Source organism: Humulus lupulus, chromosome 2 (genome assembly GCF_963169125.1).
Source record: "Humulus lupulus chromosome 2, drHumLupu1.1, whole genome shotgun sequence".
Lineage (NCBI taxonomy): Eukaryota > Viridiplantae > Streptophyta > Magnoliopsida > Rosales > Cannabaceae > Humulus > Humulus lupulus.
In genome coordinates this window covers 251,440,849-251,512,937 of record NC_084794.1, presented here as the reverse complement: position 1 = coordinate 251,512,937, position 72,089 = coordinate 251,440,849, and the positions used below count along the sequence as shown (strand labels likewise).

Here is a 72,089-nt window from a genome sequence, read left to right as displayed (position 1 = left end):
GTACTCCTTTCGTCCAGAGGATAGCTAACGCTGAAACTCCCAGCAAGTTCAAAATGCCTACGCTCCCGAACTTTGATGGATATGGGGACCCAGTCTCGCATGTAAATAAATTTGAAATTCAGATGGACATTCAGAAAGTGTCTGAAGACGCTCGGTGCAGGATCTTCCCTGCAACACTTTCGGAGGCAGCGCATGAGTGGTTTTTTAAGTTCCCGCCTACAAGCATAGTTTCTTGGGAAATGTTTGTAAGGGAGTTCTACGGGCAGTTCTATGCGGTTCGTGTGCACCAAACTGAAGCAAACTAGCTGGTCGAGATTCGCCAGCAGGACGGAGAGTCAGTGAAGGATTACGTCCAGCGCTTTATGCGAGCGGAGGCTAGAGCGAAAACAGTAGGAGACGAAGGCAAGATGATGGCCATTACCGCAGGGGTAAAGCGTTGCTCTCCCCTTTGGAAGAGTCTCCGAAAGGAAGGAGTTAAAACGACCCAGGAGTTCTTGGACCGAGCTGATCATTACATAAAGCTCGAGGAAGCCATTGCTGATGATGGGAAACCCTCGAACAAGGGTAAAAAGGCCGCCGAGCCTGCCAAAGCCGCCAATGGTTCCAAACCTAATGGCAACGACAAAGGCCACAAAAACGGCAACGGTAATGGAAAAAATGGTGGGAAACGGCCGTATAACGAGCCTTCCACCTCCGACAACAAACGAGCCAAGGGTAATCGTTATGAACCTAGGTTCACTAACTACACTGCCCTCGTCGAGTCTCGAGGAGAGGTTTATCAGGCCACAAGCTCTAGTGTGCGTTACAAGAAACCAAGACCCATTCGAAAAGACATTTCGAAAAGAGACACCACCAAGTTCTGTCGTTACCATAACGACTACGGACATGACACTAACGAATGCAACCAGTTAAAAGACAAAATCGAGTTCCTTATTAGACAAGGACACTTGAGAAGGTACGTACGGGCCTCGGGAACTTCCCAACGAGAAGCTCCAGGTAGCAACGAGCAGGCGTCTACACGCCAACGCTCACCACCATTACAGCCTACCCTCGTGGCCGGAACACTCTTAACCATCTGTGGAGGCCCGCACCTCGCGGTAAATAGCGGAAAGGCCAGAGAACGATAATCTCGGACTCTACGTCACGACCAGGACATCGAGATGATGGCAGTGGAGGACCGTGCACCAAAAAAGGCTCGGTCAGAGGAGGGTGAGATAACCTTCTCTGATGGCGATGCCCGGCACGTTCGATTCCCACATTCCGATCCGCTGGTCGTGGACATCCAAATGGCCAACATGATGGTAAAAAGGGTACTGGTCGATACAGGAAGTTCAGTAAACATCATGTATAAATCAACACTAGAACGCATGAAGTTATCCGTAAAAGACTTGAAGCCCTGCACTCAAACCATATACGGCTTCTCTGGAGAAGGACTCGCCCCAGCCGGAATGGTCAAGCTTCCAATAACGACGGGTACAGCGCCCGCAACAAGGACATTACTCACCACTTTTGTAGTGGTCGATTGCCCTTCGACATACAATGCCGTTATTGGAAGGCCCATACTGGTTGATCTACGGGCCGTCATCTCTATGTGGCACTTAGCCATGAAATTCCCAACGGACGCGGGGATAGGACGCATCGTAGGGAACCAAAGGGAAGCCAGGGAGTGCTACCACGCCTCGATCACAAAGGCGAAGAGTGGGACGTCGAGAAGCCCTACCCCAGATCGTTTGCAGATGGCAATAGACACGCAAGCCCAATCTGGTGGAGAAGCCACCAAATAGGGTGTTGCCCAAAGTGAGGATGGAGATTTGGATCCTCGCTTTGGGGATTTTGAAGAAAATGTTGGACCCGTCGAGGACCTGGAGGAGGTCCAACTCGACAGAAAAGACCCGACCAGAGTCGTGAAGGTTGGGAAGAACGTAGTGCCTACTATAAAGCAAGCACTGGTGGAATTCTTGCAAAAGAACCAGGAGGTTTTTGCCTGGTCCCACAAAGACGTGGTAGGGATAGATCCTGCAGTAATCAGCCATGTCCTGAACATAGACAAAACTTTTCCGCCCGTGCAACAAAAGAGAAGGCTGCTCGATAAAGATATATCAAAAGCTCTGAAAGAAGAAGTCGAAAGACTTAAGGAGAATGGATTCATCAGGGTAGCATTTTATCCCTCGTGGGTCTCGAATCCGGTACTGGTCCCCAAGCCTAACGGCAAGTGGCGTACCTGTGTGGATTTTACGGACCTCAATAAAGCCTGCCCAAAGGACTGCTTCCCACTCCCAAGGATCGACCAGCTGGTCGATGCAACTGCAGGACATGAGATCCTCTCGTTCATGGATGCATATTCAGGCTACAACCAGATCAGCATGCATCCCCCTGACGAGGATCACACCAGCTTTCGGACCGATACGGGCTTATATTGTTACAAAGTAATGCCCTTCAGACTGAAAAATGCAGGTGCGACTTACCAACGGCTAGTCAACCACATGTTTAAGGATATGATTGGTGCAAACATGGAGGTATATGTGGATGACATGCTGGTAAAGTCTAAAAAAGCAGAAGGACATGTGAGGGATCTGCAAGAATGCTTCAATGTGCTAAGCAAGTACCGGATGAAGTTCAATCCCCTCAAATGTTCCTTTGGAGTCGGATCAGGGAAGTTTTTAGGGTTTATAGTAAATTCAAGAGGAATCGAGGCCAACCCTGATAAGATAAAAGCCCTGATCGACATAAAGTCACCGGAGAAAATCAAAGATGTACAAAGTTTGACCGGAAGGATCGCTGCCCTGAGTAGATTCATCTCCAAATCAACTGACAAATGTGTCCCTTTCTTCAATCTACTCAGAGGCAATAAGAAGTTTGAATGGACGGGAGACTGTGAGCAGGCATTCCAGGCCTTAAAAACTCATCTGGCGCAACCTCCCATCTTGTCAAAGCCAGTCGAAGGAGAAACTTTGTTTATCTACCTGGCGATTACTGAAGTTGCTGCTAGTGCGGTACTAGTACGGGAAGAAGAAGGCATACATAAAGCAGTCTACTATATCAACAAATGGCTGGTTGGAGTGGAATTAAGGTACCCGCCAATTGAAAGGTTAGCATATTTCTTAATTCAAGCCTCTAGGAAGTTGCGTCCTTACTTCCAAGCCCATCCTATTACAGTTTTAACCGACCAGCCCCTTCGGCAAGTCCTCCAAAAACCTGAGGCGGCTGGAAGATTGTTAAAATGGGCAGTCGAACTAGGGCAGTTCGATGTAACTTATTCACCCCGAGCAGCAATAAAGGGACAAATCTTGGTCGATCTCGTCGCGGAGTTCACCGAACTCCCAGGCGGTGAGCAGTACGAACAGCCTGAAGTGCCCATGCCCCAAGACAAGACTCCTTCGTGGAAACTATTCACAGATGGTTCATCTAACGAATCCCACGCTGGAGCGGGAGTGATTTTGGTAACGCCGGAAGGGCATCGATTTCACTGCGCAATCAGGTTCGACTTCGCGGCGTCAAACAATGAAGCAGAATATGAAGCACTCCTAGCTGGATTGAGAATGGCAAGAGACATGAGCATAAAGACGCTTGATATTTACAGTGATTCTCAACTAGTCATGAATCAATTCCTGGGGGAATATCAAGCGCGAGGCCTAAAGATGATGGCCTACCTGAATAAAACAAAAGATTTGCTAGCCCAGTTCACAAAATACACCCTACAGCAAATTCCGCGAGACCAGAATTCGAATGCAGACGCCTTGGCTAAACTTGCAAGCGCAAAGGATGCTGATACCTTGAACATAGTTCCAGTAGAAAGACTGAGTAAGCCAAGCATAGAAGCGGCCGAAGCCAATATGGAGATTCATGTAGAAGATTCATGGATGGCGCCATACTTGGAATATCTGACGAATGGCACACTGCCAACAGATAGAAACAAAGCCAGAACTCTGCAAAGGCGGGCCGCTAGGTATATACTGGTCGACGGCATTATGTACCGAAGAGGATATTCAATGCCACTGCTCAGGTGCATTACACCAGAAAAAGCTAAGGAGCTCATGAGGGAGGTGCATGAAGGCTTCTGCGGAGACCATGCTGGAGGGCAGAGTTTGGCAAAAAAGGTTCTAAGACAAGGTTACTTCTGGCCAACAATGAACGAGGATTCAATGGAGTATGTGCGAAGATGCGACAAATGTCAAAGGTTCTCCAAGATCCCACGAGCAGCTCCAAATGAGCTAAAGCAGATGCAGACCCCATGGCCCTTTGCAATATGGGGGATAGATTTGATTGGATCCCTGCCAACAGGAAAAGGAGGAGTAAAGTACGCAGTTGTGGCAGTCGATTACTTCACGAAATGAGCTGAAGCTGAACCACTCGCAACCATCACGACCAAAAAAGTTCTTGACTTCGTCATCAAGAACATTGTGTGCCGGTATGGATTACCCAGGAAGATAGTTTCAGACAACGGGACCTAATTTGGCAGTGATTTATTCACAGATTTCTACAAAAGGCATGGGGTCTTTAAAAGTTTTTCTTCAGTTGCACATCCACAGGCGAATGGGCAAGTCGAAGCCGTGAACAAAACTCTTAAGGACACCCTGAAGAAAAGACTTGAAGAGGCTAAAGGAGCATGGCCGGAGCAACTACCTGAAGTCCTCTGGTCGTATAGAACATCTCATCGAACAGCAACAGGGCATACCCCATTTTCCCTAGCTTACGGATATGAGGCCATGTTACATGTCGAGTTAGATCCCCCCTCACATCGGCGCTTGACTTACGACCAGGACGTGAACAGTCAGCTGATGATGAAGTCCCTAGACTCGATCGACGAGATACGAGAAAAATCTCAACTCCGAGTTGCTGCATACCAGCAAAAAGTCGCCCGGTACTTTAACTCCAAAGTTAAGGAAAGAAAATTCAACGTCGGAGATTTGGTACTACGACGAGTTTTCTTAAATACCCGCGACCCCACTGCTGGAGTGCTCAGACCTAACTAGGAAGGACCTTACCAGATTGAAGAAACCCTTCACCCAGGCACCTACAAACTTGCACGCTTAAACGGAGATCTCGTTCCGCTATTGGAATGGAGAACACCTGCGCAAGTATTATCAATGAACAGCCCTTCTTAAAGGACTGGCTTGTTTAAATTTCTCTTCTTAATTTTTACAAGTTTTGCAAAGAGGGTTCGCCACGTTGTATGGCCAACTGCTCGTATATGTAAGATTCTATTTTAGAATCACTCGTAAAGACATGTTTAGTCCATTTTTAATACGAGATTATAAGGGACTGTGCTCAGCCAGTCATTCTTGCCAACCTTTGGGAATTTATATTTACAAGTATTTGTTCATTGCGTGTGTTGTTTTGCTGTATTACAAATATCAGTTTACTACGAACAGGAATGTTCGAACAGGTTATGGTCAAGGCAAGTGACCAAGGACCTCACGCTCCTCGATCACTTGGGGGGCATATAAGGCACATCGATAGCAAAGCATACTCCCAAGGTTTGTAAACACATGAACAAAATAAGTGAAAGAATTCTGCAGTACTTAGAGTATTTTTCAAAATTCATGTTTTGTTAAATCATGCCAAAGTACTATGCTAAGTCCGGTCATACGGACAAATGTTATAGTAAATAATTATAGCACCAAGAGTTAAGCTTTTACACCGCAAGCATCTCAGCTTGGATGTAATTGTTCAAGAAAAAAGATTCACTGCCCATGCAGCAATATTTAAAAAGAAACTATTGTCTTTACATCACGACCCTTGGGTCATATATCCAAAAAGAAAAAAAAATGAGAATAATTCAAGAGGCATTCGGGGCCGGAGGGTCCTGGGCAGCATCCTGGTTAGTCGCTTCCTCAACAATTTCTTCTTCTGCACCAGCGACGTTTGGAGTGGCAGGGGTTGCAGCTCTTGCCTCCTCTTCGGCCAGTTGGGCAGCACATCGAGCCAACTCCGCATTTCTGACTTCCTCTTAAAGGTAGCTAAAGTCAGCACCCTGATTGTGTTTCCAGAAATTGTAGAAACATCGGAGTGTAGTCCTCTTATACTTTTCCAGATTCTTGGAGTTGTCAAGCTCCAGCTTCTTCACCTTGCCCCCGAGAGTGCGAATGGCCTCGTCCTTGGTCTTGAGTACCTCCCCCAGATGCTTGATTTTGCGGAGATGAGCTTTGTTGAAATCTCGGTACTCCTGTCTCAACTTGACCGCTGCTTCCTTCACAGCTTCAGCCTCTGACAGCTTAGTCACCGCCGCGTCCCTCTCTCGGACCATTGCCTCCAACTCCTTAGCATGCTTAGCCTCAGCAGCCAAAAGCTCCTCGGCCGCCTTCACCTGATACCTCTCGATGGCTTTTGCCTCGACCTGCTCGATGTAAGCTTGGGCTCGGATACGAGCAGTAATGGCAGAAAGTAAGGCCTGTTCACAAAGAAAAAGGAGTTATAACTTATCACGAGGGCTAAAAAACTAAAAACTCGAAGAATAACGAAACACTTACGCTGGAGATTTCGTTCAAAGCCCTGTTCAAGATCTGATCGACTGGCAACTCTTCAGCCTGGACCATTGCGGCCCTAACACGGTCACCTTTGCCAATACGATCGAGGCGGTCCCTGGCAGATCAAATGGCGCGGCTCATAAGTCTGGCCCCATGAGCCTCTTCGCGAGAAAGCTGCTCTCTGACCGGTGCGGCTGGAGGGTTGGGCGAGGCGGGAGTGTTTTGCTGCACGGAAGGAGCTGGAGGAGGAGTAGGAGTTTGCCCAGTTGGCGCAGACTTTGCCTAGAAGGCGTTCCCTGAAGAGGATCTTCTGATCGACCCTTCTTGGCTGGAGGGCCTCGACTGGATTCGCCAGATCTCTTCTTGGGCTTCCGTTGGAGTTGAGGAACTTCCTCTTCCTCCTCAGCCTGGTACATGTCAAAAATGTTGGGAGTTGACATATCTGCATGAATACAAACATAGCATTTTTATAAAAAGGAGGCAGGAGAAAGTAAGATAGACAATTGAAAGGAGGTAACAAAGTAAATACCCGAGCTACAACTATTGGTCGCTACACTATTGACTCTATTAGTCATATACTCATTATCTGGCATGAAGAAGTCTGATCCTAAGTTTGGAGCATATGTAAAGTTGCCATCCCCGTCAAACAAGTGACAGGGAATCGGCAAACCATTTAAAAGCGAAATAACTTTACCGTTATCATCGGAAGATTCTCCCAAGTCAACAATAGGCTCTTTGGCATTTTCTTTCCCCTTGCCTTGGGGAACAGAAGGCCTTTCTGCGGAAGGGCTACCCATGGGTTCCCTGATCGTAACTCCTATTGGCCTCCTCCTAGGAGGAGGCACAGGAGGTTCCTGCTCGGGAACCCCCTCAGCAGTGGCTTCGTCCACCACGGACCCTCTATTTTCATGGCGAGGAGCCAGGAGGCCAGACGACCTCAAATTCTCTTCAAGTGTCAGGGTCTTGACACATTTTGTTGCATCAGACATCCTGGCCAGAGTGTTAGACCTCAACACCATGTCTGGTGTTGGGGCCGGACGTAACCAAGGGCCTGAAAAACAGATCAAGTTTGAGGAAAAATGAAAGGAAACATTCTATGTTAAAGTATCGACTAGACGAAGATAAGTTTATACAGCCTCTCGCGAAGGCCAAGTTGTTACTGGTTATGTCCGGAGTAAAGAAGTACTCCTTGTTGTAATGCCCCACGTTCGATATGTGGGTAGTACCACTCAGGAACGTCCGGCCGGTCTCCTGGTGGCAGAAATGGAAAAAGCCCGTCCCGTTGTGCTGTGAGTTGGACTTGAGGTCAAAAAGATAGTTGACCTCATGGGGTGAAGGTTCTGGCCATTTTTTGAGTTTGTACAGGACATAGAGTGCGGCCAACATCCTACATCCGTTTGGAGTTATTTGGAAGGGAGCGACGCCGAAATAATTGGCCACCCCCACAAAGAAGGGATGAAGAGGGAGATAAGCTCCCGCTTCAATGTGATACCGGGACCAGGCGCTGTTCGCCCCTCCTGGACGGTTAGCCCTCTGGTCCTCGGTGGGACGTGTAATGGTTACCCCCGTAAGGGGGAATTTCCTGAAACAGTTGGCAACCATTCGAAGGGTCACTGAACTGGCTGGGGGAGTATACCACTCGACATCAGGCGGATTCCGATGACGAGGACGAGCCCTAGTTTGGATATTAGGGTCAGGAACAAGATTTTCTCGACCGCTGGTCGAGGGAGCCCCAACCTGCGAACCAGGCTGGGCAGGAGGAGTAGGGTTGTTTTCAGACTCGGGCCTTTTCTTGCCAGAGGACTTGGAGCGGGCCATTGGAAAGGAAGGATGGGGTCTGGAAGAGGATCGCGAAAAAGGAATCTCGTGGACGCGTACAGTTGGTTGTTCTTCCCCCTCGAGCAGCTGGGCAAGAAGGTCGTCGTCGATAGGTCTTTCACCTCCCCACAAATCTGGCATTAAAGTCTGCAAACAGAAGAATGGGGAGGTGAGGAAATAGAACTCTAAAAAGCTTTTAGAATAACGTTGGTCGAGTATAAAAGTTAGGCTTTTACACAACAGCATTCTATTAAAAAGCTAGTTTTTCAGCACGAGCAGTTTGAAAAGCGGATCAAAGGGTGAAAGTAAAAAGTTTTTCTGTGAAAGCTTTTTCAACTCCCCTTAGGGTGGGAAAAATTTATTTTTCAACTGGCTTAAAAATCAAAATGATACTTCGGGTTTACGTCCAAAAAAGCATGATCTTGAATTTTTAAACTAAATCGTAACTCTTCTGCACCTACAAAACATTCTGTCTACAGGAATTTAAAACCAGAAACAGAAAGACTCAAACAGTATACCACCAGAAGCATGCATCACGAGAAATTAGAAGTAGGGAGTTTCGAAAACTTACCAAGAAGAGTGATCGTGAAGGTGGAAGAAAGGTCTTCGAAGATTAAAGAGCCCACGGTCTGATTCTTGGAAGTGCAGGAGAACGGTCTTCGGAAAAACTTAAAGCTCTGGTTTTTAGGGTTTTCTGCAAAGATAATGGCGTGCGTAAAAAGAAAGAAGAGGCTTCGACGGTCTTATATAAGTATTCTCTGATATTAAAAAAGTATAATCATTAGTTTTCCTTTTTCTAAGTATGGGGAAACGTGATGGCCATCGAAATCGTTTCTGGGGAACTGAAAGGACATGATTGGACAGAAGTGGGTTGCTTTTCTCAAGAACACACGAAGGGTTCTGACACGTCAGAAGGGGTTACCGAAGGGTCGTTCTCTCAAAGTTTATTTACTGTTCGTAGTAAATAAACTTTGGGGGGCAAATGTTATCCAATAAATTAGCACCGGTGACGTGGCGAATAATCTCTTGACACGTGGCTGATACCTAGAAGCGTCTGCTAGAGTATCGACCAGGAGACACAATAGAAGCGGGGTAAGCCTGTCTTACCCGCGACCAGTCTGTTCGGTAGTTCCGCGTACAAGGCAACATTTATGGGAAGATCTTTATGAATCCCAAAGTTATCTCATACAATCTTCTGGATATCCGATTATTCAGGGAAGAATATCTGTAACAATCTCTTGTGACCCTCCTTGAGCCTATAAATAAGAGGAGATGGCTCAAGGAATGGATGACTTTTTTTTAGCTTTTGAATCATAGGAAACGAGAGTAATTCTCCAAGTAAATCTGTATTGTTCCTTACAGAAGAGTGAAACTCATTGAACCCTGGTTCTTTGATCACCCCTCTGATTTTATATCAATATTATCCTAAGTGGACGTAGGTCATTACCAGATCCTGGGGCCGAACCACTATAAATTACTGTGTTTCCTTTACTTTTGTCATTGCGTTCTTCTCTATACATTCGTCCATAACAATCACGTTTTGACTCCGTGTCAGTTGGCCAAATCTTGGGTCAACAAAGTTTATTGTGAATAGAAAATTCACTCTGATGTATGCCTTTTTTTTCGCATGAGTACTTAGTTTTCTAACTTAGAAATTCTAGACATTTCATAAGTCCATACTAAGTATACTTTCTCACACTCTTATTGCTCTAACATTTTATGAGCATAATGTTTATTATCACACGAATAACTACTTCTAACTTAAAATTTTAAAAAATTCCAAGTTACTTAAGCTTTGTCAAACAAGTTAGCTTAATGGCCTTTTTGGACTTCAAAAATTTACAAGTCAGCCTAAAAACAGATATCTTAACTCGTGCTCTTATTTCCTGTGTTAAATTATATACCGATATACCATATGTGCCCCCCAAGTGATTGAGGGTAGAGAGATCCTTAATCACTTGCTACTTGACCGAATCTGTTCGAGCAGTTTATCACTCGTGAAACACATAGAATATATGGAAAATATTCGAGCAGTTGAACACTGCTTGAATGTATTGACCAGTTGAACACTGTCCGATTTTACCAACCAATTGAACACTGTTCGGATAATTAACAGACATGCACATTTGTAGCAAGAATCGACCACGCTGTGCGTGATCTCTTTTATTACTCGTGAATTAAAAAGGACAAAACGTGTCTAATAACGAGTCTTAAACAAAAAAAAATTGTTCAAAAATAGATGGCTGATCAGCAAATAACCAGCTCATAATCCAAATTTAAATAACAAGTTAAACCACTTGAAATTAAACTACCACTCTGAAAGCGGTATTTAGACATAATATATTCATAGACGCTCGCCGCTCCAGTGGCTCCTGATCCTAGCACTCCCGCTCAGCATGCTTCTCCCTTGCTTCGTTGCTTTCCTCAGCCAAGTGTGGACCTCCACATATAGTGTCTAAGGTAAAGTCCACAGGTCCGGGCTGCAAGGGTGGAGATCTTTGTCGTTTGAAACTAGGATTGTTGCTGCCTCCTTCTCCTTGGGGTGTCTCTGCCCAATACTTCCTCAACTTTCCTGACCGGAGAAGAAATTCTATCTCATCTTTGAGGTGATTGCATTCGTTTGTGTCATGGACATAATCTCCATGGAACCAACAAAATTTGTTCATGTCCCTCTTTGATGTCTCTTTCCTCATCGGTGGGGGTTTCTTATAGGGAACTTCCTGATTACTAGCGAGATAGATTTCTGCCCGGCTTGCTGAAAAAGTTGTGTAGTTTGTGAATTGGGGCTCATACTTGGTTGGCTTATCATTCGGATTCGAGTTAGCTTTCTTTTCATCATGGTAGTCAGACCCGTTATTCCCACGTTTCTTTCCGCCATTTTGACCATTTTCTCCGTTCTTGGGGAGATCAGTAGATCCGCTCGGATTGTTTAGACCTCTCTCAATCGCATCGTCCAATTTCATATATTTATCCGCCCAGTCAAGAAACTGTTGTAACGTTGAAATTGGGTTGCGATGAATGCTGTCCCACAAAGGACTCCGATAGATTATGCCGGAAGAAATTTCCACCATCTTCCCCTCATCTCCAACTGTAGTAGCTCGGTTAGCTTATCTCATGAACCTTTGTATGTATTTCTTGAGAGACTCGTCCTTCCCTTGCTTAATATCCACCAAGTGATTGGCATAAACTGGAGGGGTCCGAGCAGCACTAAACTGCCTGCAAAACTCCTTCCTGAAACTTTCCCAAGAAGTGATGGAGTTTGGCTTAAACTTCCAATACCACTCTTGGGCAGTGTCGGACAATGTGGTGGGGAAGACTCTGCACCGATAGTCATCACTCACTCCGAGCAGCTCCATCTGATCTTCGAATTTCCCCACGTGCCTTATCGAATCTGCCTTTTCTGTATAAACTGGCAGTACCTGTGCTTTGTACTTCGTTGGTGGCTGGGCTACTCTAATTCGAGCACAGAACAGGCTGCCACTCCTGTGGTCTACTGGATCGATCACAGAGGGTCGTTTTGACAAACCCTGAACTGTTGTTGCCAGAGCATCAAGCTGGGCTTGGATACCTAGGGCCACTGCTTGGGACTCATTTTTGGGACCGCCTGGTCGAGCACTCCTATCCGACAGACCATCATCAAGTATTTCTACTTGACTGGTAGGTCGGATTGGATCTCGCCCTTCGACCGGGACGGTCCTTCTCCTATAAGCAATGTCATCTTTTAAATCCTTCTGGGAGGTATGCCTCCCTAACCGATCGAACACCGTACTCTGAGTCTTTTCAGAAGGCTTTCCATGTGTGACATGCTCCTTGCCACTGCGCTGGTTGGGATGCAGTGGTGGCCTTCCTGTCTGCGATGGGCGATATTTTCCTCCTTGATGATTGTTATCATTCTTCTCCTTCGACTAGTCAGTGTGATGACTATAAGCTTCATCACGACCATGCCCATCTTTGAAGTGTGAAGTTTCTTTACCTCGAGGAGCTCTATTTTACTCCTGCTTAGGTGGAGTTTTCTTGTTACCTAATTTATGACTTCTTGATCTAGAAGTCTCTGATTGGTGGCTCCTTGAGGGGGTTTTGGAGTTCCCCTTTTGGGTTGAGGTAGTGCCCGACCGGACCCCATCTTCTTCCTGACCAGGTGGGTTACTACCACTCCTGTTTGGCCCTCGAGAATCGAGTCTATCATCGTTCTTACGACCAGCTTCTGTGGTCCTTGCTCCTGGGGTGGCTGCTCCTCATGCTGCAACTTGGGCATTGGCTTGGGCTAGCTGTGTAGCTGCCTCCAGAGCGAGTGCAGCCTCGCGATGTCGCCTATCGGCCTCCTCCTGATGTCGCTCGATCTCCTCGCTCATGGCCTCCATCTCTTGTCTCTGTTGCTCAAATGCCACCTTCTGCCTAGCCATTTCTTCAGCGAACGCCTCCTGTTTGGCGTTGAATTGTGCCATCTCCTCCTGGAAGGCCCCCATAACTTCCTGGAGTTCTTCAACTTCTGGAGTCACGTCCTCGAGCATGACTATAGGCTCAGTCTCATGGTCTTGTGGGCCAGGACCTTCTGATCTAGCAGGCTCTTTAGAGGAGCCTGTCTTCTTGGAGGCCGCATTGGTGTTCTTAGGCGCCATCACGCTACATGGATCGCCTGTCTTTCTCTTCAGGCTCTCAATGAAAGCACCAAAATGTTGACCGCATTTTTGGCCAACAATGTGTAGACGTCAAAAACGACAAAAACCTTCAAGATAAATAAACGACACAGACTATTTTTATAGTGGTTCAGCCCCAATGTGTTGGTAATAGCCTAATCCACTTAGAGTTGTGATTATAGATCTACAGTCAAGATCAAATGAACCTGAGTCAACTGAGTTTCTTCAGTGCAGATTACAAGAATACAAGAATTCTCTCAAATAAAAGTACTCTCTCTCTCTAGAAAATTAGAATTCGAATCAAAAGTCCAAAAGTCATTTTTATGATGCCATAAGCCTTGTATTTATAGGCTCATGATCGTACAGATGATGTCCCTCATAATTAGGATATTTTGTTATTCTCATTATATTTAATTTACAATAATATTCAAAATATAACAATATACTATATTCATGGGATAAACTGAGAGATTCCCGCGCAAGCCAAGGCTGATTCTTGTTGAAGCTGTTTCTGGGATCTCATGCGTAGCCTTGCTCTGTCTAGTTGATCCATATCACATTCAGGCTGGTCGGCCACACCTTCACTGGGTGGACACGCACCTGACTGGGCAGACATGCACTTGGCTGGTCAAACATGGTCATGACCGGTCGACCAAGGTCATGCCTAGTTTGCCAAGGTCATGCCTGGGTAGATAAACATGTGACTGGTCGGACAAGGTCATGCCTGGTCGGTCATGACACTTGACTAGCCAGTCAAAATTCTTCACTGGTCTAACAGGTCACTCCTAAGCCAGATCAGCCAACCATTCCTTTCCACTTGTCATTTCTATTGCCACGTCATCGTTTTCAAATTTTGGGGATAACACTTGGGGATGAGCTACTGAAGAGAAGCTCTTGATAATACCATGTCACTCGCAGAAATCCATGAATAAATCACTGTCAAACTGGGTGCCATTATCCGAGACAATCTTCCTTGGCAATCCATAGCGATAAATGATGTTTTTGATCACAAAATCCAGCACCTTCTTGGTCGTTATGGTTGCAAGTGGTTCAGCCTCAGCCCATTTGGTGAGGTAGTCGACGGCAACCACAACATATTTAACACCGCCTTTTCCCGTGGGCAAAGATCCGATTAGGTCGATACCCCAAACTGCAAATGGCCATGGGCTTTGCATCTGTTTAAGCTCATTAGGGGCTATTCGTGGGATTTTGGAGAATCTCTAGCATTTATCACACTTTCGCACGAATTCCATCGAGTCTTCATTCATCGTTGGCCAGAAATATCCTTGCCTTAGGATCTTTTTTGAAAAAATCTGCCCCCCAGCGTGGTCTCCACAAAAACCTTCGTGTACCTCCTTCATCAATTTTTTGGCCTTCTCCTTTGTAATACACCTGAGGAGTGGCATTGAGTATCCTCTTCGGTACAAAATTTCATCGACCAGGATATACCTAGCAACCTGTCGCTGAAGGGTCCTGGCATTGTTTCTGTCCATTGGTAACACACCTTGTGTTAGATACTCAACATATGGTGCCACCCACGTATCTGCCATCTGGATTACCAGAGTGGTCTCCTCTGCTTGGATGCTTGGTACAGATAGTCATTCGAATAGCACTATGTTCAGAGTGTCAGCATCCTTCGCACTTGCCAATTTGGCCAAAGCGTCCGCATTGGAATTATGATCGCGAGGTACCTGCTGGAGACTGTATGTGTTGAACTGAGTCAATAAATCCTTTGCTTTGTTCAGATAGGCAACCATCTTTAAACCTCACGCCTGGTATTCTCCCAGGACCTGATTCACCACCAGCTGAGAATCACTATAGATGTCGAGCACTTTTATATTCATGTCCCTGACTAACCGCAATCCAGCGAGTAGTGCTTCATACTCGGCCTCATTGTTAGAAGTAGTGAAGTCAAATCTGATTGCACAGTGAAATCGATGCCCCTTTGGTGTTATCAATATCACTCCTGCCCCAGCGTGGCACTCGTTAGAAGAGCCGTCTGTAAATAATTTCCACGTGGGTGCTTGGATTTGAATTTCAGGCTCGTTGAGCTCTTCAGCCTATTCGCCATTCCTAAGCTCAGTGAATTTTGCAATGAATTCAGCCAAGGCTTGACCTTTTATCACTGCTCGCGGTAAGTAAGATATGTTGAACTGCTCGAGTTCGACTGCCCATTTTAGCAATCTACCTGCAGCCTCTTGTTTTTGCAAGACTTGTCGAATAGGGTGGTCGGTCAAGACCGTAATTGGATGAGCTTGCAAGTAAGGCTGTAGCTTCCTAGAGGCCAAAACTAGGCAATAGGCTAGTTTCTCGATGGGTGGGTACCGTTGTTCTGCTCCAATCAGCCTTTTTCTTACGTAGTAGACAACCTTCTGCACGCCTTCTTCTTCTCTTACTAAGACGACACTAGCAGCGTATTCCGTGATTGCCAAGTAGATGAACAAAGTTTCTTTTTCGACCGGCTTTGATAGGATGGGAGGTTGCGCCATATGTGTTTTAGTGCTTGAAAGGCCCGTTTGCACTCCTCTGTCCATTCAGACTTCTTATTGCCTCTAAGTAGATTGAAGAATGGGACACACTTATCTGTTGACTTTGAAATAAATCTACTAAGAGCGACAATTCTTCCGGTTAAGCTTTGAACATCCTTGACCTTTGCTAGTGACTTCATATCGATCAGGGCTTTAATTTTCTCGGGATTGGCTTCAATTCCTCTCGAGTTAACTATAAATCTCAAGAACTTCCCTGATCCTACTCCGAATGAGCATTTAAAGGGATTTAGCTTCATCTGATATTTGTTCAAGACGTTGAAGCACTCATGTAAATCCCTTGCATGCCCTTCTGCTTTCTTTGACTTGACCAGCATGTCGTCGACATAGACCTCCATGTTTGTGCCGATCAACTCCTTAAACATGTGGTTGACGAGTCGCAGGTAAGTCACATCAGCGTTTTTCAGGCCGAAAGGCATCACTTTGTAACAATAGAACCTTATATCAGTCCGAAAGCTAGTGTGATCTTCATCAGGGGGATGCATACTAATTTGATTATACACGGAGTACGCATCCATGAACGAGAGGATCTCATGCCCTGCAGTAGCATCGACCAGCTGGTCGATCCTTGGGAGTGGGAAACAATCTTTGGGGCAGGCTTTATTTAGGTCTGTAAAATCCACGCATGTACGCCATTTGCCATTCGGCTTGGGCACTAGTACTGGATTAGATACCCACAATGGATAAAACGCCACCCTGATAAACCCATTATCCTTCAGCTTCTCGACTTCCTCTTTTAAGGCCTTCAATCTATCTTTGTCGAGAAGCCTTCTTTTTTGTTGTACTGGCGGAAAACTCTTGTCGATGTTTAGGACATGGCTGATGACTGTAGGATCTATCCCGACCATGTCTTTATGCGACCAGGCAAAGACCTCCTGGTTTCTCCTTAAAAACTCCACCAGCTTGTTTTGCTATTGTCTCTAAGTTTTTATCGACTTTCACAACTCTGGTCGGATTTTCTTCATCGAGTTGGACCTCTTCAAGGTCCTCGATGGGTCCCACTTCTTCTTCAAAATCCCCAAAGCGAGGATCTAAGTCTCTACCCTTACTTTGGGCAACGCCCTATTTGGTGACATTATCACCCGAGTGGGCCTGAACATCAGTCGCCATTTGCAACTCCTTTCCAGTGGTGCCTCTCGATACACCCTTCTTCGCCTTGGTGATCGAGGCATTGTAGCATTCCCTTGCTTCCCTTTGGTTTCCCAATACGCAAGTGAATAGTGCTCAAAAATATCATTTTATTAATCTTAAAGTGTAAAATTAATTAAGTTTTAATTAATATTTTCATGGATTTATTGTCATATATTTTACATTTGAAAATATTAATTTTAATTTAATTTGTGTTTAATTTTCAGGAAATAAAATATATCTTTGACACAAAGAAAAATAAATGAGAAAGAAAGAATTAAAATTGAAGAAATCATGAAGAAAATGGCATTTTTGAAGATGGAATGGCCCAAAATTAAGCCCAAACAGCCAAAGCCCAAGCCAAAAATCTGCTCCTCCATGCTGCCACATGGCAGCTTGCCATTCGCCCAGCCAAGCCAGCCGAGCCTCCAGCCGCGCCGCCGAAGCCAAGCCGTGAGCCGCCTGCCACGCTGCTGCAGCGCCTGACGCACCTCCTGCCGAGCCAATCAAAGAAGGACACGCATCCCACTCGCCTGTGCCTGCTCCCCACGCACCTGACCGCCACCTGCCACTCGCCTGCGGCTGCTCCCCACGTCCCAGACGCATTCTGCCACTCTCCACATCTAAACCAACCGGAGCCTGCCACGTGGCCCAGATGTCTCCCACAACTCAACACATTTTCACCACTTCCATCAGTTTTTATGCCACTTTCCCACTATATTGTACACGATTTTTTACATTTTGGGTCCTATTTTCACTATAAATAGAGGACCAAATGTAGGGAAAAAATAATCAGATTGTGGAAGGAAGAGTAGAGAGTATTAGAGAGAAAAACACTTATTTTTCCTATTTTTCTTTTACATTTTTGTGAGTGAAAAACAATGCCTATTTTAGGCTAAATTCTCTTGTGGAAAGGCTAGAGTAGAGTTCATGTTTAACATTATATTTTTAATATATTGATTCTTTATTTTGTTCTTCATTTCTATATATTTGTTACAATTAAATTTATTTTCTTCTAATTTTTATTCTAAATTTATTAGTGTCTTTTACATAAGTCTAGTCATGCTCTTCTTATGTAATTTAGGCTTTTAATTTAATTTAGGATATTTGTTATATTATATGCTTTTTACTGCATTCTGCCATTGGTATTTTGTCGCTCTAAGGTATATAATATGATAGGTTTTTAAAATTAGAAGTTAGTATAATTTAATTAAAGAACATATTTTAAGGTGAGCTTTATTATATATATTTTCCAACTATAATTAATGGTGTAGAATTATAGTTGAGTAGAATGAATCAATTTTATTAAAATATATATATGTTTGCATGAATGAAACTTATGCCTTCCATACTTTCTTTCTGATTCTAATTCCTCGATTTTATTCATTTAATGTTTATATTCTTTTTCAAATTTATATTTTTCCAAAGTTTATTATTTTTAATTTACTAATCTTTCTTTTAATTTTGTATTTTTCCTCTCTGTTGATACGACATAGCCTGATTACTACTGCAACCGCTTAGGAGTTTATTGGGCGATATCAGCAACCTATCCCTGCGTCTGTTGGAAATTTCATGGCGAGGTGCCATATCGAGGTGACGGCTCGTAGGTCAACCAAAATCGATCTCCCAATTACAGCATTGTATGCCGAAGGACAATCAACTACTATAAAAGTAGTGAGTAATGTCTTATTAGCAGGTTCGGTGCCTGTTGTAATTAGGAGTCTAATTGACCCTGTTGGGGCGAGCCCTTCTCAAGAAAAACCATAAATGGTTTGGTTGCATGGCTCCAGGTCCTTTATGGACAACTTCATTCTTTCCAGCGAAGACTTGTATAGGATATTGACCGAACTTCCTGTATCAACCAATACCCTCTTCACCATCATGTTTGCAATCTGCACGTCCACAACCAGCGGATCGGAGTGTGGGAATCGCACGTGCTGGGCATCGTCGTCAGAGAAGGTTATCGGTTCCTCCTCTGTTCGAGCCTCTTTTGGTGCTCGATCCTCGACACTCATCATCTCGATGTCCTGGTCGTGGCGCAGGGTTCAAGCGTATCGTTCCCTTGCCTTCCCACTATCTCCTGCAAGATGCGGGCCTCCACAGATGGTGAGTAGAGTGCCTACCATAGGACCTGGCTGTAAAGGTGGCGAGCGTTGGCGTGCAAGCGCCTGCTCATTTCCACCTTAAGCCTTTCGTTGAGAACCTCCTGTGGCTCGCACATATCTTCTTAAATGTCCCTGCCTTATCAGGAACTCAATCTCGTCCTTCAGCTGGTTACACTCGTTTGTATCGTGCCCGTAGTCGTTGTGAAAACGACTGAACTTTGTTGTATCTCTCTTGGAGATATCTTTCCTTATGGGTGCGGGTCGTTTGTAGGACATGCTTGAGCTGGTCTCCTAGTAGACCTCAGCTCGGCTTTCAACAAGGGCAATGTAGTTGGTGAATCTCGGTTCATACCGATTACCTTTGGGGCGGTTATTGTCAGAGGTCGAGGGTTCGTTATTCGCCCGCTTCCCACCATTTCTACCATTGCCATTAATGTTGCCTTTACCATTTCCATTGGCTTTTTCTGACCCATTGGCGGCTTTAGAGGGTTCTTCCTTGGGCCCCTTGTCTTTTGTTGGCGATTTCCCTTCGTTGGCAATCGCGTCTTTGAGCTTAATGTACCGATCAGCTCGATCTAAGAACTCTTGGGTGCTTCTTACCCCATTCTTTCTGAGGCTGCTCCAGAGGGGTGAATGGCGTATAACCCCAGCAGTTAGGGCCATCATCTTACCTTCATCATCCACAGTTTTGGCTCCAGCTGCAGCTCGCATGAAGCGCTGAACATACTCTTTCAAGGGATCTCCCTCTTTCTGGCATATCTCGACCAGTTGGTTTGCCTCAGTGGGGTGCATGCGACCCGCATAGAACTGTCCGTAAAACTCCTTTACGAACATTTCCCATGATACTATACTAGTAGGAGGGAACTTAAAGAACCACTCCTGGGCAGTGTCAAATAGTGTTTCCGGGAAGATGCGGCAGCGGGCATGTTCTGACACCTTTTGTATATCCATTTGTATCTCAAACTTATTAACGTGAGATACTGGGTCTCCATTCCCGTCAAAATTCGGCAGTGTTGGCATCTTGAATTTACTGAGGGTTTCAACCACAAAAATCCTCTGTACGAAAGGGGTGCCTCTCCTCCGATCGTACTCAATGTGGGATGTTCGCCCCCCGACCAGCTGCTACACCGCCTGGTTTAGGGCATCGATCTGAGCCTGAACAGCTTCTGGGAGTGCTGGGGCCACAGGTGCTGGGGGGACGTACTCATCCTGTCTTTCTCAGCGGTCGTTAAGTACGTCCCTCAGATCATCATCTCTTCGTCGCTGCTCACTGGCTCCCAGCCGACTAAAGATGTTCTGCTGCCTAGGCTGCCCCCCAGCGTTATGGCCCGCTGGTCGGTCCTCTCTAGGTGGGGGGCTTCTGCCTCCACCTCTTTCTTCATTCCTTCGGCCAGCATTTCTTCTGCCGTAATCGACCTCATTGTAGTCGTGGCCATCTCTGAATTGTGGCTGACTATGGTGTGACCGGCTATTCATCTTGTTGCCTCCTCGGGCTGGCATTTCCTGAGCGTCAGGGGGGGGCCTGCGCTGGTCGGTGGGTCCCCATGCATTGTTATGTCGTGGGGGGGGGGGGGGGGCCTGACCGTAGAGCCTGTCTCGGAGTTCCTCCTGTTGGCAGAAGGACGTTGTCCCCTGCTCGGTGGATGTGGCTCTTCATCCCCTGGGCGTCTAGGGCTGCGGGGCGGTTGCCCGGCCCTATTCTGCCTCGGGCGCTGGGGATTGCCCCGACCAGCTTGAGATGGAGGTTGCTGCTCAGGATCCCTAGGCAGGACATCATCCTGAGCCACAAGAGGCTGCTCTGACCTTTGAGGGCTTATAGGCTGAAGCGGAGGGCTAGGATTGGGACCCCTTTGAGGTGGCCCATTTGGCAGCTGGTCTGGCTGGGAGGCTAGCACAGCCTGATTCCTAGCCAGCTGGATGGCAGCTTCAAGGGCGGCCATGGCATCCCTCTGTCGACAATCCATCTAAGCCTGCCGCTCGCTCAGCTCCTGACGCTGGCCATTATCTCTGCAGCATTCTCTTGATTGGCCCTCAGATTGGCCAGCTCATCCTGCAACACCCCCAGTGTTGCCTTCAAGGTTTCAGAATCTAACTCCTCCTCATCAAACTCCAAATGTGGTTCGTCCTCAGCCACATTTGGGGGAGGAGGCTGGGATGATGCAGTACCAGCGGCCTGTCCGATCTTCTTGGATGTTTTTGCCATTAGATTCTTTCATAAGCTCTCAATGAAAGCACCAGAATATTGACCCTCAAATTATCCAATGACACGAAGTCAAGTATATGATAGGATATATAAATGACACTTGAAAAGATAATCTAATGGAAAGGAAAAAACACCAAGAATTATAGTGGTTCGGCCCGAGTGATTAGTAATGACCTACGTCCACTTTGTGATATTATTATTAATTCCTAAAGTCGTGATCAAAGAACTGGGGTTCTTGAGTTTCACAAACCTTAGACGTAATACAATCAGATGGTAACAACTCACTTTAGCCCTTTTTCTCTCAATCTTAAGCAAAAAAGGCTAATGAATCCAAAAGTCCCTTCCTTGAGCTATTTCATACATATTTATAGGCTCAAGGAGGGTTACATATGATAATGTGTCCTATCTTATCTTTAATAACCACGTATCAAGGAAAATTATGAAGAAATATTCCAATGCAGTTAATATTAGTTTACGACTTAAGAAGGAAATAAATCAGGCTTCACGATCAGCCTGGTCGTATCAAAACATTAATGTTGTTGATGAGGTACGCCTCTGGTCAATAGCCGAACCGCATCTTTGCCTTTTAATTCTGCCACGTGTAAATAATCTTTGCCAAGTCATCAATGACCATTTTTGGGTAAACAGTATCTATTTAAACATGTTAAAAATTAAAATATATTTTTGAGAATGCTTTAATAAAGTGATCATCAACAAAAATGTTATATTATATAATACAAACTGTACGCCCTGATTTTCCCACGGGCTGATTAGCAGGCCAAGCTTCGGACTAATCATGGTTAGTCCATAAACATCCCCCAGACCGGAGCTCCTGTCTCGAGGTCGTACCCCCCTTAGCTCGAGGAATCCTCAAGGACTCGCCAAGACTGGAGCAAGGAATCGAAAGGCCGAAGGTCGGGTCAAATGACCAGCTTGTGGTACGAGCTAGATATGGAGGCTATGACCCCTTGTAAAGTCAATACACGCAAGATAAACGTGCATATATCTAACATCACGTGTCCGATATCTCCCTGACTTCTCGGACACGCAGTAGGAACGTGCGTGTTCAGACACCCACGGCTGGGTTGGGCCGTGCGGCCCATTATCTCCTTACCTATCAATTTGACCACACTTATGTGTCAGGTTTAGGAATTAATCATGAATGTCACAGAGTTGATATGACAAATAAGAAGGTCACGGGATGACCTCCTTACCAACTTCCAGGTGCCTTCTCCTATAAATATGGAGACCCTGGGAGTTGATAAGGGTTGGAAAAAATAGTCCCTGGGAAGATATATACTTTGTAACCCAATATCCAGAATATATCAATAATATTGACTAGTGGAGTAGAAGGATTTTAACCTTTGATCCACTTAAAACGTGTCTTGAGTCACCCCTTTCGTCCCCTAAGATCATACATCTATTTCGGTTCACATTTAGCACTAATCCTTTTCTCTCATTCTCTTAATTACCTGTTGGCGAAGAACCGCGTCAACAGTTTGGTGCTTTCATTGAGAGCAAGTTCGATTAGTGCTGCTGCAAACATCCAACTATGGTGACTACTCGATCCAGGCATGGCAACGAGACATAACAACATGATGGGCAGGAGGCTCATCATACCGCCATCCCTGATGAAAAAATTTCTGAAGTCCAGCAGCGGCCAGGAAAGCAGCCGGCGGGCCAAGACGATACTGGTAGTTCGGCGCCCCGGCCACCTAATCCGAACTCGTGTTATTATACTGCGGTGGAGATGGAGAACGCTCAGCTGAGGAGCCAGTTAGCAACAGCTAGTCAGCAAATCCAGGATATCCTACCCCCTCTCACAACCAACGTTAACGTTGGAGAGAGGCAAGGTGAGGCTCCTAAGTCTCGCCGGGGTAATCGATCCAGGCATAGCCGTTCGGATAGACTTCCAGCAGCCAACTCCACCTCTTCATCGCACCATCGAGAGGCAAACTTCGGGGAAATGCCTGGGACCGGACAACAGCAATACAGTCGTTCGGTTAGGACGTCAACTCCTAGCTCTCAACCATCCTCGAGGACGCCCAGGAGAGCTCGAGGAAATTCCCGAAGGAGATCCGGGGAGAGCCCATGACATCAGCCCGTCCCCGAAGACCGTCCTACGCCTCATCCAGATCGCCCGGCGCGAGACCAGCAAGTTGGCAGGGCCGAAAGGCCCCCACCAAATTTGATCCATCTAGACGGAACTAGGATTGCCTCCCCCGTCAGGCATCCTCCTTCTCTGATCAGATATCTGTCTCCTCCTCAGCTCTTCCGAGACATCCCAGCCTATGGGGGTAGTAGGAGAGACCTGCCATCAACTGGACCTTCCCGTCGTAGCAGGGCGCCAGGGGAAAGCTCAGGTCGTCACCGCCAAAGGTGGACTCCTAGCCTATCCAGCAGGAGCCATTGGACCGACAGTCGCCGGAGTGATCTCTCTGGAGGAGACCTGCGTCAGCGATTAAGTTCGGCACAAAGTCACCAGACCACCCAGGGAGGCGACCTTCGGGATCACCTCAACTCTCACAAAGAGGATCGAGCTAGAGATGGTAGTCAGGCTCGCTTGGGGGGGGGGGGGTTCCGAAGTACGTAACGGAGGGAATGTCCCAAATAATCTTTCTCAAGATAAGAGGGGCAATAACCCACCTAATATGTACAATGGATCCGGGGCTGTCGAGCAGCCCCGGAATAACAAAGGATCTCAGGACCAAACCCTCGAGCGCCTGACTCAGATGGAAGAACTAATGAGGAAGCTCCTATCAGAAAAGGAAAAAGACGAATATGATTCGGGAGACGAGATGGAACTCTTCGCCCCCAACATAGCAGCGACGGCATACCCATCTAGTTTCCGTATGCCTCACTTGTCAAAGTTCAACGGGGACGGAGACCCGTCGGACCATTTAGGGATGTTCAACACCCTAATGATGGCCCATAACATTGGCTCGGAGCTGCGATGCTTAATCTTCCCTTCCACACTGACTAGACCTGCCAGGCAGTGGTTCAAGTAGAGTAAAAGACAGTCAATCAGATCCTGGAAGACTTTCTCAGCTGACTTCAAAAGGGCGTTCCGCGCCTCCCAGGCCGCCCGAGTCCAGGCCGACTCCCTAGCTAACGTGAGATAGCAGCCCGGTGAGACGCTGAAAGCCTACTTGAGCAGATTCGCGAATGTCGTTGCTCGAGCCAGGGACGCAGATGATAGCTCCAAGCTCATGGCCATGAGAACCGGAATCCTTGTCGTAGGAGACCTGTGGAAGGATATACAGAGGAAGGGAGTCAGCTCGGTTAACGAATTCCTTAACAGAGCCCAAGAATGGATAAACTTGGAAGAAGCAGAAGCCTCAGCCGCAGGAACCAGCCAGGTTCCCGAGCAGCTCGCTAGAGTAAGGACGGGGGTCGTGACAGCGACCCCAGACGTCATATAGAAAAACCAGCCCGGTGGAGGCAAAAGAAAGGGAAATGGCGAAAAAAATCAGCACGGCCAAAAGAAGAATAAGTCTGTAGACAAGTTTAAGCCCGTATTCGTGACATATACCGAACTCACCCAGTCCAGGGAAAGTATCTTCCTGGCCAACTCTACTCGGGTCCCCTGGAAGAGGCCGGAGCCATTGAAACACCACAAGGGAAAGAGAGACACTTCCAAATTCTGCCATTTTCATAACGACGTCGGCAACAATACCGACGATTGCAGGCATCTCAAAGATGAGATAGAGACTCTTATCCGAGCAGGCCCCTTGGCTTAATACTCACGGAATAGGGTCCCAGCGAGTCGGCCTGCTCCAGAAGCCCCAGCCAGTCAGCCCGAGTCTCGGATAGATCAGGACGTCCCTCCTCCCATGGTCGGAGGAGAGATATCCACCATCTCTGGAGGTCCGCACATGGCTGGCACAAGCAGAGGTGCCTAGAAGAGATACGTGAATGAACTAAAGGCTCATTACGGAGTGGAGTTCATCCCGGAGCAGCGTCAGTCAAAACAGCAGCGATTGGAAAGACAACCGATCATTTTCACGGAGGATATGCAGGCCATGTCCAGTTCCCTCACAATGATCCCTTGGTTGTAGCAGTCCAGCTCGCCAACCAGAGAGTGAGAAGGGTGCTAATAGAGTTCGTTGAACCTTTTATTCCGATCCACTTTAGAGAAGATGGGTCTGACTATCGCCGATCTAAAGGCAACCTCCATGATGCTGTATGGTTTTTCGGGAGAAGGATCAGCAGCGATAGGGACGATCGAGCTGGTGATCACCTTAGGAGAAGAATCTCGAACAGTATCCAAACTACTCGAATTCGTGGTCATAGACTGCTCTGCTGCTTACAACGCCATTTTGGGCCGACCTACACTCATAGCTTTCGAGGCTATCACTTCCATTCGACACCTCACCATGAAGTTCCCCACCTCGACGAGAATCTACGCGATCAAGGGTGATCAGCTCGCTGCCAGGGAATGCTACAGCATTTCCATGAAGGGAAAGTCCAAACCTGGGCAGCTGGCTATGGCCATTCAGAGTGAAGAGGAATCTCAGGGACCCTTGGCGAACCATGAGATTGAAAAACCTCAGAGCGCCAAGGAGGAAAAAGTCATCTTAAGTGAGGATATCGACCCCCGAATAGGCGAAGACAGATCCGAGCTCCAGGCCATTGAGGAGCTCGAAGAAGTAAACATTGATAAACAAAATCCATCACGGACCGTCAAGCTCGGAAAAAACCTCTGTAGCAAGAGAAAGGCGGAGCTGACTACGTTTCTGCAGAATAACTTGGACGTATTCGCATGGTCGCACGAGGACATGGTAGGGATCAGCCCGAGCGTCATCATGCACACGCTCCACCTGGATAAAAGCATTCCTGCCAAGTCTCAAATGCAAAGACGTCTAGGAACAACCCGAGCTGAAGCTCTTGAAGAAGAAGTGGCCCGGCTCAAAAAATGTGGCTTTATCCGTGAAGCCAAATTTCCAATTTGGGTCGCCAACCCCGTGCTAGTTCCAAAGCCCAACGGGAAATGGCGGACCTGCATTGACTTCTCCGACCTGAATAAAGCCTGCCCCAAGGATTTTTTTCCATTTCCAAGGATCGATCAGCTGGTGGATGCCACGGTGGGACACGAGCTCATGTCCTTTATGGACACGTACTCAGGCTACAATCAGATCGTGATGAATCCGGCGGACCAGGAACACACCAGCTTCATGACCCCGACTAATGTCTATTGCTACAAGGTCATGCCGTTTGGTCTGAAGAACGCTGGAGCTACCTACCAAAGGCTAGTAAACAGAATGTTCGCGGACCAGATCGGAAAAAACATGGAAGTGTATGTTGATGACACGCTTGTCAAGTCAAAGACTGCCGACAACCATGTTTCCGACCTGGAAGAATGTTTTAAAATACTACGAGAATATGGCATGAGGCTCAATCCCTAGAAATGCACTTTTGGTGTCGCATCCGGGAAATTCCTAGGGTTCATAGTCAATACCCGAGGAATCGAAGCAAACCCCGACAAGATCAGGTCACTGCTCGAACTTCCTTCCCCCAGGTCACGGAAAGATGTCCAAGGCCTCACAGGAAGAGTGGCAACACTCAACCGGTTCATTTCCAAGTCAACCGATAAGTGTTTGCCCTTCTACAACCTGCTCCGAGGAAACAAGAAGTTTGAATGGACAGTAGAATGCGAAAGCGCATTCCTCGACCTGAAGGCACATCTGGCTGAACCGCCCGTGCTATCCAAGCCCAAGGCAGGAGAGCCTCTTTTCCTCTACCTGGCCATCACTGAGGACGCGGCTAGCGCCGTACTAGTACGAGAAGAGGACCAAGTTTAGAAGCCAGTCTATTACATCAGCAAGAGACTCCTCGGAGCACAATCACGATACCCACTGATGGAAAAATTGGCATTCTGCCTAATCACGGCCTCGCGGAAGCTCAGGCCGTACTTCCAATCTCACTCGGTACACGTCATGACCGATCAACCTCTAAGGCAGGTTTTGCAAAAGCCTGAAGCCTCGGGATGTTTGTTAAAGTAGGCAGTCGAACTCAGTCAGTTCGAGATTTTCTATACTCCACGAACTGCCATAAAAAGTCAGGCCTTGGCCGACTTTGTGGCAGAGTGCACGGGATTCCCGGAGGATCCGTCAGAAGGCTCTCCCCAGATCGCCTCGCCCCATTCGTTGTGGAGGATCTTTGTGGATGGCTCATCCAACGAGAACGGCTCCGGGGCCGAAATCATTCTGATATCCCCCGAGGGACATAGATTCCACTCGGCGCTAAGGTTTGGGTTCAAGGCGTCTAACAACGAGGCAGAGTATGAAGTTTTGTTGGCTGGGCTGAGGGTAGCCAATGAGTTAAAGGTGAGCTCCGTCCAGTGCTATAGTGACTCCCAGCTCGTGGTAAACCAAGTTCTGGGCGAATATCAGGCGTGGGGACCCAAGATGGCCGCCTATTTGGCGAAGGTAAAAGCCGAGCTGTCCGCATTTGAGTGAGGATCGATCAAACAGATACCTCAAGAAAAGAACACCAATGCAGATGCTCTTGCCAAGCTCGCCACCTCGGGAGAGACAGAGACCCTGGAGTTGGTGCCAATAGAATTCTTGGAAAAACCAAGTATAGAAGGATATCGGGCAGAGGTCGAAATGATCGACGCCAGGCCAACCTGAATGACCCCCATTCTTGAATATCTCGTCGAGGGCAAGCTATCTGAGGGACGTAACGATGCGCGGCGAGTCCTATATCAAGCTCCCAGATATATGATAGTCGATGGAGTGTTGTACGAACGTGGGCACTCCTTACCTCTCCTCCAGTGCGTTCTTCCAAATGAAGCGAAGGCCATCCTGCAGGAAATTCACGAAGGATTCTGCGGAGACCGCACTGGGGGGCAAAGCTTGGCCTTAAAGGTTCTCAGGCAAGGTTATTATTGGCCGACTCTGTCCAAACACTCGATCTCATATGTGAAAAAGTGCGACAAGTGCCAGCGATTCGCTGCAGTTGCCCGAGTTCCTCCAGTCGAGTTGAAAATGATCTCGGCCCCTTGGTCGTTCGCCGTTTGGGGGATAGACTTAGTAGGCGCCCTGCCTATCGGAAAGGGCGGGGTCCGTTACGCCGTGGTCGCCATCGACTACTTCACTAAGTGGGCCGAGGCAGAGCCGTTGGCAACGATCACGTCTAAAAAGGTCCTTGACTTCGTGGTTAAAAGCATCATCTGTCGATTCGGCCTGCCCAAGAAGATCGTCTCCGATAACGGCACTCAGTTCGACAGCGACCTGTTCACCGAGTTTTGTGAAAGGCACGGAATTGTGAAAAGCTTCTCCTCCGTGGCCTATCCTCAGGCGAACGGCCAGGTCGAGGCTGTCAACAAGACTCTAAAGGCTACCCTCAAGAAAATATTAGATGAAGCGAAGGGGGTCTGGCCGGAACAGCTCCCCCAGGTCCTATGGGCATACCGGACCTTGCATCGGACTCCTACGGGTCATACTCCTTTCTCCCTAACCTTCGGGAGTGAAGTAGTCCTCCCCGTGGAGGTTAAGGTTCTGTCGTATAGAGTCCAGTCCTACGACCAAGGTCGGAACCATGAGCTCCTATGCCATTCCCTAGACCTAGTTGATGAAAGGCGAGAGGATTCGCAACTCCAGCTCGCCCATTATCAGCAGAAGATCACTCGCTACTTTAACACCAAAGTCAGAAAACGCGCCTTTAGCGTTGGCGACTTGGTCTCCTGGCCGGGAAAGATCCCAAATATGGAGTCTTGGGACCGAACTGGGAAGGACCCTACCAGGTCATCGAAGTCATCAGAGAGGGAACTTATAAGTTAGCTCGACTTGATGGAGGGGCCGTCCCATGGACTTGGAACGCCATCCACTTAAAGAAATATTATCAATGATCCACTTGTAAGGCCTGGAAGGCCACTTTTTATGTATTAATAAAAATCATCTTTTTACGCATATTTGCAAGTGTAATCTTAAAGTAACCACGAAAGACCCTTTCCCAGTTACTTGGGGGGCATATGGTACCTGGATATAACCAGGTCTCCTTAACGACTTAGATGTTGATCCTTATCTATGGATCGTTGCTCTTCTTAAAGAGCTCGAGATATGGATAAGGGTTAACACTAACTAAGTCCTATCCTGGTTTTAACCGGGTCATAAAACTTAGAAGTTGATTTAAATCTATTTCTCGTTGTTCTTCTTAAAGAGCTTGAGATATGGATAAAAGTTAACACGAACTAAGTTTTCTAAATAAGTTCCTGGTTTTAACCGGGTCATAAAACTTAGAAGTTGATTTAAATCTATTTCTCGTTGTTCTTCTTAAAGAGCTTGAGATATGGATAAAAGTTAACACGAACTAAGTTTTCTAAATAAGTTCCTGGTTTTAACCGGGTCATAGAACTTAGAAGTTGATGTAAATCTATTTCTTGTTGTTCTTCTTAAAGAGCTTGAGATATGGATAAAAGTTAACACGAACTAAGTTTTCTAAATAAGTTCCTGGTTTTAACCGGGTCATAAAACTTAGAAGTTGATTTAAATCTATTTCTCGTTGTTCTTCTTAAAGAGCTTGAGATATGGATAAAAGTTAACACGAACTAAGTTTTCTAAATAAGTTCCTGGTTTTAACCGGGTCATAAAACTTAGAAGTTGATTTAAATCTATTTCTCGTTGTTCTTCTTAAAGAGCTTGAGATATGGATAAAAGTTAACACGAACTAAGTTTTCTAAATAAGTTCCTGGTTTTAACCGGGTCATAAAACTTAGAAGTTGATTTAAATATATTTCTCGTTGTTCTTCTTAAAGAGCTTGAGATATGGATAAAAGTTAACAAGAACTAAGTTTTCTAAATAAGTTCCTGGTTTTAACCGGGTCATAGAACTTAGAAATTGATGTAAATCTATTTATCGTTGTTCTTTTTAAAGAACTCGAAATATAGATAACGGTTAACACAGGACTAAGCTTATCAAAAAGATATATATATTGTAGCCAAAAGCATAAAAAAAAAACGTAAGTTAAAGGCGTCAAGGCAAATTGTCTCGAGGTGAAAACACCTCATGCAAAGGTTACATACAAAAAACTTAAAAATATTCAAAGGAAAAAAAGAAAAAGCGCCCTAGGCTCCGTCAGTTGGCCCTTTGGAGGTCGCTGTTTCACCCTGCTCCGCCGCGCCAGAGGCTTCCTATGTTTCTGAAGGCGGCGCCTCTTTCTCAAGGCGAGCTTGAAACTTCACCAGCAAGCTCGCCCAAAGGCTCAGTGACATGAAGGAGAAGTCAGCCTCCGGGTTGAAAGCCCAGCAGTGATAGAAAAGTTCCTGCATGGACTGCTCCGATGTGGTCCGTTCGGCCTCCAGGGCGACCTGGGCAGCTTGGATCTCAGTCTTCGCAGCCTCGAGGTCTTTCTGCGAGGTGGCAAGGGAGGTCTCGAGCTCTTGGACCTTCAAGCGGGTCTTCTCCAACTCGGCCTTCGAGGTCGCCAAGGCATCTTTAGTCACCTTGGCCTCCTAAAGGGTGGCTTGGTGCTCGGTCCTCATATCCTCGAGCTGAGTCTTGGTCCTGGTGATGCTCCGGTGAAGAGCGACGACGCCCTGCAGGAAATGAAAGATAAATTGCCTTAGAGGAAAAGTAGAGCAAAGTATAATGGTAAAAGCCTAAGACAAAGAAAAAAGGAGGGGGCAGCTTACCGTTAGAGTCATGCTCATGGAAGACTCCATTACGTCAACCGGGCTCATTGTCTCAATAGCCCGGAGCTCCTTCTCGGTGAACTTGTAGATATGGTCAACGGCGTAGTTCGCCGATTCGTACACCGTTCCCCGGAAGGCCTTGGGGATCTTCTCCAGGTTCTGAGGGTTGACTGGGATGCGCAAATCGGAGGCCACCGCAGCTGGAGCCCCGAGCTCCGTCCCTGCGTCCTGGGTGATGGTTGGAGTTCGCTGAGGTGATGGAGGCATTTGGCCTGCTCCAGCAGCAGGAAGAATCGCTCCCGCGTCCTGGGCTGACAGGGTTTTCTCCTTCTCCTTTGTCGGGGACTTGGTGGAGGTCCCAGCAGTGCTCCTGGACCCCCGGAGCCTTTTCAGTCTTGGCCCGGCTGAGGGGTTTCCCCTGAAGACTGCGCCTCGCAAGCTCCCCTCGGGCTGAGACATCTCTTCTGTCAAACAAAAAACATGGTTATTACAAGTTAACAATCATACAGAGATAAAGACAAAAGGTTAAAGCTAAATAATATACGAATACTAAGGGAGCCCTACCCCCCGAGCTGGAAGAACCTAAGATGATTATTTCCCGAACTGGAGCAGGTTCTGGCTCCGGGTCCGATTCGGGGCTAGATTCTCCTACGTACTGCCTAAGCCTCGGAGCATAGATACCCCTCTAGAGTGATGGCCATGTGCGTAGGTTTGTCCCATACTCCTGGAAAAGGACCAACCTAAAGGATAAGGTGTTATCTACTACTACGGTACCCGTAGGCCGGCTCTCCTGGTGATCCAGCACGAGCCGGTCGACACAATGGAGCAGGAGCGTGTTCAGGTCCGGATCGCTCCTGTGACGATAGAAGAGCTGCCTAGGATTGAACCTAGCCAGCCGGGGGTCTGCAGCGGCCCTATCTAGACTCCTAAACAAGTAAGGGTTACCTTGGCCAGAAGGACCCGCGGCTGCTCCGGATTGGATCCTCTCCTCGCCCATCCTCTGGGCGACCTCCAAGGTCCTCTTCTTGTTCATCACGAGCAGAACTTCATCACCCTCGTCCTCCTCACCTTCATCTTTCGCGACCTCCTCCACGTTGATAGGTCTGATGTCGCGAGTTGGGGGCAGCCCCCTGGGCCTCTTTAGGTTCAGGGTTTGATTCGAAAAAATCAACTTGCAAGCCACCATCGTCTCGTCCATCACGAGCACGCGATAATCCTTCTCACTGGGGGGCAAGCCCGCCAGTGTTTCATACTGTGCCCCGAGGGTCACAGATTTCTCTGTCCTCGCGAAGATGGTTATGTAATGAGTTTAAGTCAGAAAGGGGTACAGGAGGAGCTAAAGTGATATTTAAACACACGAGCTAGGGTCAGAGAGCACTTACGAGGACGATTGAAGTAGTGGTGCTCGCAGTTCCGGAACCCAGTTGACATGAAGAACTGGTCCTTGAAATCATTGGGGTGGCTGGGCAGCTCGATGACCGCCGCCGTGTTGGGAAAACGGGTTAAATAGTAAAACCCGTCGCCTCGCCCCGCTAGTCCGGGCTGGCTTTGAGGAAAAAGAAATATAAAATATCCGCAGGAGTGGGGACCTCCCACTCTTGCTTCTGGAACAAGTACCTCAACCCTGCCAGCAGACGGTAGGAGTTGGGGGGGAGCTGAAATGGGGCCAACCCCACGTAGTTCAGGAAATCAGCAAAGTACTGATCCAGGAGAAGGAAGGCCCCTGCCTTAAAGTGTTCACCGCTCCAGGCCGCGAACGATTCGTCGAGCGGCGCGTAGCTCCGCTCGCCATCCGAGGCAGGTCGGCCAATAACGGAGGCTTTCCCCAGTGCGATGTTGTGAGTGAGGAAGAGTTTGTTAATGTTCGTCTGATCGGTTATCTTTGAGATGATTCTCTCCACCTCAAAGAATGCGTCAGGGGCCACCTCGACCTCCTTCTCCACTGCTGGCCCGAAACGGGGGATCAGAGAGCTAGGCATCACCGCCTTTCCTTTCTCCTGCTGGGAGGCCGAGCTTCCAACGTTCTTCTGGGGGAGATTCCTTTTTGGAGCCATCTGGTCGCCTAACGAACAAAAGAAAACACTTTAGAAAAGGCGACCCAAGCAGGAGGAAGAAGCAATTATTACTTGCACGAGCTGAGGTAAGCCCAGCCCGTGGAGAGTGGAGCCACGCGGTTCAGTGAACACGCGCTCATACTCCCAACAGATCCCCGATTACTCGGAATTCGTGTGTCAGGAGGTTCAGAATAGAATTTTCCTCGGGGGGAAAGTTTCAGTAGGCAGAAAATTGCAAAACCGCTTGTGAGGCGTGTTCCCTAAGCTACCCGGTTTTGCACCCAAAAATTCCCAAAACTCCTACCCATAAATTTTCCCAGGAAAGGCATCCTGAAACCCATATTATAAAGCGATTTCCTACAACAAATATACCCTAACCTAAAAAGGCTGTCACCCTCCATATCCACAAAACCCAGAAAACCCTTGCATGTGGCTACAGTAAAAAAAATTACCTAAGCTACAGTAGCATGTTTTCAAAGCACACAGGGTCAGGAAACTTACAGTGTATGGCTGGGAGGTAGACGAGAGTGTTGCGTTGGTAGGAGCTTCGTCGGTGTAGTAGCTTCCAAAGCTTCGGAGAAATCCGTACGCCTAAGCTTCTTGAACAATGAAAATGGCAGCAACAGAGACAAGGGTTTCGTTCTTCGGGAATATGGAAAGGAAAGAGGAAAAGAGGTTTGGAAAATTTCGAATGAAAGGGTGGTCCGTGCGTAGGGTGGCCACCCCCTTTTTATATGCATGAAGGATCACGTGTAGAAGGCTCTTGGATGGCCCTGATGAGGGATCCGAGGCCCTCCACTCGAAATACGAAACGACGGCTGGGCATAGGCTAGGCCATTAAATGCTGTTCTCGTAAGACGTACCGTCACCACCCACGATGTTCCACGTATCAGGCGCCTGCGTAAAGAGTGGAATGCGAAGAGTTTGTGGGGAAGTCTAAAAGCCCCTACTGTGGTCTTATATGCGACGTCATATACCACGAGCAGGAGCTTGGGGGGCAGATGTATGCCCTGATTTTCCCACGGGCTGATTAGCAGGCCGAGCTTCGGACTAATCATGGTTAGTCCATAAACATCCCCCAGACCGGAGCTACTGTCTTGAGGTCATACCCCCCTTAGCTCGAGGAATCCTCAAGGACTCGCCAAGACTGGAGCAAGGAATCGGAAGGCCGAAGGTCGGGTCAAATGAGCAGCTCGTGGTACGAGCTAGATATTGAGGCTATGACCCCTTGTAAAGTCAACACACGCAAGATAAACGTGCATATATCTGACATCACGTGTCCGATATCTCCCTGACTTCTCGGACACGCAGCAGGAACGTGCGTGTTCAGACACCCATGGCTGGGTTGGGCCGTGCGGCCCATTATCTCCTTACCTATCGATTTGACCACACTTATGTGTCAGGTTTAGGAATTAATCATGAATGTCACAGAGTTGATATGACAAATAAGAAGGTCACAGGATGATCTCCTTACCAACTTCCAGGTGCCTTCTCCTATAAATATGGAGACCCTGGGAGTTGATAAGGGTTGGAAAAAATAGTCCCTGGGAAGATATATACTTTGTAACCCAATATCCAGAATATATCAATAATATTGACTAGTGGAGTAGAAGGATTTTAACATTTGAACCACTTAAAAACGTGTCTTGAGTCACCCCTTTCGTCCCCTAAGATCATACATCTATTTCGGTTCACATTTAGCACTAATCTTTTTCTCTCATTCTCTTAATTACTTGTTGGCGAAGAACCGCGTCAACACAAACGTATAATTGTAAATATATATATTATAACTAGTCACTCTAGCTAAAATTCTAATTATAACGATCATAGTATAATAATCTAGTCATGATATAATTGCAAATATGTAAAAATTAAGTTATGCAAAACTCTCACTTTTATGTCTTTAATTATTATTATTATTATTTTTTGCTAAAGCATGAAATTAATGTGTTTGATAAATTATAATTTAAAATACTACGAGATGCAAAAATAATATTACAGTGTATAATAATTTTATATTAAACATTTAAAAAAATCTATATATTAATGTGGTTTGTTAATGTAAAATTACCAAAATAAAAAAAATGTTAAAAAGTATCTAATAAATATAAAAATATTTTTATAGAACAAAATAAAAATATTTAAGATTCAAATATTGTTTATGTTATTATCATATTAATTTATTTTGAATATTTTAATTTGGGTTAATATATAATAAATAAGTAAATATATTTAGATGAAAAAACACATTTATAGTAGATTTTTTTTCAAAAAACAGCTTTTAGAAAAAGCTAGAAGTTGAGTTTTGCCAGCTTTAGCTTTTAGCTGTAGCTTCTACATAAATTCTTCAATAAGTTGCTTTCTGACTGTTTACCAAGCACCTTTATTGCACAACATTTTGAGAAAGTAGCTTCTAGCTTTTCTAACATCTGTACTGTAGAATTATGTAAATATTTTATGTATTTAATTTAGTATCATCCATTAGGGAAACCGAATTATTAGAGTATTTTTTTTATTTCCCTATTTGTTTTATATCCTTGATCTTTAGGATATTAGTTGTAAAAACTGATTTTACAGTTTTTTGTAATTAGCCTATTAATAGGTGTTTACCCGAAAATGACTCCTGATAACATGGCACGAATTAATTACATGTGGTTGGCACGTGGCAACGTCAAAATGAAAGAGTGTTGTTCGCTTATCGACTAGGTGTTTCTTGCCTCATCAAATCTCGCGATTAGATGCGACCAGTCTGGTCGCATGCTTCTGTTTATTTCCTTTAAAGATATGTAATCTTGTAATAACTACATTTATTATATTTTCTCTTTATTGCCTTGATACGCTGATATTAAGGATATTTAAGGCCTATTGGCCCATGTAACCCATTTGAGCCTATAAATATGAATGAGAAGGCTCAAGGAAGGGACTTTTGAACCTGGAACTTGAATACTCATAGAGAGAACATAGTGTGATTATCCACCGAAAAGTTGTAATTCTCCTAAGGCTGGTGAAAGTCAAGAACCCTAGTTCTTTGATCATAGCATTAGGATTCAACATCAATAAGAACACTAAGTGAATGTAGGTTATTACCACACAGTTGAGGCTGAACCACTATAAATCATTTGTGTCACATTCTTCCCATTTGATTTCATTCTTGATTTCCTTTTTGTTTTTTTTGTCGTTATTTTGACTCCGTGTCGTTGGCTAAATCAAGGATCAACATTCTAGTGCTTTCGTTGAGAGATTAGTCAAGAAGCTTAAAGAAAATCAAATGGCGAAGATATCCAAGAAAGCTGGATAGGTTGTTGGCGTCGCATCGTCTCAACCTCCTCCTCCAAATGTGGCTGAAAATGAACCACACTTGGATTTTGAAGAGGAGGAAATGGATTATGAGACGCTGAGGGCAACACTAGGCATGTTGTAGGATGAGTTGCCAGTCTAAGGGCCAATCAGGAAAATGCGGCAGAGACCTTGGCGCTGCAGCAAAGGGAGATTGAGCGTCAATGGCAGGAGCTAAATGAGCGGTAGGCAGAAATGGACCGTCGGTAGAGAGATGCCATGGCCACTCTTGAAGTAGCCATTCAGTTGCCCAGAGGGCATGCTGTGTCGACCTCTCAACCGGATCAGCCACCAAGTGCACCACCACAACGGGCCCCAAATCTGAGTCCTCCGATTAGCGCCCCAGCGCTAATATATAGCACCCCCTGCGCTATCAGAGTTAGAGAGCACAGTTCCAGGAAGTGTGAAATAGTGCTCTTGCACCACAGTGAAGCGCCCCTGCACTTAAGAGTTCCAGAGAGCATGTTTTTGTGATTTTCCAAGCGCCCAGCGCTGTTTCCCAAGTGCCCCTGCGCTATTGTCCGTACGAACGTCGAAAACAAGCATTTTGAGTGAGGTAAAAATGTCTTTTCATAAAAATTCATTAGGTTTTTTATAAAGGAGGACTTAGTGCGATTTTGAGTCTAGTTTTTCATTAGAGGAGGCAAGGAGAACATTTTGGGAGCAATTTCAGAGATTGAATCTACAATTTCTTTTCTTCTTCTTTAATTTTCTTTATGTTAAACTCTAGCATTGTGGATTTCTTTGCCATGTTGATCTTAGGGTTTTTAATTGAATTTCTTGAAACTTTACTATGATTTAATGCAATGTTTATATTTCTTTCATCTTCTTTAAGATCCTTTCAATTTGTGTTTATTATATGTGATTGATTGGCCATATTTTACATAATCCATATGAGTTTGAGTCAAAATGTAAAAGGTGAGATTTAAACATGCTACATTTGATTGGACATAGATTTAAATATTGAATGAGGGTATCAATATAATTTATGTAGTTTTTGAGATTTTGATCTTCATGCTTCTTATATGTGAGTGTATCATAGAAATATATAAAATTCATATCTAGGTCGAATTTTATCATAGAAATATATAAAATTCATATCTAGGTCGAATTTTATATATCTTAATTTGAATATAAAATGCTTTTGTATACTTGCTATCTTAATAAGAAGAGTGATTGTGAAATCTAGCATTAATGAAATAGTAGAGTGGATAGAAGAGGATATTAAATTCCCTAATTTGCTATTTATTGAATTAATTTTCTTTTGTTTCTTTAATTTCAGTGTTAAACTTTTGTTATTTTTGTTTATGTTTATGTTCTTTTAAATTCTAAAAAAAATAATCATCTTTTTGTTAACCAAATAGAGATTAGAAATTAATTATTGGTAATTGATAATTCAGTCTTTGTGGGACGATAATCGAATTTACCAAATATTACTACATTGCGATTACATATACTTGTGTAGCTTAAATTTCGCAACAGTAACCTAATCAACAAACCATTTTTGGTACGGTGTTGTGAACGGGCTAATCCCCTGAGCTTCCACCTTCAACCAATTACCAAAAAAAGGGAAGATTTGTTTATGGTGATTGACTAAATGATAGGTGCTCTAAAATAGAGCTTTTGATCATGGCCAATCATGCCGCATTTGAAGAAAATTCTGGATTAGACGCTCATATTTATACTGAAGCCAAAGGTTTTCTAACCCATCTCTATTTAAAAAGAATCCTGACCACAGAGGCTTGTCGAGATGAACGTTGGCTTGGAATCTCATAGTTCCGGAGTTAAAACGCCAGATGGTATTAGGAGGAATTTCGTAAATGGGGCTAGCCTTCGTAACAATCTTTTCTAGATTATTCTCAGTCCAAAAACCTAGTAGAATGTTGTTGTAACGCCCTGCTAATTAGCTTCTGTTACCAAGCGTGTTTAAAATTAGTGCTAGACTTGCTAAAAAAGTCATATGGACCAAACGTGTGACTAACTTACTAAAGGTCCAGGTATTAAAAATTTGGTCAAGTCATAAACATTTTCATTTAACCAAAAACTCTATTCTTTACAGGGGATCCCCAAAATATAAGTTTAAAAGCCAGTTACAACACCAAGGTTACAAAATAAGCCGACCTAGGCGACAAAACTGGGTTCCACCCTAGCTTCCTTGAGTTTCTCGGTCGTGGCAGTCGAGCGAACTACATATGTACACGTCACTGCTATCACTCTCCAACTAATGGCTGGCCAAGCTTCTCCTTACCTTTACCTACCCCACAAAGCACCCATGAGCCAAAAGACTCAGCAAGAAAACATATTCAACAATTCACAGAGTAATACATCAGACTAGCAGTACTGAAACTAGTATAAACATTACACAGATCAGCAACCATAGAGTTGCACAAGTGCGTGTCGCACTCCCTTTCAATTTGTTTGGCATCCGAGCCAGTCAGGTGCTTGGCACACCCCCAAGGTGGCCCAACCAGAGTGGCTTGCACTCCACGTGCGTAATGCCAATCTCAGCTCATAAGCCGAGTCCTACAAGTCATTGACTTATGAGTCAAGCCTCATATACCCCCGACTTGTAAGTCGATGCTTAAAGACCCTCGACTTATAAGCCGAGCTTCGGAGATCCACGACTTATAATTCAAGCCCCTCAAATCAGATATGCCCTCGAATAATAAGTCGGTCTTTAACTAGGTACTACAACAAATCCCTAATTTATAAACCGAGCCCCCTAGTCATAGCAGATAATCACGTAATCCATTTATCATATATATACATATACAATGTATTATAATACATTTAAACAAACATACATAGGCATAATCATAATCATGCGCATTCACTGACCTAACACCCAAATCAAGATTATACTCAGCACTCGGGCCGAGCCCCAATCATGTAAATCATATTTTGGGTGCAGTTTTCTTACTTTCGGTCCAAGTGCAAGCTACCAATGAACGATTCTTGAGTACGATCCCTGATCCAAGCCCCTAGCGTTGACTTAGTCACAACCATGATAAAGAATTCCATCAACAACGAGTGAATAAAGGCTTCCGGACCAAGTCCTAGCCTCCGGGGCATCGAATTCTACTAAACACGGTAGTAGGATCGATCTCGAACCCTTAAGGTTGAGTTCCCGTACCCAAAACCTTCTCGAGGTCCAAAATCCCCTTAAGAGTCGCGACCCCATGCTCTTGTGCCACGGCCCGCCCCAATCAGAGGCTCAACCTCCCCAAAACACTAGACATGCGCCGCGGCCCAGCCTAAGAGGCATCACGCCATGCCCTCGCGACAGAGCCCTCCTTGGCTCCTTTGGTTCAAGAGGGTCGCGGCATGCCAAGAACAAGGTCGCAACTTGACCCCTTCGAACCCATAATTTCTGGGTTTTTCCTTTAGCCGAACCAAACTAAATTCAGCCCAATCACACTCAAAACTTCAATTCAATCCCCATAACGAGTTTAACACTTTTCCAGTAACAAAACCTAGCTAACTACTTGATTAAAACTCATCTAAAATCCAAAATTCACCCTTCAAACTCTCACACATGCAAATACTAAAGCTTCCAACAAAACCACAGAATTATCATGAAGAAATTCAAACTCAAGCCCTTACCTCTGAGATGATATGACCCTTGAGCTAATCCCCAAGTCTCACAAGCTTAACCCTTCAATTTCCTAAGCTTGGTTCCTCCAATTCCTCAAAATTCTCAAGCTGCCAAGAAGAGGGAGAGAGAACTACGGGGGAGTGAAAGTTATTATATTTTCGTATTACTCTGTTTAAGCTTTTCCTCAGCTGAAGAAACATAGTTTAAGTCTCTAACTAGGCACAAATGACCTAAATGCCCTTAGACCAAATCAATCTCCCCAAAGCCCTTCAAGGGCAATTCCGTCAATTGCCACTTCCCGTGAATCCCTGAGTGTTCCTCTAAATCCCCAACTATCTCAAAATAATACTAATTTAATATCCCATTACTTGATAAAACCCAGTAATGTACTAAATTACCAAAATACCCCTATGCTCACCCCGAGTCAGGTATTTACCCTGTTGTGACTTTTCTGCTAACTTGCTCACCAGGACCGCCTCGCGTCGAGTAACCCAAATTTATCCACATAATAATGTGGTCTCAATCACAACACATATTTACAATTATACCCTCAGCGGGTCAAATTATTAAAATGCATTTCTTATAAGAAACGGGCCCACACGCATATTTAACATTTATAACATGAAAGCATAATTATATATAATATAATTCACATAATGACATGCTCATACTATATTAGCACATAATTAAAACAATTATTGCCTCCCGGCCCCCTAATCTAGGCACTAAGTCATATTAAGGAATTTGGGATGTTACAGTCGTGCACTTGGATCCAAACCAGAGTACAATTGAATGCCACTTTGTTAAAAGCTAGCCATCTTGGTCATGGCATAACTATAAAAAGGGCCCCTCCCACAAACCATGCAATTCTCTCCAGAACCTTGGAAGCATCTTCTGTATATGCAAAGGTAAACTCCAGAATGACAGAATCAATTTCGTGCCACTTCCACCCTTTAAACTTGCTTCAGGCCATTCGTAGAGATGCAGAAATGATGTCCATGGAGATCCTTGTTTTGAATACTATCTTACCCAGAATAACTTTCCTTAGACGAGCATTATAGTTATAATCACGAGGTTTAATTTCTAGAGTAAGATCATCTGTCAAAATGTTAAGAGACTCCTCAAGTTGTGCCCAGAGATGGTTTGTTTCCATCCTAAACGAAATAGACACACACAGTGAAATCCATATCCAGGCCAAAGTATGAACTTTACTGGCCATAGAAGAGAGCACAAAATACTTAAGCTCAAACCCCAATCTAAACTGCGTAAAAACTAAACCCAGAGTGAGGAAAATAGGAATGCAGAAAAACACTAACTGGAATACAATCACCAACGAGAACAAGAATTAACGACTAAACCACACACCCTTTTAGGGGGAGGTAGCATGTGGCATCACCAACTGTAGGGACAATTAGAGGACACACCTTGTGACAGGGTAGTGATGTGTCCCCACCTCTAGGATCGTATGGGTGGACTAGTAGGCCGACCCAAAAAAAAATCAAGGTTGGGAGGCCACCTTGAAGTTGGGACTAGTTTGTGGAATCCTTAGGTCACACAAGGTGTAGCTTGAGGATAGAAATTCGTAGATCATATTTGGACAAGGCTTGGTAAGATTTACTTGAAAAGATAGGCCAAGACCCGTCCCAAGGCCATAAGCACTTAAATGGGCTCACAGCAGGTCCAGGTTAATAAATTTCACTTCCTGACCCAATTCTTTGACGAAAAGTGTTCAACAAAAATTGGGTCCAAGGTATTATTTTGTTCCATTTTGCAAAACGTAGGGTCCAATCAAGTACCTTTGCATAACACAGGGGAGAAAATGGTATTTACCCATAATGTTATTGTTGGGAGAGAGTGAGATTACACCACCACAATAAAATAATCTACACACAATAACACTTGATAGAGTCCAAGAAAATATTGAGATAGAGATATGCAAACCCTAGTTATAGAACAAAACTCCTTGTTCTTCTTGTAAGCTTCAAAACCCTTTGTTGAAACACCACTTGAACATTTGATGGAGAGAATCAAACACAAGGCTTATACTGTTGTGAATTGTGGCCTAAAAGTAGTTGTAGTAGACAATGGTTTTAATGAAATAAATAAATGAATTGAATGATTGTATATATGTAGCTTATGTACTATACTATTTCTAATAATATTAAGTAAATATCAGAAAATTCACAAGTTCATCTATGTGGTCTCAATCTCATATTGGTATGAGAGGATCGATATTGAGATAATTAACTTAAATAGTTCGTAGTAAAATAAAGTTATGGAATCTTTAGATTAATTACTGCTAGTACGGTCCACTAGTATTATGAATACACGTGACCTATATCCGGGTTACTAGTGTAGTAGGACACTTTAGTGGAGGTACTTTGCATGTTGAGAGCATGTAGAACTAGACCAGATGTGATTTAATAATACTTGTTTAAATACCGTTTCGTGGTATTATAAAACACATCAACTGATGATCATATACAAACTGATCTTAATCCTGAAGTTACTATGAACTCCTATATATGGTACTTGATCCTTTGATTCATGCGTTACGGTTTGTCAAGATGATCAGACTAAGAACAATTATTTTGGGGACTCAATGATGTATATGGATGTGGACATAGTTTAACAGATATGGAATATATACCTACCTATAGATTGAATGATGATTCCCTTTTGGGTTGGCTTTTGGAACTGAAAAGGTTATTGGCGTCAAATTCATAATCAGGTTATGAATTAACCTTCACTAGTAAAGTCAATGGTACACTAGGAATTAAGATATAATTAAAAGGGTGAAATAGTAATTTTATTCCCATTTAATTATAAATCATCAATAGAGGATTAATTTATATGTAATGATTATATCAATGGACACTTTGTGATCACAATAAAACACTTAGTAAATATGTCTTCAATTGTCAAGAGTTTAGTCGCATATTTATAGTGGAATAATCATGAGATTAATAAATATGATTATTGACTCAAATAGTTTTGGTTAATAATCTTTTATTTATTGGAGCTTGGAATTATTGGTCTATGGGTCCCCTGGGCGGCTCTATCAACACTAATCAAGGTAAGAGTTGATACAAGGGTTAAACTGTGAATGAGCTATTTGAGAGAATATTTATTCTTCGGGATAAATGTGCAATTATGTGATAATTGAAGTTGCACAATTTATTATTGCATTTGTGCAATTTCGAAATTGTATAGAAATAAAAGAAATTGATTTTAATCAATTATTTTATTTAAGTGTGAATAAATAAATATGGATAGTCAAAATTAGTTTTGATTATTATATTCATTTAATTAATAATAAGATGATGATGGAAATTCAAATTTTGAATTTTGAAATTTGAAATTTAAGTTGTTATCTTTTTCCTTAAAAGGAGTTTTAAAATGGAATGTTAGATTTTTGTCTATCATTATTATTATTATTATAAAAGGTGGTTGATTTTTATTCATTATTATTATTATGGTAATAAGGACTATATATTCTATTTGATAGAAAATAGAAACAACAACTTTTTGACAATTTTTGTACAAGAAGAAAAACTATCATTTTTTTCACAAAAAGAAAAACCTATTCTCTCTAGCCTATAATCAAAAGTCTCATGTGTTGAGAATACTTTTGATTTACAAAATTGATCTTTGTTCTCTATGTGTCCACCCACATCTTGAGGTGTAGAAAACGTCTTGGGAGATTTAAGTGTGAGTACTCAAGCAAGGATAGGAAGATCGAAACACATATGAAAAGATTCAAGGATTCTTGATAGGTTACAAGAAGTAAATCGTTTCGTATTATTTTATATATTCATATTATATATATATTGATTAACATGTTGCATATTAAAGGATGCTCATATAAAGATTGTTTATAAGAAAAAAAATTGTTGTATACCATTACCGCAATTTCCGCTGCGCACTAGGAACTGTTTCTTACATATACATGAGATGTATCATTGTCAAAATTTTCTATTTCCTAGCCCTTAGTGAATGCTTGAGGCTTTTTCTAGTAGGAAAGGAAATTTGGATTAAACAAACCTTGAAATTCACATAGACAAACACCTTCTTTATGAATTTCTTAGATAAAACTTATGATCTTGAGAGCTAGAGAGAGAGAGCTATTAGAGAAAGATTTGAAAGATTGATCAAGTATATCAAAAATCTAAGAGAACCATTTTATATGTTGGTATTAAATTAGAAAAATATCAAAATACATAGCGGAATAGTGTAGAAAATGCATTTTACAAAATCATTAATACTAGCAAGGATCATACATATATAAATATATTAAATAACACATATATAGATTAGAGATTACCTCTAGAAGCCTATCAAGTGTCCTTGAATCTTTTCGTAAAATCAACGATCTTCCTATCTTTATGAAATCTCGCACCTTAGCCTTCCAAGTTAATTCTCTAACACACAAGGACGTGTGTGGACACGTAGGATTCAAATGTTGATTTAGACTCTTTATATGTACTCAACACATGAGATCTATAGAGGATTGAGAAGAGAGAGAGACTATACAAATTTCTAGAATTTTAGGTTTAGGAAATTCTATCATTTCTTTTCTTAAAGAGAGTCTGATAACACTGCTTAATTAAACTTCTATTGAAAAGTATGGCTTATTTTCAGGTTTATAGAGATAATTAACTAATTTAATTAATATTTATTTTATTTAAATAAAACATATCAATTATAAGTTATTTTAATTATTTAATTTAAATCATATTTTTAAAAAATATAATTAAATAAACAAATTAATTTGAAATTTAAAATTCAAGTCTCAGGGATAGAAATATTCCTGAGTGGTGCCACTCACTATACAACATAGTGAGTGTGGTGTGACCCACTCATATGTCTATCCTTGATTTTCTCATTTGTTTGTTTAATTAATATTTAAAATAATATATTTATCCCAAAATAAATATCAGTTAATTCAAAATTAATTTTATCTTAAAATATTAGTTTTAAATAAATAAATATCTTATAATAAGATGATAATAATTAAACTTTCCCAAATATTAATCCAAACATGATTAATATTTATTTTAATATAAAGTTTTTCAAAATAAAAGCTATATAGTTAAATAATTAATTAATTCACAATTATTTAATTATCCATTATTATCACATAATTATTTACTTACCCTGAAAAATTAATTAATTTACAATTTAGTCATTCTCTATATAAATCTTCCTTATGACATCCTTACCCTTGATAGTGTAGGACAGATGTGACCTGGGGATCATGGACCAATAATACGAAGCTCTAATAAACTAGATTATTAATTAAACTCTTTAATCTAATATTCTTATTTATTAATTTTATGATTACTTCACTATAAATATGGAATCGTACTCTAAGTATTTATAGAATTATATTTACAGAGTTTTTTCTTGTAAACCATTGATATAATCAATAAATGTAGTATTGTCCTCCATTTATTGGTTTGTTAATTAGAGCTGGTCAAAATTATCGTTTTACCCTTCTAATTACCTCTTGTTCCTTAAGTACCATTAATTCATCAGCGAATAATTAATCTATAATTAAATTATAGATTTGAGCTCAAAAACTATTTAGTTCTAGAATTAATCCTTAAGGGAACCAATATTTGATCCGTTAGGAAATCATGGATTCCATTATTGTAAATTGTGTTCCCAGCCATTCATGATATTGAATCTCCAAAACAAAAGTCACTAGCCTCATTATATCAAGAGACCTTAATGAATGAATCAAAAGATCCAACAAACACAAACATGAGTTCATGACTACTCAGAATTTAGACTAATCTACAAATGATCATCTATTATGATAATAATTAAATCTTTATGGCAAATGGTAAGTTTATAAAAATAGTTAATTCATATCGGTCATATCATATATAATCACTATTATATATAACACATTTACCAAGATGTCTATCCACATCAATAATTTGAATCTAGACTACTTGCATCCTATATGCTTAGTAAACCGTACTAGTAACCATTCATTAAAGATTTCTTACTTTAATATGTTACTGACTATTTTATTCATTATATATGATCATAGTTCTCTCATACTAATACAAGATCATATCCTCATAAATGAATATGAAATTTTCTCGATATTCATATAAATTATTCAAAAAATAATTATAACATTCAAATATAATAAAAATGTACTTTTGTTTAAATTAATAAAATATTTGTACATGCTTTTAGGGCATAAATCATAACATTATAGTATAGGCACCATCGTTAAGTCCAACCAATAGAATTGGAGCTTGTAAACACAACATATAGAGCTTAAAAAACGTGTATGTACGGACACGTCAAGCGACGCATCACCTGTCTGTTGGTGATGCATCACCTGCCAGGACTTTTTGGGCATCCTTAGATACCTTAACGTATCATTTTGGACCCAAAAAGTCAATTTTTAAATGCCTATAACAAAAAGTTAATTTTCACATCCACACTATGTGAAACAATTTAGTGTGTTACACTTAGTTTGTGTAAGACCACTTGGACTTTGTATTTTAACCAATCATAATAGTTATAGCCTTGTAGGCCCCATGTGTTACATTTGAACGTTGAAGTAGTAAAATATATAATCACATATATATTAGTCATCTTATGTAATAATTTTCATAATAAAGAGAACCATAATTACTATAATATTATTGATAAATTATAAGCACGTATTATTATATTTATAACATTTATTTATTTATTTATTTGCGTTTGCTTGATTTTTAATATTTTTTTAGTTTATTTTTTATATATGTTTGATATTTTTTTGGTATATTTATGCTATTTGGTGTTATAATTGGTTAAATACAAATGATAAGTGTTGTTATACAAGCTAGGTTTAAAACACTTAGTTATTTCACACAGTGAAAATGTAAAATTTGAATTTCAATTGTGGACACTTAAAAATTGTGTTTTTGAGTTCAAAGTGATACAAAGAGGTATCTAAGGTTCCCCAAAAAGTTTGGTAGCATTTGGAGCATTTTTATGACCCTTAGATGGGGCCTTGGGCAGAGAGGGTTGCGATGCATCGCCCTTTTGGAGGCGTTGCATCGCCTAAATGCGAAGGGGCTTGAAAACCCCAGTAGGGGATGCGTCACCTACTAGTAGGTGACGCATCACCTTACGTGTCCATACGGACAAGAGTTTTAAGCTCCAAATGACGAGTTTTGAGGCTCTAATCCTATTAGTTAGACTTAATGACGATGCCTACACTATAAAAGAGTACTCTTAGAATTTGGAAGACTTGATCACTCTCTCAAATCTCTCTCTAACCTCTCTCTCTAGCTTTCATGAATCTTAAGTTTTCTCCAAGAAACTCGTAAAGAAAGTGTTTGGCTTTGTAAGTTTAAAACTTGTTAAATCTCAATTCTTATTTCCTCTTAGAAAAAGCCTCAAGCATCAAATGGAGGGCTAGGAAATAGAGAATTATGACAACTATATATCTCGTGTATAATCATTTGGTTGTGTTTTACATTGAAGATGAAGAAATTCAAGGTGATAATTCAACAAGGGTTTTGAAGCTTTATTAAGGAAGAAGAAGAAGATTGTTCTACAACTAGGGTTTGCATCATCTAACTCGATCATTCGATGGTCGCTGTCAATGGTATTTTTGTGTAGATTCATACTATTGTGGTGGTGTAATCTCATTCTCTCTCAACGATTGGTATGTTTTTGGTAAAAAAAATTATTAATTGATTTTTTATTAGTTTAATTTAAGTTTATTTATATTTTGGGTATATTTGTAGTTTATATATAATATACTTTGAGTATATATCTTTTCTATATAAAGTGTGTAGATAACGAAATTTTTTTTTGTTTTAACGGTTTTTTATTTTTTTTCCAGTTAACTTTAACAGAATATTCTTATATTTAACGGTGTATTATAAACATGACTTAAATTTAAATAAATAAATAATTAAACAAACTAAAATATGATATTTTTGAGATATTTTATAATGATAATTATTGAAACATATAATACATAATATTTTGTTGTCACTGTCAAATTCAAAAACTTGAACAAACATAAACTTAAACAAAAATAAATTAATTAATTTATTAAAATATGATATTTTAAAGATATTTTATGATAATTTAAATAATTAAATCATATTTATTTAAAAATAATAAAGACATACATATCATTTTTTATCTTATAAATTTGTGTGATTGTTTGTTTTTTTATCAAATGATTGGAGTTTTTTTTCTTCATCAAATTCACCAAAGGATATTGCTAGATACATTAAAAACTAAAAATAATTGATAAATGTATACTACTGTCTACATTATTATTTTTTCTATTCTTATTTTATTTTTATTATTAATTTTTTTAAAATATTATTGTATTTTATATATATGTCAAGTAGCTATTGAAATATATATATATATATATATATCAACATTGTGTTTAGATGTCATATATGTAAAGATTATTGATATAAATATTTATATATATTATAGAACTATAATTTATTCTATTATATATATATATATATATTTTTTAAAAATAATGAATTAGTTTTTATTAAAATTATTGATAATATTTATAACTTTAAAATTATTGCGTCTACTTAGTATATATATATATATATATTTTGGTTGATTTATTATAAATTTTTAGTTTATTTTGGGTAAGTGTTTAGTTTTTCTTAAGTATATATTGAGAGTATTTGTTTATACATATTAGATGCTGTGGAGTAATATCTAATTGGTGTCTAGTTGACAATTAAAACACTGTATTTTTTAAATAAAAAATTATAAAAAATCATATTTTTATATATTCAAAGTTCTGGCTTTAGTAATAGTTTAATAAATAGTCATAAAATACCAAAACCTTGTTAAAATATTTCAAAACTACATCAATTATGGTGGGAATTTTATAAATACCATTATGTGGTTTTTCATTTTTTATATTTTTCAAAATATTGAGATTTTCCAAAATTTCACCACGCAAGCAATATATTCGAAAAAGAGGGAGGGGGTAGCTTGTGATTTGGATAGATTGATTGATTTTATATTCATTATATCCTTTCATACTTTCATATTTAACTTGGGTAGCTTTTGTTCTTTTTGGCACAAATCAATGCTTTGTATTTATCCTCATGGAGAAAGAGTAATGTTCAAGTTTTGTACACGTCCGAACTCTTGAGATTGGCAATTGATTGATGAATTGTTATCAAAATCATTGTGTAATAAATATGAAATGATACCAACATAATGTATAAAAACCTTTTTACTTCACCAACACTTTCAATCCATTCTCTATGTCATCAATCTTTGTCTCTAAAATCCCAAATCTTGTTCATTTCTTTTGGTTACATGTCTTCATTTGGAAAATTTTACATTTCCCTATTCAGAAAACTATGTTAATTGAAACCCAAGATTTGAAAACCCCCAACAGGGCCCATACAAGTGGCATGAAACCCAAGATTCATGAGCCCATGACTAGTCTTATTCCACAAAGACACTTCTAAGGCAACCAAAATTGAATTATAGGACAAGTGACCATATAGGACTCAGATCCTTGCAGGAGACTCCTAAAATAAAGGCCATGTGTTTACTTAAAAAACAAAAGGGTATCTCAAAATGGGATAAAGAGGAAAAATTAATACCCCCCACAAAGTTCAACTACATAGATAGAAAAAAAAAACCCCTACAATTTGGCTTGAGTGATAAGGAATTTAATATGAAGTAAGGGCATGTTTGGAAGTGTGAGAAGCACAGCTGATTGGTGGAATGGCTCCTTGTGTTGTAAGATAAAAATGGGAAAGGTTGACAAAGACACTACACCAAGAGCAAAAATGTAATAAGCATGATTGGCCACCAAAGGCTAAAAAAATTGTAAAAAAATGTCCTACTAAAATAGTGACCTTATAACTTCACCCTTTGTCTAAGCAAAATAAAACACCCCAATACAAACAAAACCCATTAATTTCTTCTTATTCTCATTCTCATTCTTCTCTGTCTTATTATTATTAGTAGTATCTTCTTCTTCTATTTTCCATAGCACGTTCACCTACATGAGAGCCACATCCATTTGTCCAAATGGGGTGGCTCCAATCCCTCTTCTCTCCGTTGAAGAAGCTCTGGTTTCGTCTCCACTCTGCTCCAAAGAAAAGTAATAATAATACTTTAGAATATGCATGATATTATGCTCATATCGAACTCATTTTCATCTTCTTTTTCAATGTTGTTCTTCATTCATTTTAAGACCAGATAAATATATTGTCTACATTTTCTTCTTCTTCTTCTTTAATTACATTCCTTGTCACAAGTTTTACATGTATTATATCTTTTGATTACATTTGATGATTTAGGAAGAGGGATTTATATTCTATACGAAGATGTGAAGTCGTGCCCCTATGAAGATGTTCATGTTCTATGGTCGATTCTAGTGGAATCACATGCTTTGCCGACAAAAGCTTGAAGCCTTCAAATGCAGAGATTCTCTGGCCATCCATGTACATACATTTATTTATAAATCTCTTATTATATATCATACTTAGTATATATATAAATATATTATATACTATATGAAAAGGGTTTTTCCAATCACTACTTCTCTTGAGTTTTCTTGTGATTGTTAGTGAGGTTTGTTTTAGAATCTTACACTTTCACATAATCAAATGTTGAGATGAAACTTTAGTTACCAAAAGCAAAGAAAAGTAAAAAAAGAAAGCATTATACGTTTGGTTTTTAATTAATCCATATTTAAATATAGCTTCTTATTTGTTGTTCTGTCTATTTTTAGCTGTTGTGCTGGCTTTTTTGCCATTTGACTTGGTGTTCGTGACTTGTGTATGGGTCTTATTTTTTTGGTTAATTAAGTTGTCATACTTATTTAAGAAAGGAAAAAACAAAACTGCAATTTCAATTCAAAACAAACAAATATAATCTCTCATTTTGTTAATACATTTTGGCAATTCAATTTTGATAAGTGTTGACTAAAACGAGATTTGAGAAGAAGGGGTTAAGAGAGAATGGATGGTTTTGTAATTTACTTATATTTGGTAAATGTGATAAATAATCTACACTTGGAAGAGTTGAAGATGTGTAACCTAGAGAGAGAGAGAGAGAGATGGAGAAAAATGTTGAAATAGACATGTGAATGGTAAAGAATGGATGGGACAACCTACATGACTTTCATGCCTTGATTATAATTTATTTTTCTAAAGTACGAAACTTCAGGCATATATTTATTGAATGTGGCTCTATAATAACAACGATGATGTGGCTTATTGGGAGTATTTGAGCTTGGTTGTCCAAAAGAAATGGAGGTGTGATTATTAATTATTTTATAAATACAAATTAGAATTCCATGCATAACAACTATGTCATATTAAATAAATAGGCAAATACAAATAAATAGAACTTAACATAGTCCACATATTACAAAATTTTTAATGTCCATATTTTAGTTGACACTTCACATTAATTTTAATACGAATAAAGAGTAGCAACCTGTTATATTTATATGTGTGTATAAGCAGTGGTCCACTTCATATCATTTTCTTTAACCTTTTTTGTGTGTGTGTGTGTGTGTCTATAAAATGAAAAGGATATCTCTTTAATTGGCAAATACAGAATATATTTTAAGGATCATTCTCCAATCAAAATAAGTAACTAAATTGGTACTTTTGAAGACAGATTGCAATGTCATCTTCCAAATCAATCAATTTACTTAGGTTTGTTGAGTTCAAGCAAGCCTCAAAAATTTATCCCAAAGACAAAATATACAGGGGCTTTTCTGAGTTTTTCTTGTTCATTTTGTAGCTGCATATTTATACAAATACAATTATTTTTGTTTTTGGAAATAGAGAAAACTATACTTTTGAAAATTATTTATAGTTTCCTTTATTTTACATTTTATATTTTAAAATTTGAAAACACTTCAGTGTAATATTAGGCACAATATATTATAATTAAGAAAGAGTGCCTTGTATATAATTTGTTTTGTTCCTTTAAAAGCAGGTGTTGTTACTCTCTCTAAACGAGTGCTGTACTACTTCTCTAAATCTAATAGAACTATTTGTGGAATGGTAAATGGCCCGTCAATCTCTTATCAGTCTCAACACGGACAGCACTTTTATATATATATATATATATATATATATATAATTTTGTTTTTATCAAGAAGAATGAAAACTTCATTAATGTGAGTAAACGTGCTAAAATACTTAACCCGAAGCATGTTATTTCCCTAAAGAGTCGCCAAATAGTGTATTGTTATTTTTTTTTTTTAGTGAAAGGTGAGCTACGGTGCCCCAAACCACAAGCAAAGGTTCTAGGAGTAGAGATCTCGTCTCTGCAGGTTCGGAGCTCCTATCTCCGTACCGAGCAAAGCGCAATGTGGTAATAAAGAAAAGTCTGGGTTCGGTCTTCCGGCATCGATCGTAAGGTGGATATTTTCTAAAAGTTGAATTTTTATTCTCAATTTTCTTTTGCGATAAATATATTTAATATTTTCAAAATGTTGTATTTTTATATCAAATTTTTTTTTAGCGGTAAATATACTTAATATTTTTAAAATGTTGTATTTTTATACTTATTTTTTATTATTTTGATAAATAATAATACAGTTTATGAAAAATATAGGTACTGTTTGGTAACACTTAAAAAAATAATTTTATTTAATTAATGAAAAATTTGACAATTAAACATAAAATATATTTGGTAACTCTATTTTTATTTATTATTTTTTTAATTTTTAAATAAAATTTATGAAATTTTGTAAATAGAATTTTTTTCACTTTTAAAATTTTTTTAAACCGTTTTCGATTTTTTTTTCTTCTCTTCTTCAAATCAACATCTCATATTATTAAACAAAAAATAAAAATAAAAATTATCAAACGCGTTTATTTTTTTTGTTTTTAAAAACAAAAAATAAAAATAGTTACCAAACAAAATTTAATTTTTAAAAATAAAGAAACATAAATTAAATAATATTTTCATTTTTGTGTTTAAAAAATTCAAAAGCAAAATTTTTACCAAACACAACCATAGGATTTTAATTATTTTTTCTTTCTTATTATTTCTCAAAATAACTATTTTAAATTAAACATTAATAAATGTTTTATTAAAATTAATAGAAATAATTTAAAATTATTAAAAACTTATATATTTTCATCAATTTAAAATATAACTTTTTTAAAAAAAGAAGTAAAGAAAAAATGTAAGTTTAATTATTTTGATTAATTTTACTAATCTTAATTTTTTTTATTATTTTGAAAGTAAAAATAATTTGAAATTTTAAAAATAAAAAAACCCTATATTTTCCCTTCACTTTCTTATTATTTCTTAAAATAATTTTTAAAAATATATATAAAAGTGCAACATTTTAAAAATATTAGGTATATTTACCGCAAAAAAAATTGGGTTTAAAAGTATAATATTTTGAAGACATTGAGTGTATATAACGCAAAAAAAAATGTATAAAAGTATAACATTTTGAAAACATTAGGTATTTTAGCATTCATTTACTCTATAAAATATAAACATACTAGGTAGAAGCAACGCGCAAGGCATGTTTGCTTAGTTTTAAAGTTGTAAATATTGTCTATAATTTTAATAAAAATTGGTTCACTGTTTTTTTTAAATATATATATAATAAAATGAATTATAGTTCTATAGTATATATAAATATTTATATCAGTAATCTATATATATATATGACATATAAACACAACGTTGACATTGATATATATTTGCATGGCTACATGATATATATATATATATAAAATACAATAATAATTAAAAAGAAATTAATAATAGAAATAAAATAAAAATAGAAAAGGTCTTAGTGTAAACATTAGTATACATGCATAAATTATTTTTAGTTTCTAATGTATCTCCCAATGTCCTTTGGTGAATTTGATAAAGCAAAAGAACTCCAATTACTTCATAAAAAATAAATTATCACACAAATTTATAAGATAAAAAAAAATATGCATGCATTTATTATTTTTAAATAAAGATAATTTAATATTATCATAAAATATCTTTAAAATATTTTATTTTAATTAATTAATTAATTTTTGTTTAAGTTTATGTTTACTCTAGTTTTTGAATTTGACAGTGGCAACAAAATATTATATATTTAATATAATATTAAAGTAAAGTTTAATTAAATTTTATTTAAGTTATTAAATATATGATTTTATTATTTCTTAAATAATTATCATAGTAAAATATCTCAAAAATATCTTATTTTAATTTGTTTAATTATTTATTCAATTAATTTTATTTAAAGTTAAATTATGTTTATAATCTATCATTAAATATAAGAATATTCTATTAACTATAAAAATATTTCATTAAAGTTAACTGGAAAAAAATAAAACTAAGGTTAAAACAAAAAAAAATTAGTTATCTAAATATTTTTTATAGAAGAGATATGTACATTCTTGTGTGCTTGTATGTGTATGTCCATCATCCTAAAAATCTATGTCCATGTTATGACATAGGTGATTATATGCATACTTATACATATATGACAATATGAATTTGAAACCGTAATCATTTAACTTCTTTTATTGTATAACCACCAAATATTACGTTGTGGGCAATAAGAAAAGATAAAACTTTAACAAGTTCTGAGTGTAATATTTTGTGGTGTCTCTAGCATCATCAATTCTTAGTAACAAAGACTGATGATATAAATATACATATTATGTTTTTTCCATTTAGTCCAAGCTACAAGGTCCATACCAGGCATTTAAATGTCCTTCAATATAATGATTTCTTGCTATAGAGGAATACTAAAGACACTAAAGCACAATCGAAATCCAAAACAGCTCTTTCAATCAGGTTCTGCTGCAGTCAAACCTGCATCAATCAGAATTTGGTTTTTTTTTAATAACTAAAATGGATAATTGCGTTTCTCCAGCTAAAACTAATATATTATTTGAGAGAAAATTTTATGCCTAGTCAATAGGATAGAATTTTATTCAAAAGATGTATCTTAAAGCATCACAGTGCTGATGAAGAGAAGCGCTCAGCAACTCTTGGTAGCCAGTCTTTGAAGTAGGCTTGGCAATCCATCTCAGCACGAGAGATGGCGCTAAGGGGAGTGACAGTGATCTGGAAAAAGAATTCGTAAGAACCATGTTAATCATAGGAATAACCTCCACTATATGTTGAAGTAAACCAAATATACGCACATATCCTTCTCGCAAAATTTGGTGATCTGTATCATCCTCCTTATCTGATTGAGCACCCGTAACCTACAAAAGCAAAAACTTAGTTATTCTACAATATTTTAGAAGAATGCAGTGAAATTTGAAATATCAACTAGAAAACAAGGAAAAGCGATGTTTTCCCAAATAATTCTTTTAAATATTTACAATCAAGCATTTCCCTCGAGTACATTTAGAAAATACTCAATCATAACCACACGAACAGCGGTCACTTTAAAACTCTATAATGGAAAACAGCAGCAGCCATTAGCTTCAATGTGAGATAGATTATAATATAAAAGAAAGCAACAATTGAATATAATATAATATATATATATATATTTACATAGATTCTTCGTTAGTTTCCCATCTCAGAAGAATTCTGCGAACCCGCTCTAGATATGAATTTTAATTTGTACCATCCATGGTAGCCAAGCATAGAAACTATCAAACTTCAAAGAAACATGAAGAAAAGAAAAAGATACAACAGAACAATGGCAAGAAACAAAAGCAAATAAAATGAAAATATGAAAGTTACAGAAAGTAAAACGATAAAAGACTTACTTGTCTTTGGAAGAATCGATAGTCTGCTGATTCAGTTGGAGTATCAACTTCTGCAGACCCTGCTGAATCTGTTTCCATTGTCATGGTTGACAACATTTTTGCTCCTTGCAAATCAGAAGAAACTTCTGTCCATCCCATTCTGAATATGCTCTTACCCTGCTTAGTTAGCCTATATCCCTTGGAAGGCACAGGAGAAAGAAATCAGCATTGAAAGCACTTAAGCCTATCAGACCCAAAGAATTGATGGAGGGGTTATAGATGGAAAAGCAGGAAGTTCTTCAGCAATGTTTTGAGAGGCCTAAACAGGTACCTAGTTGTTTTGCCTTCATGAGGCCAGGCATAAGCCTAAAGCCCCAAGGCATTTTGAGTTGCAAGCCTCAAAATAGACTAAAGCTCTATAAACTTTGATAAATAGAACATTTCATGATTATACAATAGATAAGGTATCAAACTCAAAAGATAATTAAATTTGTCAAGAAATGAATGAACTCAATAGTCATTAAGAAGTATAAAAAGTAAGTAGCTAGAGTTTAAAAAACAAAAAAACAAAAAAGCTTAGAGACAGATCATACAATCTAATGATATTTGTTGACATTGTCTACAAGTTTTTTAGGTTGACCCCATAAATTATTTTGCGTGTGCACTGAAAAACTTAAATAGACCCATAACCTTATAGCCAACTAGTGATACTTTACAAACAATGTTCTATAGAAAAAGCCTTTCTGCACACATGTAAAGATTAGATACAACATCTTTCAGTTTCTTCATGAGTTCTTACCCTATTGATACTTCATACTTACTTTATGATTAGCAACATCTGTTGGCAGATCTATATTCAAAAAGGATCTTTTTGGATATGTATGGTTCTTGACCTCTACCAAAATCGCATCAATGATAGGTAAACAAGCCTCAGCAGAGAGTGTGAAGTCGTCATTATGGCTTTTACCGGCAACCCTACAAGTCCAGTACCCAAATACAAGTTTTATTGTTTCCTCCATTTCTATTAGCAATACAAGTCAAGACTAACAATGAAGCTTTGTCAAAAACATATGAGTCCAGATATGAAATATTGAAATTCAATATAAAAGCCAGGTATGAGAATAAAGTTTCAGTGAGGGCAGCATATTCGCTCCTACCAATCATAAGATACAGAGATTGAAGGTACACCATTAAAAAAAGCTTCCCGAGCTCCACCGACTGTGCCGGAGTAAACACTATAGTTAACAAAAGAAACCCAGTTATAAGTTTAAAACCACAAACAAGCGAACAAATTCAATAAGAACACATTGAGGGAATAGTTATGTCAATAGCTAGAACAAATGCAAAATGATCATATCATCAGGTGTGTTTAGCTATCTCAAGCAAGATCAATTTTGAGAATAAATACTTCCCCAACTAAGCATTACTTCAAAATAATGATAGTGGATCAGTTAAAATTTCTCTGTAGTATCTTCTGGTTGATCTGTAGTCTTTTAAAAGCACTTTTCTAGACTTTGGAAATCAAAAGCAAAAACTGATAATTTTCAAGAATGAAAAATTCATTCATTAGGAATTAAATAGGTTTCCTGCACAAGTTGTACAAGCATAAACAAAAATTCTTAGGAAAGCACACACTAGGATTACTTCCACTGGGCTTCCATTATTTCATTAACATTTTTCCATACTAAAAAAAGCGGTAGCTTGCGGGGCTTTGAGATGAAACCTCAGTTCAGAATTATACTATAATCTATAATAAACAGTGCTTAGATGAAATTTTACGCACATGTGATAACCGCAGTTGCTACCCATGTTAATGCCGCTGATTACCTGTGTAGATAAAGTATAACATTAGTGACTATCAAAAGAAAATTAACTAAACACCAGTTACCTAATGTTAAGAGTTGTTTTGCACTACTACAAGGATCAAACTTTTGCCAGGTTATTGGAAATATTCATACTTTCTTGTCACAACAGTTAAAAAAGGATCATCTTTTCTTTTAAGAAGGTAAAAAGGTGAATCCTACATTATATTCCTCCAATCAATCAATATTAAGTAGAGTGTTTAAGGTTAAACGGATAAGAAGAAAACAATGAACTAGTATAGGTAAAATACCAAATCAGGAATTGAAGGAAACAATGCTTTTGAGATCCCAATAGAAGAACAATCTGCCGGAGTTCCTGAAAACATAAAAGATGCAAATAACATGAAAATAAAAAATTATTTTGACCCATAAAACTAACAAAGTTTTAACAATTGGCTTTAAAAAAACCCATTAATTATATGAGTAATGTAATAAATCAAAGAGAAGTCTTTTGAGGCAAACCAGAGACTGCAAAGGCAGTGGCTCCTTCAATTTCTACTTTCTTAACAGCAAGTGGGTGGCGCCAAGTGATGCTGTGACTAACAGCTGACTTTTCCCTGTGAATACATTCACTTCATTTCCAATCAAACAATACAATGGAACACAGAACCAATAGAAAACAATCAAGAATATTAGCTGGAATAAAAATGAATGATAGTGAAATAACGTACGAGTCAGGAGCGCAGACTTGAACAATGTAGCGAGAAGTGGAGACGAGAACCTGAACCAGAGCTCGCAGGCCCGGCGCGTCGATTCCGTCGTCGTTGGTGACCATGATCGTGGGTCTGTAATCCATCTCCGACGTCTTTGAAGAAGAATTATGGATTAGCTCAAAAAAAAACAAAACAAAAATAGAGCGAAAGTTAACAAAGAGGAGATGGTTCAAGTTTTTAAAGCCTTACAGCATTTTATTATTATTATTATTATTATTATTATTATTAGCAAAATTTCTAGCTTAATTTTGCAGCAAAGTCTCCAACCTTCAAATTTTAGCATTTAAACTAATAAAAATCTAGGATTTTTTTTTTTTCTTTTTTTAAAAAAAAAAATATTCATTAAATTAAAACAAACACCTTACAAAGGAAATGGCCAATCAGCATGGTTGTCAGCTAAGGAGTTATTTACCAAAATTAAATAAATGCCTTAAAAATGTAAACTAATTTTAGAAATATCTTATAAGAATTTATTTTATCATATATTGTGTCACGTCAGCATGAAAAAAAAATGAAAAATTTTCATTTTCCAAATTTTTTTATTTTTTTAGGTTGTAAAAAGTTGCATTTTGGTTGCTTATATTAGTGGATATCAATTGGTTACTTTTTCATATAAAAAAAATATTTTTAGATCATATTATTTCAGATACATTTTGGTTACTTCCAAAAATTATGTGTAGACATCTTAATATATGAATTAGTTATTTTTAGGTTATATTATGATTTCTTATTATTTAAGATACATTTTGGTAATCTTCAAACTTATTTAAGAACTAATGAGTTGTCATATAGTATAATAAGTTAACATATACCTTATTAATAAAAATATAATTTAATACACTACATAGTAACTTTTAAATGACAATTTTTAATAGACTTATTTTGTCACTCATGTAATTTACATGTCTTATTATTTAAGATAATTTTATGTTACCTTCAATCCTATTTTAGAAATTAATTAGTTATCATATAGCATAATAAATTATTCCTATAATTTCAAGTTAAAATAAATAGCTTATAAGAAAAGAAAATTATTTAGTATACTACATAGTTATTTTTAAAAGCTACACTTTCTTTGCTTTTAAAATCATCAAGATATCAGTTGGTTATATTTTGATATGTGAATAAATTTTTGGATGACACAAATTTAAAGCAACTATAAATTCATTTTTCATACATAATAGAAACCAATCAACCAAATTCCAAAAATAAGCTTTGAGTTAATTAACCAAAATAAATTTGTTTGTATAAGGGTAATTAATTGTATCTAATTTCCAATGTAAGTAACTAAATGGTTGCTTTTGATTTTGGTGACGGTGAGAAAACATATGCTCTCGCATATTAAAATGACTACAATGAATAGTAGGTTATGATTGTACCATTCTCGAGTCCAAACAATCAACAGTTTACCAGATTTAAAAAAAAACGGAGAAGAAAGAGTTAAAAGTAGGAAGAGAAAATGCAAAAAATAAAATGGATACTAACTAGGGAGGAGGTTGGAAATTTATGAATTGTACAAGCGTTACAATAACTTTAAATAACTGTACATAATAAACGGTATAATTGTAAATAAAATATCACACTTTAGTATTATAATTAAAATGGTAAAACTGGTACGACATGTAAATTTTTGTAATGTTTTACACTCAGTAAACCCATATTTTTAATAAAATAAAAATTAAATGCTTTTACTTTAAACTGAGACTTTCTAATTGTTACACCCTGATTTCGAGACCTGAGGTTGTGACCTCGAAAGCTGGATTCGTCAGGTGTGAGCTCGCAATAGCTAAAGTGCATATTCGTGATCTAGATGCCAAACCCTCGAAAACAGGTGGCAACCTCGAAGATAGATAGCCTCGAATTCCTTTCTAAGCTCGGAAGAAATAACATCAGAATATATTCATTGTCAGGTGTCTTCGAATCGAGTAGCCCGAGCTTGGCATGGGTATGAGCTCGAAATATAACGGCCTCGGTGGTATTTACCCGCTCCAAGCTGGTCTTGGGGAAAGTTATACAGCTCATAATTTACTTAGAGACCTGGACTGACATGATGCTAATTGCTGACCTCGAACGGCTTAGTGAGTCATCTGATGAGACGCAGTCTATGCATTCAAAAGATATTTATTGTTGTAACTTCCCTACATTAAAGGAATATTAACTAGTCTGTTATATGTCTCTTGGTCTTCAGGGGACGTGTAACGACCCAAATTCGCTAATAATGCTTAAGGGCCTTGATTAGTGTGCCTGGAGGGCGTAATGAGATTTATATGTGTGACTTTAATGAGTTAAATGCATGATTATGATTTAAAGCATGATATATGACTATTTGAGATGCATGACTATGTGTGTTAGTATGCATGTAGGCCCTGATTGTGTTAAAAGAGCATAATTGTAATTTTGGCCATTTTGGGCATAACGGTATTGATATCTGTGATCTGTGACTCGAGACGATCCTAGAATGAGCGGATTAGCGGAAAAGTCAAAGCGGGAATTTATACCCAGCTTGGGTTAAGCCTAGGGAGGTTAAATGGTAATTTAGAGAATATATATTGAGGATAATTTTGATGATGAGGAATATATATTTGGTGATTAATCAGGTATTGGGTAGCAAGCGGGAAATTATTAGAGACACTCGAGGAATTTGTGGGAATTGGGTAAAATGACTAAAATGGCCCTACATGGATAAAAGGATGTAGAATTAATAATAGGGAGGGCATTTTGGTCAATAGGCTTATTAGAGATAAGTTTATCTAAGCTTTATACTTAGTGGGATTGGTAGAAAAGAGTTATAAGGCTATAGAAAAGAAAGATAAAGGAAGAAAAAGAAAAGAGAGAAAAACAGAGGGGTTTTGTCTCAAAAGGAACGGTTTGTGGTTCTCCCACCATTTCCCTTCATTTTTCTTGGAGATAAGCTCAGTGGAGAGCTAGGGTAGGCTGAGCATCAAGGATCCTAAGCTAAACTTGAAGATTGGCAAAGGATTAGCAAGAACACATCAAAAGTTGAGGTAAGTTTTTAGAAATTTCAGTTTTAGGGTTTGACTGGTTTGAGCTGTGTATTTAAGCTAAATTGATGGGGATTTTAGGGGACTTCAGGCCAAGGTTGAGGAGGAGCAAGCTAAGGAGGTCTAGGGTTGAACTCAAGGGCGAATTTCCATCCTCGGTATGAATTCTAAGTCTTTAACTTTGATGTTTGACTGAATTTCTGGGTTTAAGGTTAACTATGGTAGACTTTGAGTTTTAGGTTGCATGAGCTTGGGTTATGAGTTCTTGGGATGCTTGGGATGTGTGGGAGGTGTTGATAAGTTTGTTTTTGGGTTTGGGAAAGAATTGGACAAGTTTGGGGTTGAATTGGTTGAAAGAAATCGCAGAAAACGAAATTGGGTGTTGCCAGTCTGCAACTAGCGCTACAACGCTAGTCTTTGGGCGCTGTAGCGCTAGGCCCTGTTTCTGGGGATGTTCGGTTCTGCTTGTAGCGCTATAGCGCCCTCTTTTGAGCGATGTAGCGCTACACTGTTCCCAAAAAGGGGTTTTTGGGTTATTTTGGAGGGATTTTGACCTAGGGTTCGGGGTTCGATTCCACCACCTTGTTTTGTGGATCTAGGACTTCCCGGGGGGCTCGGGATTGGTCCCGAGGCTAGGTTTTGGACTTGAGGTTTGGTGATGACTTTGACCTATGAATTGTGTTTAGGTGAGCGCTAGGGCTCGAGTGGGATCGTGCTCGAGGAGTCAAGTGATCAAAGCTATCGAATTGAAAGGTAAGAAAATTGTAGCACTCGAGAACAGGGCGTGGGCCCATAGTGTTATTGCAGGGCATGGCCCTAGACTGTATTACATGCCAGGATATAACCTTATTTGAATTATCATATGTTTTAAGGATTATTTCGAATTGTACGATATGTGTAATTATAGTGAAATGAACGGCTAAGGCCGAGAGCGGCGAAGGCCGGGAACGGCAGTGGGACCGGAAGTAACACTTAGCACATGGAGTGCTTATAGTCAGGGTAGGACCCAATGGATACATGGGGTATCCTTACGGTGAGGACCGAGACCCCAGGCGCTGGTAAGGCTTTTGGGGCGGCATGGCCGCGTTTGCTTAGTCTGATGGTTGACCTGTTTATCTGTGGATTACATGTTAACTATATGATATGCATATGCTATTTACTGTTTGAGTTTTCTTGCTGGGCTTCGGCTCACGGGTGCTCCGTGTTGCAGGTAAAGGCAAAGAAAAAGTCAACCAGCCATGAGTATGGAGAGCGTGGGGGCGGCGCGTACATGTTCGGCCTGCCCGACTGCTTTGGTTGGGGGCATTTTTTAATATGGATGTATTAACTTGTTCTTTTGATAGTTAACCAAGTGTAAATCTATTTTTGAGTTGTAAATATTTTGTAAACCTTATTTTTGGGATCCCAGATGTTTGATACTTGATGTTTTCAATGAAACTAAGCATTTTCAAAGATTACAGCCTTAACTTCTGGTTTAGTCACACCTTTGGTTTTAGAAACCTCGCAGAGTCAGTTAATTGCACAATTTCCGTTTTAAACTCACTTAGTAGTGGCTCTAAGGTAGTAGGGCGTTACAGGACGTTTCCTTGTATATAGGAGTTACAGAATTTAATGTCATTATTCCAATTAATGGAGAGGAGTATCTTCCCGAAATATGTGGGAACAAACTCTGAAAACCCTCACGTCATGAACCTTTGTAAGGGACGGAATTTTGTGATCTTGAGAGAATTTCTGGAGAATTCATCCCTGAAGGATTTTCACAAAACTCCTAAGTCCTAATAAAAAAGACTCGTGGATTAGGCAGAGTTAACTACTGAACCACGTAAAAAACCCTCATTATTCTACTATATTACTCGTCTTTGCCATAGTTTTTACTGTTTACGTGCTCTACATTTTATGTTGGCGAAAAACGGCGTCAATAGTTTGGTGCTTTCATTGAGAGCCTTAAGCAGTACAATCCCTGAATAGCTATGGCCACGAATGATCAGAATATTCTTGAAGAAAACTATCTACGACGCTCTGGGAAGCAGCCAATGGTAAATCCAGAAACTGAAGAGAGAAGTGAGTCCTCCGATTCTCGGGGACCTCCAGCACCTCCGGCTCCAAGGGATGATGAGGACATGTACTATAATCCTGAACGGTACGTCCCCATTGTCGAACTCGAAAACCAACAGTTAAGGAAACAGTTGGCTGAGGCCAAGAAGCGAAACGAGAAATTGGCTAGGTTAGCTGCAGAGGCCCAGGCGGCTCAGCCCCAATCTTCGCGTGAGAACCAATCCCCACCTCCGCGGGACGTTCATGTTCCTTCTCGCAGGCCTCGCGGGCGACCTCGAAAGAACGCTGCCACAAGGAGACCGGAGCAACCTCCGCCACTGGCGGAGCAACCTGCTCCCTCGAGACCCCGAAGAAACACTCGAGCTAGAGCTCCGGTTAACTCGACTATAGAGTTACTAGAAGAAACTGGGAATAACCGAGCCCCTGCAGAGGCTCGGACTCAGACTCCTGGCGACCCGCAAAATGCAACCGAGCCGGCGCGAGCGAACTCGGGACCATCCAGACCCCAGAATGGGTGGCAGCCACCATCACCCATACGGTTCCCTCCATCACCAATAAGATATCCCTCACCACCTCGGAGGAACGCAAGGCCAACTCAGGGTGATGAGGAAGGGCGGGTAGGACGGAAACAAGGTAATAGAGGAACTGTTAGGGAACGGAGAGACGCCCAGCCTACGAGAAGCCAAATGTCTTGGTCTCGCACTGCAGAGACGAGGCAGCATGAAAGAAATCCATCTCGGAATAATCATGCCACAAGCCTCGTCAGTGACGACTCAGGAGACACCAGATCAGTCAGCATGTATGATCAAGGTCGAAGAAATACTAGAAACCATAGGAACCGCTCCGACCTGTGGGAACACCTGAATCAGAATCGGGGTAGTGGTAATCCATCGAACCCAGACCTGAGAGATCGCCTAAATGGGCGCAAAGATCCCTTACGAAGATGCGAGCCTGAAATTGTGATCAATGATAGACAATTTCAAGCGAGACCCCTTGCGGACCTGGTTCAAGAAAGAATTGATCAGTTGGAAAGGGCATTTAGGCTCTTGCAGAATGAGCGAGGTCGGAGTCGGGATGAGGATTCTGACGAGGAGCTCGAACCATTCGCTCCCCATATTTCCAACACTCCATTTCCTCAAGGGTTTTGGATTCCTCATGTCCCTCCTTTTGAAGGGAAATCCGACTCGTACAGTCATTTGAGTACATTTAACACCATAATGAGAGCAAGTAATGTGGGTTACGAGCTCAGATGCATGTTATTTCCAGCATCACTTACAGGACCAGCAAAAAGCTGGTTCGAGAAATATAAGAGACATTCAATCACTTCTTGGGACCAGCTATCAAAGGATTTTAAGAAACAATTTATAGCCATGGTCGGTGTAAGACCCGAAGCGTCAACCCTGACCAACGTTCGGCAACAGCCAGGCGAAACGTTGAAAAGCTACCTTATGAGGTTTAACCTAGAGGTTGCCTGAGCTCGGGATGTGGACGAAGCGGTCATCTAATGGCCATCCAAGCTGGGATAATGCCGGGAAGTCCCCTTTGGGATGATATGCAGAGAAAGCCTATGAGGTCCTTAACCGAGTTTAATAGGCGAGCTCAGAGGTTTGTCAATGTAGAAGAGCGAGGTCAACAATGAATATGAACTCTCAGCCCGTAACTACAACGATAAACGTAAACTCTGCCTCTGCAGACCCATCAGCCTCAAAACCCCCTGCAGAAAACCCTTCCAAAAGGAAGAAGAATGAAGGGAGTAACCCCGAGGCGGAAGGGGGAAAGAAGAAGAAAGAGGAAAGGTATTTCTCCGTGTACAAAGTGTACACCGAGCTCAACGAGTCTCGGGAGAATATATACCTGGCTAATGAAAACCAGGTCCCTTTCAGACGTACAGACCCCATGAGAAATCAGAAGTCCAAAAGGGACTCCAGCAAGTACTATCGATTTCACAGAGACACTGGGCACACTACTGATGAATGCAGGCAGTTGAAGGACGAGATCGAAGGACTGATCTCGAGAGGATATTTCAGACAATATGTCAGAAACCAGAATAATAATCAGGCTTCTACTAGCCAGAGGGCAACTGCGCCACAGCCTGCTCAAAACAATAATTCCCGAGCTGGAGAAGAGGATAGAACCCCTCCGATTGATGGAGAAGATGTGATAACCATTTCGGGCGGGCCTCATCTCGCAGGGACGGGCAAGAATGCCCAAAAGCGATATGTGAGCGAGCTAAAAACTAGGGACGGGTCCCCCTATGAACCCGAACCTAGAGCTCCGAAGTGCCAAAAGATTGAATCCCAACCGATAACCTTTACTGAGGACGGTGCGTCCCATGTACAGTTTACCCACAATGACCCACTAGTCATCACTCTACAACTCGCGAATAAGAGAGTTCACCGAGTTCTCATTGATAATGGGAGCTCGGTAAACATTCTCTATAAGGCCACCTTAGAAAATATGGGACTCACGCTTCGAGACCTAAAAGCTTGTGCAACGACCTTGTACGCTTTTTCAGGAGAAAAGATTGCCTGTATGGGGTCCATTGAACTCCCTGTAACCTTGGGAGACTATCCAGTCTCAGCAACCAAGATGATGGAGTTTGTAGTAGTGGACTTGCCATCGGCCTACAATGTGCTGCTCGGAAGACCCGCCCTAGTAGGGCTGGGGGCAGTCTCGTCTGTAAGGCATTTGGCTGTCAAGTTCCCGACTTCTAGTGGCATCAGGATGTTGAAGGGAGACCAGTTAGCCGGGAGGGAATGCTATAGCATTTCAATAAGGGGAAAGAAGCAGGCAAGCGCACAAACGCTCGTCATTATCCAGAATAAAGACGGGATAATCTTAGAGATAAATGAAGAAATTGACCCAAGAGTGGAGGAAAGAGCTGATCTCGAGCCATTAGAAGAGCTTGAAGAAGTCTGGCTCGAAGAATCAGACCCCCCGAAAACAGTAAAGGTCGGGAAAAACCTCCGGGAAGAAACTAAATAGCAATTAATTTGCTTTTTGAAGAAAAACCAGGATGTCTTCGCGTGGTCACATTCGAACATGGTGGGAATAAGTCCAAATATAGCGAGCCACGCGCTAAATATCAATAAAAGCTTCCCGCCGAAGCAACAAAAGCGAAGACAACTAGATGACGATAGGAAAAAGGCTCTAAAAGAGGAAGTCGACAAGTTAAAGGCAAACCGATTCATTAGGGATGCCTTTTACCCTGATTGGGTAGCCAATCCGGTACTGGTCCCAAAGGCTAATGGGACGTGGCGAACCTGCATTGACTACTCGGACCTCAACAAGGCCTGTCCTAAGGATTGCTTTCCTTTACCACGGATTGACCAGCTCGTGGACGCCACGGCAGGACATGGACTAATGTCATTTATGGATGCCTATTCTGGATATAACCAGATTGCCATGCATGCTCCTGACCAGGAACATACGAGCTTCGTAACAGATAAAGGGTTGTATTGTTATAACGTCATGCCATTCGGGCTTAAAAATATTGGAGCCACATACCAGCAGCTCGTGAACATGATGTTTTCCGAGCAAATAGGGAACAACATGGGAGTTTATGTTGACGATATGTTAGTCAAATCTCAACTTAACAATAACCATGTTGATGACCTCGAAGAATGCTTCGCCGTGCTCCGGAAATATAACATGAAACTTAACCCTCAGAAGTGCTCTTTCGGAGTATCTTCAGGAAAATTCCTGGATTTCATTGTAAATGCTCGAGGAATGGAGGCTAATCCTGATAAGATCCAGGCCTTGATCGATATGCCTTCACCTCGAAAACACAAAGATGTCCAGAGTTTGACAGGCAGGATGGCGGCACTAAGTAGGTTTATATCAAAATCTACAAACCGTTGTCTTCCGTTTTTCAACCTGTTGAGGGGAGACAAGAAGTTTGAATGGACAGAGGAATGCAAGTTGGCTTTTCAGGAACTCAAGAAACACCTCGCAGAACCCCCTATACTGTCAAAACCTATTACGGGTGAAGTTTTGTACTTATATCTTGCTACAACCGAGCACGCCATAAGTGCAGTACTTGTACGAGAGGAAGAAAAGGTGCAAAGGCCCATGTATTACGTCAGTAAAAGGTTACTGGGGGTAGAGTCGAGATATCCCTTGATGGAGAAGCTAGCTCTCAGCTTAATTCACTCATCTTGAAAACTTCGACCCTACTTTCAAGCGCACCCCATCCATGTACTATATGATCAACCACTAAGACAAGTCTTGTCTAAGTTGGAAGCTTCAGGTCGACTTCTTAAATGGGCAATTGAACTCGGACAATTTGAGATCACCTATCATCCAAGGACGACCATTCGGGCGCAAGCCTTAGCGGACTTCATAGTGGAGTGCACTGGCATGACCAACAATGAAGTTATAACCCCGGCCCACGGGCTGTGGAAACTTTACGTTGATGGGTCATCTAATGAAAATGGATCAGGGGCAGGAGTAATTTTGATCACTCCTGCAGGAAGCAGATTTCACTCTGCCTTAAGATTTGACTTTGACGCGTCAAATAACGAGGCCGAGTACGAGGCTTTACTGGCGGGACTTCGTATAGCCAAAGAGCTCAAAGCTAAAGCAATACATTGCTACAGCGACTCCCAGCTAGTGGTTAACCAAATTTTGGGAGAATACCAGGCTCGTGGTACAAGAATGGCAGCATACTTGGAAAAGGCAAAATCAGCATTGGAACATTTCGAGTTCTATGCGATAGAACAGGTCCCCCGAGAACAAAACTCGAATGCGGACGCCTTAGCCAGGCTCGCTACCTCTATCGAAAATGACGAATTGGATGTCGTGCCAATCGAACATCTCTCGACACCTAGTATTGACGAGCCAGAGCATGAGGACGTGTGTATAATCGACTCCGAGCCTACTTGGATGACTCCGATAGTTGAATATCTCGAGATCGACATCCTTCCAAAAGAACGGACCAAGGCTCGAAAGTTAATGTATCAAATCCCTCGTTATACCATTATAGATGGAAGGCTGTATAGAAGAGGATATTCCATGCCATTACTTCGGTGTGTGACTCCACCCGAAGCTAAGAAAATCATAGAAGAAATTCATGAAGGGTTCTGTGGAGACCATACTGGGGGGCATCGCCTTTCCAAGAAAATCATACACCAAGGTTACTTCTGGCCTACCATCAAATCATACTCGTTTGATTACGTAAAAAAGTGTGATAAGTGCCAACGATTTGCCACAATTCCTCGAGCTCCACCATCCGAGCTGACTATGATGACCTCCCCATGGCCATTTACGGTATGGGGAATAGACCTCATAGGCTCTCTTCCGACTGGCAAGGGCGGAGTAAAGTACGTGGTAGTCGTCGTTGATTACTTCACAAAATGGACAAAATCTGAACCTTTGGCGACTATAACCTCCAAAAAATTCCTCGACTTTGTGGTGAAAAATATCATATGTCGATATAGGATGCCGAGGAAAATTGTGTCTGATAACGGAACCCAGTTCGACAGCGATCTGTTTACCAACTTTTGCGAAAAAAATGGAATAATAAAGAGTTTCTCGTCAATGGCCCATCCCCAGGCGAATGGCCAGGTCGAAGCTGTAAACAAGACTCTAAAAAGTTTGCTGAAGAAAAAGTTGGAAGAAGCAAAAGGAAGATGGCCCAAAGAATTGCCCCAAGTCCTATGGGGATATAGGACTACGGCCCGTACATCGATAGGACATACCCCGTTCTCTCTGGCGTACGGTTGCGAGGCTATGTTGCCAGTTGAGGTCGATATTCCCACAATTCGAGCCCTCGCTTATGATCAAGCCTCGAACCACTCTCAGGTCGAAGAAACTCTTGACCTGATCGAAGAAAGAAGGAACGAAGCTCAACTAAAAAATGCTGCATACCAACAGCGAGCTACCCGATACTTCAACAAAAGAGTTCGAGATCGAAAATTCAGTGTGGGAGATTTAGTGCTAAGGCGTGTATTCTTGGCAACGCGGGATCCAGCAGCTGGCGTGCTCAAGCCAAATTGGGAAGGACCCAACCAGATAGAGTCAGTCATCCGACCCGATGTTTACAAGTTGGCGAGATTGGATGGAAGTCTAGTACCGCGAGCATGGAATGACGAACACCTACGACCTTACTATCAATAGTATAGGAAGGATGTTGCCTATAACCATGCTTGTTTATCTGTACTGTTTTTCTATTTTTGGATTTTGTCAAATAAAGGTTGATTTCATTTAATATGTTGTATTTTTTGCAATCTCTCTTAATTTAATAACCTATGTTCTCACTCATAGGATATTAAGGGGGCATCAGTGGCACGTATACCACCAGCTTGAAAAAATAAAACAGCATATACAAAATGCACATAAGTGTTTGGACGTAACCAAATACGCGAGCTAAAACAGTCTGGATATAACCAAACTGTCAAAAGTACACAAGTATTTGGAAATAACCAAGTGCGCGAAATAAGATAAGTTTGGATATAACCAAACTGGCGAAAAGACAAAAATGTTTGGATGTAACGAAATACGCAAACTAGATTAAAATATAAGTGTATGGATTACAAACCTAACATGACCTTAATAGGTTTGGAATAAACCAGTTAAAACTAATCGGCAGTAAGTTGGAGCATAACCCACTTCGTATAAGCCGAGATCAAGGCTAGAGTATCTTACAAAACAATAGTTTCGACCTCATAACCTTGGAGAGCTAACCGAGGATGAGAAAAAGTAACTAAAAAGTACGATATAACTAAACCGTTTGCAGTACACACCATACAAGTACTTTCGGGTGCATGGTTAAAGTAATATCCGACCTTGATACATAACGAGATCGGAAGCAGATAATTCGAGCAAACTGTGCATGAATGCATTGAACCTCGAGCTTAAATTCAAACTATGTTTGTGTGATTAAACAGGCATATATGACTCTTTAATATAAAATGTGCAAAATATTTCAACCCGAGAAATGTAAAGCATATATATTAAAAGGAAGTCAAAAAGAAAGAAAAATTGTACTAGCCCCATGAGCATAAATTAAAAGAAAACAATTACAAAAAATAAAGGGACGCAGCCCCGAGGTATCATCTAAAGAGAAGGAGCAATCTCCTTGGCCTTCTCAGCATCAGCGTCCTCCCCAGCTCCTTCTGCGTCATCCCAAGCAGCCTCCTCCTCATTAAGCCGAGCCTGCCATTTGGCCACGAGTTTCGCTTCAAGATGGCCTAAGAAGCTGGTATCGAGGTCGACATTGTTGGCCCAGATTCTGTACATGGCCAGGTCGACCGTTCGATCTTTTTTCTCCTTAAACTCTTCAAGAAGACGTTCCTTTTCACCCTCAATGATCTCAAAAGTGGCGGCCTTATCTTCTTCGAGCTTGGTATTGACCCCCTTGAGCCGAGTATTCTCCTTCCCAAGCTCTGCGAGCCTGGCGTTCTGCTTCTCAAGCTCGGATATCTTGGCCTTAAGCTCTGCGGCTCCTGCCTCAACCTTTGCCTGTGTTGCCTTGAGCTCATCACTCAGTTTGAGCTGAAGATCCTTCGCCTCCTGAGCAAGAGTCATGCTCGAGTGGACTTCGTTGTTCAGCCTATAATTAAGCTGAGCATCGACAGCAAGAGCCTGACATACAAAAAACACACAAAATTCGTATATGGACTAAGTATAAAAAATGCAACTAACTGGCGAGGGAAGAAAGATTACCGCAGAATGGAGCTCAACACTCTTCTCGTAAAGAGTGTTGCAGTCTTTGGCATTGTTCAGAAACTTCCAGTGAGGAGCGTCAAAGCTCCCAAAGCTTTGGCCCACCCGAGACAGGATGTCTGAGCCTAGTGTTGCCCAGTGGGATCCAGCAACATTGTCGATCACATACTCGTCAACATGAGTAGAGATCGAGAGCAGCGGTGTCTTCGAGGACGAGGGTTTCTTCGGAGGCAGGCCGGCTGGGGGATTAACTTGGGATGCAGAAGGAGCCGGGGGTAGGGTCGACGAGGAAGTCCCGACCTGGGCAGATGGACTTAGAGCTGAGCTCGGAACTACCAGAGCTGAGGGAGGTGGAGTTTCCTCGGTCCTCTTAAGGACCTTGGCAGGTCGGTCGGTCTTTTGCAACCCCCTGGGACACTTACTCCTCTTGGCTTCGCCATTCTCAAGGATGTTGTCGAGATCGGAGTCCATCCCGCCTGCACAGTTACACCACAATATGAGTTATCGAAAAATAAAGTAACTCAGCATAATGCAAACATACATGGGATAAAAAATCAAGTGGAGAGAAACCTAACTGGAACTCTCCCCCGAGCTTGAGCTCGGCGACCATGAAATTCCCCCATCTTCAGAAGAGGCAGGGGGAGTACCTTACCTATAGGTGGATGTCAACCTCGTGAGGTCCCTATAGTCGTTGGTCCCATATTGGACGGCTATTCCGTTCCATACCTCGTTTAGGCTATACACGGTGTCATACTTCCCAAGCCAGCTATCGAACCTATGAACCCGATCATCTACCCAAGACCATACATAAAAATGGTTCATATCGTCCTCACACAATACTAACCTATCGGGTTTATGCTTTAGTAGGGAGGGGGACCACATATTCGAGCTTAGGATGACTGTACCTTGCTCATCCGAGCCCGAGCTTGAGGCCTCGTCGTTGGCCTTGTTCCCCGATTGTGGACTCCTTTGACGAGCTGGAGGCGGAGGCCTCGCCTCTCTCCTTGGGGGAAGGTTGCCCGTTGGCATAGGCACGAGCTCCCACCAGCCGTATTTTTTATTGGACCAGTCTGATGTAGACTGATCCTCTCCTAAGAGCCCACAAGCCCGGAGCTTGTCTTCATGCAGGAGATAGGAAAGGGATCTCCTGCCGTAAGGAAGTTAGAGCAGAGTCTCTCTATGCTCCTTCATCTCATCCATGGGAGTAGGGCGATGGTAGTTGGCTGGAAAATCAAATGCATTCCAACTAAGTACGGGCCTAAAAACAAAGTTCGAGCATAAAAAAGAAAGAGGTTGAGATACTTACGAATCCGTCTAAATGAGTAGTATCGAGACGGGGTAAGGCCATCTATCCAGAAGAAGGCCTTCTTGAAGTCAGGAGGGTGATTGGGAAGATCCTCGAACACTTTCTTCTCCTTTGGATAGCTCAAAAGATAGTAGAAGTCGTCCCCTCCCCGAGCTCGGGAGGGATTGCTTTTCAAACAAAAGAGATATAGGATCTCCTTTGGCGATGGTCCTTCCCACTTTAGCT

The 72,089-nt window shown here is 41.0% G+C and overlaps 1 protein-coding gene and 1 long non-coding RNA gene across 3 annotated transcripts; one reads left to right on the top strand and one right to left on the bottom strand.

Annotated features, from left to right (window-relative positions):
* The first annotated feature begins 49,384 nt into the window (after positions 1 to 49,384).
* On the top strand, positions 49,385 to 50,371 carry LOC133816640 (uncharacterized). The gene is made up of 2 exons (XR_009885390.1): positions 49,385 to 49,662; positions 49,862 to 50,371. It is a non-coding gene; the product is annotated as an uncharacterized LOC133816640 (long non-coding RNA).
* Positions 50,372 to 54,121: 3,750 nt separating this feature from the next.
* LOC133819192 (uncharacterized) lies at positions 54,122 to 58,026 on the bottom strand. Of its 2 annotated transcripts, XM_062252377.1 has the most exons (10): positions 57,795 to 58,026; positions 57,586 to 57,680; positions 57,375 to 57,439; positions 57,045 to 57,088; positions 56,419 to 56,496; positions 56,083 to 56,236; positions 55,283 to 55,459; positions 54,704 to 54,766; positions 54,467 to 54,623; positions 54,122 to 54,368 (listed from the first exon to the last, which is right to left on the bottom strand). In XM_062252377.1, exons 1-9 carry the CDS (start codon positions 57,917 to 57,919, stop codon positions 54,513 to 54,515), a joined length of 912 nt encoding a protein of 303 aa, XP_062108361.1. In that variant the 5' UTR covers positions 57,920 to 58,026; the 3' UTR covers positions 54,122 to 54,368; positions 54,467 to 54,512. The 2 variants fall into 2 exon arrangements, with proteins under 2 accessions (XP_062108361.1, XP_062108360.1); XM_062252376.1 differs by having other exon boundaries at positions 54,122 to 54,623.
* Positions 58,027 to 72,089: the final 14,063 nt, after the last annotated feature.

Coding starts and splice junctions, on each gene's coding strand:
- LOC133819192 (XM_062252376.1), bottom strand. CDS start 57,919: ATGGATTACAGACCCACGATCATGGTCACCAACGACGACGGAATCGAC. Junction 57,440..57,585: donor CACTGCCTTTGCAGTCTCTG/GTTTGCCTCAAA, acceptor TTATGTTTTCAG/GAACTCCGGCAGATTGTTCT. Junction 54,767..55,282: donor ATCGATTCTTCCAAAGACAA/GTAAGTCTTTTA, acceptor TTGCTTTTGTAG/GTTACGGGTGCTCAATCAGA.